At 45.6% G+C, this 72,089-nt stretch overlaps 1 protein-coding gene across 2 annotated transcripts; it reads left to right on the top strand.

Annotated features, from left to right (window-relative positions):
• The first annotated feature begins 15,293 nt into the window (after window positions 1-15,293).
• Window positions 15,294-27,070, top strand: LOC116358960 (syncytin-B-like). 2 transcript variants are annotated; one of them, XM_031811431.1, is made up of 3 exons: window positions 15,294-15,387; window positions 19,724-19,940; window positions 23,904-27,070. In XM_031811431.1, exon 3 carries the CDS (start codon window positions 24,184-24,186, stop codon window positions 25,516-25,518), a length of 1,335 nt encoding a protein of 444 aa, XP_031667291.1. In that variant the 5' UTR covers window positions 15,294-15,387; window positions 19,724-19,940; window positions 23,904-24,183; the 3' UTR covers window positions 25,519-27,070. The 2 variants fall into 2 exon arrangements, with proteins under 2 accessions (XP_031667291.1, XP_031667290.1); XM_031811430.1 differs by having other exon boundaries at window positions 15,301-15,387; window positions 23,909-27,070.
• Window positions 27,071-72,089: the final 45,019 nt, after the last annotated feature.

The raw sequence follows: 72,089 nt of genomic DNA on the forward strand, positions 1-72,089 counted from the left end.
CCAAGGAGAGGAGAAACCCCTCCCCTTCAATACAGCCACTGATTTACCAAAACACGTCACAAGTTGCCCTGCCTCTTAACCCTGGTTGATGTGTTAACAACTATCTGAAAGTTGTGATCAGTCAGCAGTTCACACACCAAGTAGGCTACTGGGAAGACAGGCAGAACTTAAAGTAGATGACCCTCGCTAGGAAAAAGACATAACTAGTCTACAACAGATTAAGGCAACATATCTCCTGGAGATAACAGGAGTCCTCTAGCTATAGAACCACTTCTGGAGATATCAGGAGTCCTTTAGCTATAGAATCACTCCTGGAGATAACAGGAGTCCTCTAGCTATAGAATCACTCCTGGAGATAACAGGAGTCCTCTAGCTATAGAATCACTCCTGGAGATAACAGGAGTCCTCTAGCTATAGAACCAATCCTGGAGATAACAGGAGTCCTCTAGCTATAGAATCACTCCTGGAGATAACAGGAGTCCTCTAGCTATAGAACCAATCCTGGAGATAACAGGAGTCCTCTAGCTATAGAACCAATCCTGGAGATAACAGGAGTCCTCTAGCTATAGAACCAATCCTGGAGATAACAGGAGTCCTCTAGCTATAGAATGAAGCAAAGGATGTATATATTTTAAGACACATTGATGCCTTAAGTCAGTGGTGACACCTGTCAGTAATTTTAGAGGGCGGGAAGATTCGTCTGTACTTTATGCTTGCCAGGCAAAATGAGTGTCTGACTACCTCCAGGGGTGGTCAGGAAGATCATAATCAGATCACAATGCATCTTTCTAAATATGTGGGCACTTGAATGTGGACAAGATCAGGACAAAGGACACATGTTAGAACCAGGTATAAACAGGGTTTATGATATCTGGTTAGCCTAATTTACCTATCTAGCTAACATGGTGGGTTAAGATTTGTACATATACATGATACACTTCAAGGATATTATATTTTATCAATTTCTATTGTTATTGGCCAGAGATTACAAAGAGTTTGAACTTTGGAGAATAAAACCCAGAGGTTTGACGTAACCTGATGAACCTTGTTTGTTATTTAATTATATTACCTCAGGTGGGTTTGTTTATTGGAGATTCTTGTCACAGGATGCATAACTACAACCTAAAATGGGGATCTTAGGTTATATGTTATATGTCAATTAATATGTTAACATTTTGTTCAAAATACAAAGGAGGCTGTCCAGGATTACCTGAAGGAGAATGCCCTCCCGAAGAGCACCGGGGAACTGCCCTGTGGGGATCGTTACTCTAATCTGGACTCAAACTGCTGCCTCAGGATGGTCTCACAGGGAAGACTGGTGGTGACTGTGGTCAGAGCCTGGGGACTGGTGGGAGACTACCACTGGATAGCAGGAGACACTGAAGGGTATGTAATGTTACTGCACAATTTCAGATCTCTACAGAGGTGTAGTGTAGTGTAAACTGTTCAGTTCTCTAACAGAGGTGTAGTGAAGTGTAAACACCGGTAAACTGTTCAGTTCTCTAACAGAGGTGTAGTGGAGGGTAAACTGTTCAGTTCTCTAACAGAGGTGTAGTGAAGTGTAAACACCGGTAAACTGTTCAGTTCTCTAACAGAGGTGTAGTGGAGGGTAAACTGTTCAGTTCTCTACAGAGGTGTAGTGGAGGGTAAACACAGGTAAACTGTTCAGTTCTCTAACAGAGGTGTAGTGGAGGGTAAACACAGGTAAACTGTTCAGTTATCTAACAGAGGTGTAGTGGAGGGTAAACACAGGTAAACTGTTCAGTTATCTAACAGAGGTGTAGTGGAGGGTAAACACAGGTAAACTGTTCAGTTCTCTAACAGAGGTGTAGTGGAGGGTAAACACAGGTAAACTGTTCAGTTATCTAACAGAGGTGTAGTGGAGGGTAAACACAGGTAAACTGTTCAGTTCTCTAACAGAGGTGTAGTGGAGGGTAAACTGTTCAGTTCTCTACAGAGGTGTAGTGGAGGGTAAACTGTTCAGTTCTCTAACAGAGGTGTAGTGGAGGGTAAACAGAGGTAAACACAATTTTTTACTCATCTATCGAGCAAAGGTTTATTGCAGTTTTACCAAAGATCATTTAAATAATGAGGGCCATAACTGCTTTTTCAATAGAAATTCCTGATGCAGGTTATCATTTTTGTTCATTCATCTTGTTCTGGAGACAGCTCTGCAGACTGATCACTAGCTGGCACCGCCACAAAGTCATCAAATCTGATTTTAAACCTAATGCCTAACCCTAACCTTAACCACACCGCTAAACCTAATGTTAGCCCTAACCTTAACCACACTTCTAAACCTAATGCCTTACCCTAACCTTAACCACACAGCTAAACCTAATGTTAACCCTAACCTTAACCACACTGCTAAACCTAATGCCTAACCACACTGCTAAACCTAATGCCTAACCCTAACCCTAACCTTAAATTAAGAGCAAAAAGCCAACTTTAGTTTTTATGAAATTTTGCAATATAGCCAATTTTGACTTTGCTAGCGGAAATCACTCATTACGGGCCTCAAGGACATGACTCATCCCAATAATAAACCTGCATCCCGGATCATGCTTGCAGGCGATGTCATGGCGGCGTTAGTTACCATAGTTGTTGCGCAGAAATATGTCATTGGGTTTAACGGTCACGTTAGTTTGTCCCTTTCACTAGGTTGTAGTAATGACAGTTTGTCCTTTTCACTAGGTTGTAGTAATGACAGTTTGTCTCTTTCACTAGGTTGTAGTAATGACAGTTTGTCCCTTTCACTAGGTTGTAGTAATGACAGTTTGTCCCTTTCACTAGGTTGTAGTAATGACAGTTTGTCCCTTTCACTAGGTTGTAGTAATGACAGTTTCAGCCACTTAAAGATGGACTCCAGGATCTTAAGCGGAACAAATGTGTAACATACAGTACAATTGGATTTGTAACATATCATACAAAATGGATGACGTAGTACACAATTTGATGATGTAGTACACAATTGCACGATGTAGTACACAATTTGATGATGTAGTACACAATTGCATGATGTAGTACACAATTTGATGATGTAGTACACAATTGCACGATGTAGTACACAATTTGATGATGTAGTACACAATTGCACGATGTAGTACACCATTTGATGATGTAGTACACAATTGCACGATGTAGTACACAATTTCATGATGTAGTACACAATTTCATGATGTAGTACACAATTGCACGATGTAGTACACAATTTGATGACGTGGTACAGAAAAAACAGAGACCATTTTTGGTGAGCACCACTTTCAAAACTAATGGCTGAAATTATACTAAAGATTGAAAGCTCATCTTTAAGACATGGTCTCACATCCAGCTTTTCCTGTTAACTTGCTAAACACCAAACCCTGGTTTGCTTCGTGAGGCGTTCACGGCAGTATTAGCCTGTTGAACATCTGGGTTTGAAAACTCTGTTGTTTTGCTTTTCTCAATAGTGTTTTCGGGGCATATCTGGCTTTTGAAAGGTTGTGTGCAGCTAACTTTTTTAAACTGAAGTGCACTACACTCTTAGAAAAAAGGGGTTCCAAAAGGTTTATTCGGCTGACCCCACAGGAGAACCATTTTTAGAATACTCTGTGTAAAGGCTTCTAATATTGAACTCAAAAGATTTCTACCTCGAACAAAAAAGGGTTCTTCAAAGGGTTTTCCTATGGGGACAGCCAAAGAACCCTTTTAGGTTCTAGATAGCACCTTTTTTTCTAAGAGTGTACTTTGTACAATATATAGGGGATAGGGATCCATTTGGGATCGCAAGCAATATGTGCCTACTGGAGTAGCCCATCTTCTCTCATTCCACGGAGGGCCGAGTGTCTGCGGGTTTTCGCTCCTCCCTTGTACTTGATTGATGAATTAAGGTCACTAATTAGTAAGGGAATCCCCTCACCTGGTTGTCTTAAGTCGTCAATGAAAGGAAAACTCGAAAACCAGTATAGACTAGGTCCTCCATGGAATGACTTTGATCCTCCTCTTGTGGCAGGCCATAGTATTTGAATCTTTCCAGTTTGTTTCCAACTTCCTGTTTCTCCACCTGCTACAGGTACGCTGTGGTCACCTACGGTTCCAAGTCCCATCAGACTGATGTGATTCCGTCCAACAATCCTGTCTGGAATGCTACCTTTGACATGGGTCCCTTTGACAAAGACCTGAGTCTAAAGGTGGCGGTCTGGGATGACGATCCTGCGGCTACAGATGACAACCTGAAGGACTGTACCGTTGACCTCGAGCAGGGGACACATGAACTCTGGTGTAACAACAGTGGTGAGGGCTTTTATTTCCTGTACACCCTCACCTGTGACCCTCACCTGACCGGGGACAAGTGTGAAAAATACAAACCTTTCCAATCCACAACACACAAACCCTCCACCCCCACCCTCTACAGTAAGAGTGTGCATCTCTTTCCTACCTTTCCTGTCCAGAGTTCAGCAGTCCTATACCTGTGGTTCTTTTACATACCTGTATAATGTAGCCCTCACAACACACTGGAGTAAATGCATCCCAGGCAGTGGGTCTGTTGACTGTACAGCTCACCAGGAACCAGGTTGGAAACAAGGGGAATAATTAGAATATGTTTTCTGCCGGGTTGAACTCTGTGCATCTTTCTCCCCCCAATCTTTCAATCAATCATGTCTTTATCTGTCCTGTATAATCAGGGGGTATATATTGTTACTGTAATTTACTGATGCCAATGTGTTTTCATTAATTGAAAACCCTTAATCTATTTTATGAGAATTTGTAAGATTCTTATTTGCATAAAATAGACGCAGACCAGTCTTTCAATAATAGGTAACAGAATTTATTCTCGGAGCGCGCTGCCACTTAACCACGAACAACAGTTTATATACAGATCATGACATCATTTCATTGCTTTAACAGAATCCCTGTAACGGTTTTCTTCTGGTGAAAGAGAGGCGGACCAAAATGCAGCGTGGTGGTTATTCATGTTTTTAATAAAGACGATTATACATGAACAGACTAAACAAAACAAGAAAAGTGAAAACCTAAACAGTCCTATCTGGTGCAAACACAGAGACAGGAACAATCACCCACGAAACACTCGAAGAATATGGCTGCCTAAATATGGTTCCCAATCAGAGACAACGATAATCACCTGCCTCTGATTGAGAACCAATTCAGACAGCCATAGACTATGCTAGAAAACCCCACTAAGCCACAATCCCAAAACCTACGAAAAACCCCAATACAAAAACACACCACAAAATAAACCCATGTCACACCCTGGCCTGACCAAATAAATAAAGAAAACACAAAATACTAAGACCAGGGCGTGACAATCCCCTCCTCTCGACCGGGACAAAGTGAGGTGAAAAGTTCATTCTAACTTACTAACACACTCCCAGGTACCTTTTGACCCCTCAACATTATCAATCACCACTGAGCTGACAGTTCTAATTAACAGAAAACTTAGGAATGCACTCAATGTCTTATCTAAAGTTTCTCTGGGGTCAACCATAGGCTAACGACCTTATGTGTTTTCACAGTCCACAACCCATTCGTTTCTTCTTAGTTGAAATGGTGTTCATTAACTTTAATTACTCCTTGTCCGTGTCACACAATCCCTTCTTATGAACTCATATTGTTAATCAGATATAATAAAACAGAGTATAAGTTTTACTTAGTTACAGTTCCATTTAAAATGATTTGTTCAGTCATTTAATCATAATTTTACCAACAATCCACCCTCTAAATGACTTAACAACTCAAACCATCATTAAACACTACATGGAAATATCAATGATATACTAGAAGAAGACAATCAATACATGTATGTACATAATCAACTTCAATGACTGTTCTAACCTACATCAGAATCTTAATTCTACTTATCAGGATTTTATGTTAATCTTCATGAAAAAACAGTCTATACATTGAAACAAGAAAACATCTACATTACCTAAACATCAAATATGGTCTCCTCGCGAGTGAAAGGATCCGGATTATTCTATTACGTCCAAGCCATGTATTTTGTATTCCACTGGTCAGAGCTTAGGATTGGTCCATATATCACCATCTGAAGTGTCATCTCCATAGTCCTGGAAATGAGAACTTTCACACACGGAATCAAAACACATCCGCACAAAACTAACACAACTTTAATTACTCCTTGTCCATGTCTCACAATCCCTTCTTATGTACTCATATTGTTAATCAGATATAATAAAACAGAGTATGAGTTTTACTTAGTTACAGTTCTATTTAAAATTATTTGTTCAGTCATTTAATCATAATTTTACCAACACATATAAAGCTTGTCTGTGACCAAATTTTTTAAATTTGCCCTTCTATTTACACATTGGCTGTCAAACAATTCAAATACTGTATGTGTTATATCAAACTGAACATTGATGGAAGATTCATAGAGGATACAGTTGAAGTCGTAAGTTTACATACACCCTAGCCAAATACATTTAAACTCAGTTTTTCACAAATCCAAACATTTAATCCTAGTAAAAAGTTTATGTTTTAGGTCAGTTAGGATCACCACTTTATTTTAAGAATGTGAATTATCAGAATAAAAAGCAGAGAGAATGATTTATTTCAGCTTTTATTTCTTTCATCACATTCCCAGTGGGTCAGAAGTTTACATACACTCAATTAGTATTTGGTGGCATTGCCTTTAAATTGGTCAACTAATTGTCAAATGTTTCAGGTAGTCTTCCACAAGCTTCCCACAATAAGTTGGGTCAATTTTGGCCCATTCCTCCTGACAGAGCTGGTGTAACTGAATCAGGTTTGTAAGCCTCCTTGCTAGCACACACTTTTTTGTTCTGCCACAGATTTTCTATGGGATCGAGGTCAGAGATTTGTGATGGCCACTCCAATACCTTAACTTTGTTGTCCTTAAGCCATTTTTCCACAACTTTGGAAGTATGCTTGGGTCATTGTTCATTTGGAAGACCCATTTGCGACCAAGCTTTAACTTCCTGACTGATATCTTGAGATGTGCTTCAATATATCCACATTATTTTCCTTTCTCATTACGCCATCTATTTTGTGAACAGAACGTGTCTCCTTCCTGAGCGGTATGACGGCTGCGTGGTCCCATAGTGTTTATACTTGCATACTATTGTTTGTACAGATGAACATGGTACCCTCAGGCATTTGGAAATTGCTCCCAAGTATGAACCAGACTTGGCAGGTCTTGGCAGATTTATTTTGATATTCCCATGATGTCACACAGAGGCACTGAATTGAAGTTAGGCCTTGAAATACATCCGCAGTTAAACCTCCAATTGACTCAAATGACGTCAATTAGCCTATCAGAAGCTTCAAAAGCCATGACATAATTTTCTGGAATTTTCCAAGCTGTTTAAAGGCACTGTCAACTTAGTGACCCACTGGAATTGTGAAACAGTGAAATAATCTGTCTGTAAACAATTGCTGGGACAATTACTTGTGTCATGCACAAAGTAGATGTCCTAACCGACTTGCCAAAACTATAGTTTGTTAACAAGAAATGTGTGGAGTGGTTGAAAACAAGTTTTAATGACTCCAACCTAAGTGTATGTAAACTTCCGACTTCAACTGTAGCAACTCTATAGCCGCTACTTTTAACACTTTCTTTTTTCAGTCTGTACTAGATGTAGGATAAAAATAGTTTACAGTGAGCAAGTTATTTAAAACCTGTTATGGCGAGGTGTCCCGCTAGGTGTCCCGCTTGGTGGACCGCTTCCAGTGAAACTGGAGGACGTGCAATTCAATTAAATAATCACAAATAGTGTGGATATTAAACATTTAGGTACATACAATTGTCTTATATCGGTTGAAAGCTTAAATTCTTGTTAATCTAACTGCACAGTTTGATTTACAGTAGCCATTACAGCGAAAGCATGCCATGCGATTGTTTGAGGACGGCGCCCCACATCAACATATTTTTCCACCGGCACAGGTTTCATACACTCACAAATAGCGATTAAATATTCACTTACTTTTTGAAAATCTTCCTCTGATTTGTCATCTAAAGGGTCCCAGCTATAGCATGTAGTTTTGTTAAATTAAATACTTCTTTACATCACAAAACGTCTGTTTAGTTGGCGGCATCGATTTGAGTAATCCATTCATTCAACATGCAGAGAAAGGAATCTGAAAATCTACTGCTAAACGTTGTTTCAACAAGTCAAAATACGTTTCTATTAACTCCTCAGATACCCTCAAACTATAATATTTCTTATGGAAAGAAGTATGTTCAATAGGTAACAGATTTTAGCAGGTGCGCCTAAACACTAATTTCCAAGCCTGTGTCACTCTACTAAAACTCATATTTCTTCTTCGTTTTGGAAGTTACAAGCCTGAAACCTTGAACATAGACTGTTGACACCCTGTGGAAGCCATAGTAATTGCATCCTGACAGCTTGAATTTAGTATGGCCCTATACTTGCCATTGGAAGAGCATGGTCTCCAAAAAAAAAATTCTGGTTGGTTTTCCTTTGGATTTTCTCCTACCATATCTATTGTGTTATAGTCTCCTACATTATTTTAACAGTTCTACAAACTTCAAAGTGTTTTTTTCCAATGGTACCAATTATATGCATATACTGGCTTCAGGGCAGGCAGTTTACTTTGGACACATCAGTCAGGCAGAAATTGAGAAAAAAAGGATCCTAGCACTACACCCAATGCAAAGACTCACTCAAATGTTTGATATGATTCCAACTACTGAGGTGAAAGCTTGAAAACCTCTAAAGCCAAAGATGTCTATGGTTTTGATGATGTTTTCTTAAAAACATATATTATATTTAAGCATCACCAATAACACATCAGATCAATCTATCCAATAACCAAGGTATCTTCCCAAGGGAATGGAAGTCAGCTGCTGTTACCACCACGTTCATGTCTGGAGATTGTTTTAAGGTCAATAACTATAGACCTAGAAGCATTTCACCAATTGTTTCAAAGGCTGCAGAATGAGTAGTTTCTAAGCAATTGACTGATCCCTTGAATACGAGTGATTACTCATTATAACCCATGCAATTCGGCTTCAGAGATTTGCCAAAGTGGAAGTGGTAGGAGCTGTGTTTTATATATTTGCTAAAAGCACTTGATACTGTAAATCACAGAACACTACTCTCTAAACTAGCAAAGTTCAATTTCTCCCCCAATGTGTTAACATGGATGGATTAGTTGATCTGACAGAATACAGTGTTGTAATCAACCAGAATGTCTAATTGTCTGGCAACTGTGCAATGGGGTCCCACGAGGATCCGTTTTAGGGTCTTTACACTTTAGCTTATATATAAAAGACATGTTTCATGTGTCACGGTTTTGATATATAATATGCAGATGATGTTGTTATATACACATGCCGCAAGGGAAAATAATATCTGCACCAGGGACAACAGACAGACAATTGTCTCAATCTGGCATGTTTATAGAAATGTTCATGGATGTGCTTTGTCCCTGTTAAATAAATATATAAAATCAAATGACTGTAGTTGTGGTGTTGTACTCTCTGACTGTAAGGTTGTGCTGTAGTAACTCAGTCTGTCCTGAAGATGGCAGCACTGCTACATCTGCAGTAACCCAGAAGAGGGGGGGAAGAAGAGAGGGGGAAGAAGAGGGGGGAAGAAGAGAGGGGGAAGTAGAAAGGGGAAGAAGAGAGGGGGAAGAAGAGGGGGGGAAGAGAGGGAGGAAGAGAGGGATGAAGAAGAGAGGGGGAAGAAGAGAGGGGGAAGAAGAGGGGGGAAGAAGAGAGGGGGAAGAAGAGGGGGGGAAGAGAGGGAGGAAGAGAGGGAGGAAGAGAGGGAGGAAGAAGAGAGGGGGAAGAAGAGAGGGGGAAGAAGAGAGAGGGAGGAAGAGAGGGGGAAGAAGAGAGAGGGAAGAAGAGAGAGGGAGGGAGGGAGAATAGGGGGGGACAGGTTGGGAAAGAGAGAGGAACGGGAGGAAGAGAGAGAGAGGGAGGAAGAGAGAGAGAGAGGGAGGATGAAAGGAGGATAGATGAACCAGCAGTTCCCCTGCTGGTGCATCAGCTTGAATCTACTAAGAGGCACTTCATATGATCTGTTCATCTCCCTCTATTAAGAGGACTCTTATTTTGTAAACCTGTCTCTGGACTTTTATTTTGTTGGGTGTCTGTCTGATGCTGCTACTGTGTGTTCAGTTCAATAAACGTTGCATGACAGTTTGTATTAAATGACCCATTTCCCCTAAACACTGATCACCGTCCTTTTAATGGCTTTTGAGATACAGTATGTTTGCTGCATTTGTGTGGATGAGGTGAGGTGTGACCTGATCAATATGGGTGGTGAGGTGTGACCTGATTAATATGGGTGGTGAGGTGTGACCTGACCAATATGGGTGGTGAGATGTGAACTGATCAATATGGTGGTGAGGTGTGACCTGATTAATATGGGTGGTGTGATGTGACCTGATCAATATGGGTGGTCAGGTGTGACCTAATCAATATGGGTGGTCAGGTGTGACCTAATCAATGTGGGTGGTGAGGTGTGACCTGATCAATATGGGTGGTGAGATGTGACCTGATCAATATGGTGGTGAGGTGTGACCTGATTAATATGGGTGGTGAGGTATGACCTGATCAACATGGGTGGTGAGGTGTGACCTGATTAATATGGGTGGTGATGTGTGACCTGATTCATATGGGTGTTGAGGTGTGACCTGACCAATATGGATGGTGAGATCTGACCTGATCAATATGGTGGTGATGTGTGACCTGATCAATATGGGGCTGAGGTGTGACCTGATTTAATATGATCAATATGGGGCTGAGGTGTGACCTGATTTAATATGATCAATATGGGGGTGAGGTGTGACCTGATTTAATATGATCAATATGGGGGTGAGATGTGACCTGATTTAATATGATCAATATGGGGGTGAGGTGTGACCTGATTTAATATGATCAATATGGGGGTGAGGTGTGACCTGATTTAATATGATCAATATGGGGGTGAGGTGTGACCTGATTTAATATGATCAATATGGGGGTGAGGTGTGACCTGATTTAATATGATCAATATGGGGTGAGGTGTGACCTGATCAATATGGGGGTGAGGTGTAACCTGATTTAATATGATCAATATGGGGGTGAGGTGTGACCTGATTTAATATGATCCATATGGGGGTGGATGTGACCTGATCAATATGGGGGTGAGATGTGACCTGATCAATATGGGGGTGAGATGTGACCTGATCAATATGGGGGTGAGATGTGACCTGATTCAATATGATCATTATGGGGGTGGATGTGACCTGATCAATATGGGGGTGAGATGTGACCTGATCAATATGGGGGTGACATGTAACCTGATCAATATGGGGGTGAGATGTGACCTGATCAATATGAGCGGTTCCCTCACCACCGCTCCGGTGCCTATGGAGCTGGGAGGTGCTGCGCTCAGGGAGTTCTGGTTCCCCCTCCCAGCACCACCGCTCCGGTGCCTATGGAGCTGGGAGGTGCTGCGCTCAGGGAGTTCTGGTTCCCCCTCCCAGCACCGGTGCCTATGGAGCTGGGAGGTGCTGCGCTCAGGGAGGCCGGAGGAGGGGCATCTATGGCTGCAGAGGTCACACTGCTGGCCGGGTTGGTTCCTCTAGGGGTCGAGGCAGCAGGCAGGGCACTCTGGTGTTGCCCCAGGTGAGCCTGCACCACTCTCATCCAGAGCCCTCTGTTGTCCACCTGTGTTTGTGCATGTTTACAATCCTGAGATTTCCTCCCTGAACATCTAGTCAAATGGCTACCCAGACTATTTGCATTGCCCCCCACCCCCACCCACACCCCACCCCCCATCTATGTATTAACATCCCTACCTGCATGTACATCATTATCTCAATCCCCTCGACACCGGTGCCCCCGCACATTGACACATTGGCTCTCTATTCCGGTACCCCCTGTTGATAGTCTCCTGTTTTAATACCCAATTAAAATCAAGCACTCAATATCAATTCATAAGGATATGTATGACCCTTATTAGTATAAAAATGGACAGAGCCCAGTCTTAAAGTCAAATAGCAGCCTTTATTCACGAGAGTACTGCTCCTTACACATTTTACCACAGGTTATAAACTTAAAATGACGTCATTAGTTTCAGTACCAACCCGTGCCATCTCCATTCTAGTACAATGGCTGTATGGTTCTCACATCGTCTCTCCCTATTAAGATAATTTATGACCGAGCCAAGGTCAGCTTGTGTAGATAAGCCTTCTAGCCAGACTGGCTATAAGTTCATTAATTTCTACCATGGTACAGTCTTTGTTCTAATTCTTGATTATATTTACACACATTATATTCAGTACTAGGATTAAAAAGAAAATTCATACATATTCAGTAACATAATAGTATTCTGATTAGTACATATACAGTAACATAATAGTATTCTGATTAGTACATATACAGTAACATCATAGTATTCTGATTAGTACATATACACTAACATAATAGTATTCTGATTAGTACATATACAGTAACATAATAGTATTCTGATTAGTACATATACAGTAACATAATAGTATTCTGATTAGTACATATACAGTAACATAATAGTATTCTGATTAGTACATATACAGTAACATAATAGTATTCTGATTAGTACATATACAGTAACATAATAGTATTCTGATTAGTCAGTCCTGATTGAAATGTATACATAATTAGTCATCATTGATAAAAATTCCCTAAACATCTCCACTTTGACTCTGTACTGGTAAACCCTGTATATAGCCTCCAAATTGACTCTGTACCGGTACCCCCTGTATATAGCCTCCACATTGACTCTGTACCGGTATCCCCTGTATATAGCCTCCACATTGACTCTGTACCGGTACCCCCTGTATATAGCCTCCAAATTGACTCTGTACATGTACCCCCTGTATATAGACTCCACATTGACTCTGTACCGGTATCCCCTGTATATAGCCTCCACATTGAATCTGTACCGGTACCCCCTGTATATAGCCTCCACATTGACTCTGTACCGGTATCCCCTGTATATAGCCTCCACATTGAATCTGTACCGGTACCCCCTGTATATAGCCTCCACATTGACTCTGTACCGGTATCCCCTGTATATAGCCTCCACATTGACACATTGACTCTGTACCGGTATCCCCTGTATATAGCCTCCACATTGACTCTGTACCGGTATCCCCTGTATATAGCCTCCACATTGACTCTGTACCGGTATCCCCTGTATATAGCCTCCACATTGACACATTGACTCTGTACCGGTATCCCCTATATTTTCTTTAAACTGCATCGTTGGTTAAGGGCTTGTAAGTAAGAATTACACAATACAATTTGATTTTATTTTATTTGTAATGGCAGAAGGACGGCCTCATAGTAATGGGTGGAAGGAAGGAAGGAATGGAATCTAATTCCTGGTTTCCATGACACCGCTTCATTTTCTCCATTCCAGACATCCTCCCCTCACCAGCCTCCTGTGGTGTACAGAAATTTTGCATTTGGGTAAATTATTTTTGATGTGATATGAAAGTAGAGGGCTTTATGCTTCTAGAACCGTATCGTGATTCGAGAATCGATTCACGTTTAGATGGAATAAACCTTGTTGTTTGAGATGGCAAGACCATCGTGATTCGAGAATCGATTCACGTTTAGATGGAATAAACCTTGCTGTTTGAGATAGCAAGACCATCGTGATTCGAGAATCGATTCACATTTATATGGAGTTTACCTCTGAACATAGCAAAAGTCTGCTTTCGCAAGACCAGGTGAACGATGTAGCAACCAGAACAGCGGGGAATTGTACACGATCAGTCGACATTATCTCTCTCTCCATCTGTCTCTCCTTTTCCCTCAGGTTGAGAGTGTGTCTGTGGGTTTGTTTAACTTGGTTGGGTTGTTGTTGATCTTTATCCAGAGCAGGGAGCCTTTACACAATCTCCATCATCTGTCTGTCCATGATATCCCTCCACCCTGTGTTGTTGTGTTTCTCAGTTCAGTGACTCTGCAACTCTGCACGCAATGGGGGAGACGTGGGACTGTTCAGCACAGGTAACACATGAACACAGGCGAACACACACACACACACACACACATACTGCACTTCTGGCATTTGGAACATGATATCAACGTGTGTGTGTGTGTGTTTGTCTGTGTGTGTCTGTGTGTATGTCTCTGTGTGTGTCTGTGTGTATGTCTCTGTGTGTGTCTGTGTGTATGTCTCTGTGTGTGTCTGTGTGTATGTCCCTGTGTGTGTGGGTGTGTGTCCCTGTGTGTGTGTGTGTGTGTGTCCATGTGTGTGTGGCTGTGTCCCTGTTTGTGTGTGTCTGTGTGTGTAGGTGTGTGTGTCTGTGTGTGTGTGTCTGTGTGTGTGTCTGTGTGTGTGTAGGTGTGTGTCCCTGTTTGTGTGTGTGTGTGTGTGTGTGTGTGTGTGTGTGTGTGTGTGTGTGTGTGTGTGTGTGTGTGTGTGTGTGTGTGTGTGTGTGTGTGTGTGTGTGTGTGTGTGTGTGTGAGCAGAGGTCTAAGACACTGCATCTCAGTGATATGTCACTACAGACAACCTGGATCAAATCCAGACTGTATCACAACCCGCTGTGATTAGGAGTTCCATTGTCTAGTTAAACAAAGGTTAAATAAATGAATAAATACCTTTTGAATTCACTATAGTAGTTTAGGTAAAAGTTTAGCCAAAACCATGTAGATACCAACTCATCCTCATTGCCGCCCATATAAATGTGCCTAAATTTAGGCTAATGTTTATATGTGCATTTTACACTATGTTCTGGAAGAAAAAATCAGATGACAGTATAATGCTTTTATGGGTGCCATCCCCAAAACATAACACCAGAAAATGACAACTTCTAAATATTACGCAGCGAAAACAGCCGAATAAACATCAGACTATAGTAACCTCATTATAGGCCCATTAGATAACTATTAAAACGTTTAATTTAAAAACAATTAGATTAGATCATTACATAAATTATGACGGATTTGACGGATCAGCTTCTTTGAATGGGTGACAGTGACTGGGTCCTTGTGCTACACCCCGTGAGGTTCCATTGATCTGTTACCATAGCTACACTGTATGTATCTCTAGCAATGAACACCACAGTCAAACTTTGACTTGCTTCCTCCTCATGTACACAGGGTTTTGTTGTTGTTTTTCACACACACACACATACACACACACACACACACACACACACACACACACACACACACACACACACACACACACACACACACACACACACACACACACACACACACACACACACACAGGTACAGACATGTCGCACACTCAGCTGTTCTGTATAAAAGACCATCCCTGGCTGTAGAGAGAAGCAGACAGACAAAGAGGAGGGAGAGAGAGACTTCATCACTGACTACAGATCTGAGGACAAACTCATCTGAAGAACCTCTCACACCAATGGAAAGAGGTGAGTGGATTTGTAACTGGGAAAGAACAGAAAGACCCAGACCTGTAGACTGTCTGCTCCTCATTAATACCTTACTTATCATCACTGACTCCAGACCTGTAGACTGTCTGCTCCTAATTAATACCTTAGTTATCATCACTGACTCCAGACCTGTAGACTGTCTGCTCCTCATTAATACCTTACTTATCATCACTGACTCCAGACCTGTAGACTGTCTGCTCCTCATTAATACCTTACTTATCATCACTGACTCCAGACCTGTAGACTGTATGCTCCTCATTAATACCTTACTTATCATCACTGACTCCAGACCTGTAGACTGTCTGCTCCTAATTAATACCTTACTTATCATCACTGACTCCAGACCTGTAGACTGTCTGCTCCTCATTAATACCTTACTTATCATCACTGACTCCAGACCTGTAGACTGTCTGCTCCTCATTAATACCTTACTTATCATCACTGACTCCAGACCTGTAGACTGTCTGCTCCTCATTCATACCTTACTTATCATCACTGACTCCAGACCTGTAGACTGTCTGCTCCTCATTAATACCTTACTTATCATCACTGACTCCAGACCTGTAGACTGTCTGCTCCTCATTAATACCTTACTTATCATCACTGACTCCAGACCTGTAGACTGTCTGCTCCTAATTAATACCTTACTTATCATCACTGACTCCAGACCTGTAGACTGTCTGCTCCTCATTAATACCTTACTTATCATCACTGACTCCAGACCTGTAGACTGTCTGCTCCTCATTAATACCTTACTTATAATCACTGACTCCAGACCTGTAGACTGTCTGCTCCTCATTAATACCTTACTTATCATCACTGACTCCAGACCTGTAGACTGTCTGCTCCTCATTAATACCTTACTTATCATCACTGACTCCAGACCTGTAGACTGTCTGCTCCTAATTAATACCTTACTTATCATCACTGACTCCAGACCTGTAGACTGCCTGCTCCTCATTAATACCTTACTTATCATCACTGACTCCAGACCTGTAGACTGTCTGCTCCTCATTAATACCTTACTTATCATCACTGACTCCAGACCTGTAGACTGTCTGCTCCTAATTAATACCTTACTTATCATCACTGACTCCAGACCTGTAGACTGTCTGCTCCTCATTAATACCTTACTTATCATCACTGACTCCAGATCTGTAGACTGTCTGCACCTAATTAATACCTTACTTATCATCACTGACTCCAGACCTGTAGACTGTCTGCTCCTCATTAATACCTTACTTATCATCACTGACTCCAGACCTGTAGACTGTCTGCTCCTAATTAATACCTTACTTATCATCACTGACTCCAGACCTGTAGACTGTCTGCTCCTCATTAATACCTTACTTATCATCACTGACTCCAGACCTGTAGACTGTCTGCTCCTCATTAATACCTTACTTATCATCACTGACTCCAGACCTGTAGACTGTCTGCTCCTAATTAATACCGTACTTATCATCACTGACTCCAGACCTGTAGACTGTCTGCTCCTCATTAATACCTTACTTATCATCACTGACTCCAGACCTGTAGACTGTCTGCTCCTAATTAATACCTTACTTATCATCACTGACTCCAGACCTGTAGACTGTCTGCTCCTCATTAATACCTTACTTATCATCACTGACTCCAGACCTGTAGACTGTATGCTCCTCATTAATACCTTACTTATCATCACTGACTCCAGACCTGTAGACTGTCTGCTCCTAATTAATACCTTACTTATCATCACTGACTCCAGACCTGTAGACTGTCTGCTCCTAATTAATACCTTACTTATCATCACTGACTCCAGACCTGTAGACTGTATGCTCCTCATTAATACCTTACTTATCATCACTGACTCCAGACCTGTAGACTGTCTGCTCCTAATTAATACCTTACTTATCATCACTGACTCCAGACCTGTAGACTGTCTGCTCCTCATTAATACCTTACTTATCATCACTGACTCCAGACCTGTAGACTGTCTGCTCCTCATTAATACCTTACTTATCATCACTGACTCCAGACCTGTAGACTGTCTGCTCCTCATTCATACCTTACTTATCATCACTGACTCCAGACCTGTAGACTGTCTGCTCCTCATTAATACCTTACTTATCATCACTGACTCCAGACCTGTAGACTGTCTGCTCCTCATCAATACCTTACTTATCATCACTGACTCCAGACCTGTAGACTGTCTGCTCCTCATTAATACCTTACTTATCATCACTGACTCCAGACCTGTAGACTGTCTGCTCCTAATTAATACCTTAGTTATCATCACTGACTCCAGACCTGTAGACTGTCTGCTCCTCATTAATACCTTACTTATCATCACTGACTCCAGACCTGTAGACTGTCTGCTCCTCATTAATACCTTACTTATCATCACTGACTCCAGACCTGTAGACTGTATGCTCCTCATTAATACCTTACTTATCATCACTGACTCCAGACCTGTAGACTGTCTGCTCCTAATTAATACCTTACTTATCATCACTGACTCCAGACCTGTAGACTGTCTGCTCCTCATTAATACCTTACTTATCATCACTGACTCCAGACCTGTAGACTGTCTGCTCCTCATTAATACCTTACTTATCATCACTGACTCCAGACCTGTAGACTGTCTGCTCCTCATTCATACCTTACTTATCATCACTGACTCCAGACCTGTAGACTGTCTGCTCCTCATTAATACCTTACTTATCATCACTGACTCCAGACCTGTAGACTGTCTGCTCCTCATTAATACCTTACTTATCATCACTGACTCCAGACCTGTAGACTGTCTGCTCCTAATTAATACCTTACTTATCATCACTGACTCCAGACCTGTAGACTGTCTGCTCCTCATTAATACCTTACTTATCATCACTGACTCCAGACCTGTAGACTGTCTGCTCCTCATTAATACCTTACTTATAATCACTGACTCCAGACCTGTAGACTGTCTGCTCCTCATTAATACCTTACTTATCATCACTGACTCCAGACCTGTAGACTGTCTGCTCCTCATTAATACCTTACTTATCATCACTGACTCCAGACCTGTAGACTGTCTGCTCCTAATTAATACCTTACTTATCATCACTGACTCAAGACCTGTAGACTGCCTGCTCCTCATTAATACCTTACTTATCATCACTGACTCCAGACCTGTAGACTGTCTGCTCCTCATTAATACCTTACTTATCATCACTGACTCCAGACCTGTAGACTGTCTGCTCCTAATTAATACCTTACTTATCATCACTGACTCCAGACCTGTAGACTGTCTGCTCCTCATTAATACCTTACTTACCATCACTGACTCCAGATCTGTAGACTGTCTGCACCTAATTAATACCTTACTTATCATCACTGACTCCAGACCTGTAGACTGTCTGCTCCTCATTAATACCTTACTTATCATCACTGACTCCAGACCTGTAGACTGTCTGCTCCTAATTAATACCTTACTTATCATCACTGACTCCAGACCTGTAGACTGTCTGCTCCTCATTAATACCTTACTTATCATCACTGACTCCAGACCTGTAGACTGTCTGCTCCTCATTAATACCTTACTTATCATCACTGACTCCAGACCTGTAGACTGTCTGCTCCTAATTAATACCGTACTTATCATCACTGACTCCAGACCTGTAGACTGTCTGCTCCTCATTAATACCTTACTTATCATCACTGACTCCAGACCTGTAGACTGTCTGCTCCTAATTAATACCTTACTTATCATCACTGACTCCAGACCTGTAGACTGTCTGCTCCTCATTAATACCTTACTTATCATCACTGACTCCAGACCTGTAGACTGTATGCTCCTCATTAATACCTTACTTATCATCACTGACTCCAGACCTGTAGACTGTCTGCTCCTAATTAATACCTTACTTATCATCACTGACTCCAGACCTGTAGACTGTCTGCTCCTAATTAATACCTTACTTATCATCACTGACTCCAGACCTGTAGACTGTCTGCTCCTCATTAATACCTTACTTATCATCACTGACTCCAGACCTGTAGACTGTCTGCTCCTCATCACTGACTCCAGACCTGTAGACTGTCTGCTCCTAATTAATACCTTACTTATCATCACTGACTCCAGACCTGTAGACTGTCTGCTCCTAATTAATACCTTACTTATCATCACTGACTCCAGACCTGTAGACTGTCTGCTCCTCATTAATACCTTACTGACTCCAAGCCATTATTAACCATACAGGAAGTGTGGTGGGAAATGTTGTTGTCTGAAGAGAAAGCCTTGCCATTGTACATTTTGTGCTTGTTCTCTCTCACTCTATTGTGGTTTGTGCAGGTGACTGTGATCTCCTCAGACCAATTGGCAGAACAGCCCAGTTCTGGAATCACAAGCAGGATGATTGATTCTGCACATTCTATGGGAAGGCGTGAGGGAATTTCTCATCTGACGAAAAGACGACTAGGACCCGCCCAGACCATACCTTGACTGTGAACTGCCCGGGAGGAGACATATCATAAGTGAACAATAGAGGGACACATCTACTAACTTTTCAGTAAGTCAATCTAAATGAATTTTTATTTAAAAAAAATAAAAAAAATAAAAATAAAAATCAAACTAAACCTTAAAAATGAAGTAAATGGAAAGATACCATAGTCTTAGAGGCTACAGTTTCTCACCTTGGTCCGGCGCCGACAGAGATGGCCGCCTCGCTTCGCGTTCCTAGGAAACTATGCAGTTTTTTGTTTTTTTACGTGTTATTTCTTACACTAGTACCCCAGGTCATCTTAGGTTTCATCACATACAGCCGAGAAGAACTACTGAATATAAGATCAGCGTCAACTCACCACCAGTACGACCAAGAATATGTTTTTCGCGATGCGGATCCTGTGTTCTGCCTTACAACCAGCGCCACGGGATGGTTCCCATGCAGCGACCCAAAAAAACGACTCAGAAAAAGAGGGAAACGAAGCGGTCTTCTGGTCAGACTCCGGAGACGGGCACATCGTGCACCACTCCCTAGCATTCTTCTTGCCAATGTCCAGTCTCTTGACAACAAGGTTGATGAAATCCGAGCAAGGGTAGCATTCCAGAGGGACATCAGAGACTGTAACGTTCTCTGTTTCACGGAAACGTGGCTCACTGGAGAGACGCAATCCGAAGCGGTGCAGCCAGCGGGTTTCTCCACGCATCGCGCGGACAGAAACGAACATCTTTCTGGTAAGAAGAGGGGCGGGGGCGTATGCCTTATGGCCAACGTGACATGGTGTGATGAAAGAAACATACAGGAACTCAAATCCTTCTGTTCACCTGATTTAGAATTCCTCACAATCAAATGTAGACCGCATTATCTACCAAGAGAATTCTCTTCGATTATAATCACAGCCGTATATATCCCCCCCAAGCAGACACATCGATGGCTCTGAACGAACTTTATTTAACTCTCTGCAAACTGGAAACGATTTATCCGGAGGCTGCATTCATTGTAGCTGGGGATTTTAACAAGGCTAATCTGAAAACAAGACTCCCTAAATTTTATCAGCATATCGATTGCGCAACCAGGGGTGGAAAGACCCTGGATCATTGTTACTCTAACTTCCGCGACGCATATAACGCCCTGCCCCGCCCCCCTTTCGGAAAAGCTGACCACGACTCCATTTTGTTGATCCCTGCCTACAGACAGAAACTAAAACAAGAAGCTCCCACGCTGAGGTCTGTCCAACGCTGGTCCGACCAAGCTGACTCCACACTCCAAGACTGCTTCCATCACGTGGACTGGGAGATGTTTCGTATTGCGTCAGCCAACAACATTGACGAATACGCTGATTCGGTGTGCGAGTTCATTAGAACGTGCGTTGAAGATGTCGTTCCCATAGCAACGATTAAAACATTCCCCAACCAGAAACCGTGGATTGATGGCAGCATTCGTGTGGAACTGAAGGCGCGAACCACTGCTTTTAATCAGGGCAAGGTGTCTGGTAACATGACTGAATACAAACAGCGCAGCTATTCCCTCCGCAAGGCTATCAAACAAGCTAAGCGCCAGTACAGAGACAAAGTAGAATCTCAATTCAACGGCTCAGACACAAGAGGCATGTGGCAGGGTCTACAGTCAATCACGGACTACAGGAAGAAACCCAGCCCAGTCACGGACCAGGATGTCTTGCTCCCAGGCAGACTAAACAACTTTTTTGCCCGCTTTGAGGACAATACAGTGCCACTGACACGGCCTGCAACGAAAACATGCGGTCTCTCCTTCACTGCAGCCGAAGTGAGTAAGACATTTAAACGTGTTAACCCTCGCAAGGCTGCAGGCCCAGACGGCATCCCCAGCCGCGCCCTCAGAGCATGCGCAGACCAGCTGGCCGGTGTGTTTACGGACATATTCAACCAATCCCTATACCAGTCTGCTGTTCCCACATGCTTCAAGAGGGCCACCATTGTTCCTGTTCCCAAGAAAGCTAAGGTAACTGAGCTAAACGACTACCGCCCCGTAGCACTCACATCCGTCATCATGAAGTGCTTTGAGAGACTAGTCAAGGACCATATCACCTCCACCCTACCTGACACCCTTGACCCACTCCAATTTGCTTACCGCCCAAATAGGTCCACAGACGATGCAATCTCAACCACACTGCACACTGCCCTAACCCATCTGGACAAGAGGAATACCTATGTGAGAATGCTGTTCATCGACTACAGCTCGGCATTCAACACCATAGTACCCTCCAAGCTCGTCATCAAGCTCGAGACCCTGGGTCTCGACCCCGCCCTGTGCAACTGGGTACTGGACTTCCTGACGGGCCGCCCCCAGGTGGTGAGGGTAGGCAACAACATCTCCTCCCCGCTGATCCTCAACACTGGGGCCCCACAAGGGTGCGTTCTGAGCCCTCTCCTGTACTCCCTGTTCACCCACGACTGCGTGGCCACGCACGCCTCCAACTCAATCATCAAGTTTGCCGACGACACAACAGTGGTAGGCTTGATTACCAACAACGACGAGACGGCCTACAGGGAGGAGGTGAGGGCCCTCGGAGTGTGGTGTCAGGAAAATAACCTCACACTCAACGTCAACAAAACTAGGAGATGATTGTGGACTTCAGGAAACAGCAGAGGGAACACCCCCCCATCCACATCGATGGAACAGTAGTGGAGAGGGTAGCAAGTTTTAAGTTCCTCGGCATACACATCACAGACAAACTGAATTGGTCCACTCACACAGACAGCATCGTGAGGAAGGCGCAGCAGCGCCTCTTCAACCTCAGGAGGCTGAAGAAATTCGGCTTGTCACCAAAAGCACTCACAAACTTCTACAGATGCACAATCGAGAGCATCCTGGCGGGCTGTATCACCGCCTGGTATGGCAACTGCACCGCCCTCAACCGTAAGGCTCTCCAGAGGGTAGTGAGGTCTGCACAACGCATCACCGGGGGCAAACTACCTGCCCTCCAGGACACCTACACCACCCGATGCTACAGGAAGGCCATAAAGATCATCAAGGACATCAACCACCCGAGCCACTGCCTGTTCACCCCGCTGTCATCCAGAAGGCGAGGTCAGTACAGGTGCATCAAAGCTGGGACCGAGAGACTGAAAAACAGCTTCTATCTCAAGGCCATCAGACTGTTAAACAGCCACCACTAACATTGAGTGGCTACTGCCAACACACTGTCAATGCCACTGACTCTACTCCAGCCACTTTAATCATGGGAATTGATGGGAAATGATGTAAATATATCACTAGCCACTTTAAACAATGCTACCTTATATAATGTTACTTACCCTACATTATTCATCTCATATGCATACGTAGATACTGTACTCTATATCATCGACTGCATCCTTATGTAATACATGTATCACTAGCCACTTTAACTATGCCACTTTGTTTACATACTCATCTCATTTGTATATACTGTACTCGATACCATCTACTGTATCTTGCCTATGCTCCTCTGTACCATCACTCATTCATATATCCTTATGTACATATTCTTTATCCCCTTACACTGTGTATAAGACAGTAGTTTTGGAATTGTTAGTTAGATTACTTGTTGGTTATTACTGCATTGTCGGAACTAGAAGCACAAGCATTTCGCTACACTCGCATTAACATCTGCTAACCATGTGTATGTGACAAATAAAATTTGATTTGATTTGATTTAAACACGTGGGCAGGAATAGCCCCGTTGTCTATAGGCATTGATGTGTAGTGTCTACGTGGTCTGAGAGCCACTGGTAAATAGTAAATAGCGCAAGGTGTTATTATATATGCATAGGAAGTAGCTGCAAGAGAACCGTTGAAGATACATATGGAGTAATACTGGGTGTGTTTGGGCACGAAGGGAATGTGGATGTGTGAGTATGGATATTACATGTTAACCCTTCAATGCTTCTCCCTAAAGCAGATGCCGGTGAAGACCATGACTGTGACCTAGCCATTGCCGTTGACTGTAGCCCTAGGTTGGACTTGAGAGACACCACCTTAGACTAATGACTAATACACCTTTTCCCCCAGAACAGGTTGTCCCTGCAAGGAACGGAGGAAGACATTGTAGAGAATTGAGTCCCCCTTAATAGTGTTCTTAAGACTCGTTTCCGACGGGTGAAGGCGTCTTTGCCGAACCTAGCAGGTGGAGCCGAACACTGTTTGAACCCAGGTGACTTCAGAAGAAAGAGTTGGATCGACCCCCGTCGATATCAAGTTCTTCAAGAAGTTCTTCAAGCGGTGAAGGTTGCTGAGAGAGATACCTAGATCCACGTGTCACACTGCAGACGAGTTCCTGATCCAGGAGAAGATGAGGCCTCACCAGTCCCGGCGGTGCCGTGCGGCCCTCTTCTGCATTAGCACAGGAATGCTAATAGGAACAGTAGGCTGTCTTCTTGTAGGAAACCCGACAGAGGGTCAAATGAGTCCTGAGCCAAAGGGGCAAACACAGGCCTGGAATAGTGGCCCAGAAGTAGATGGTCACCGTAGAAGGAGAGCCCTGCTTGGCCCTCACAACCATGAGGACAATTTGTTCTTATCTAGAGCACAAATGGTTGCCAACCTGACATCCAAAGGAAAGGACTGTTGGGTGTGTGGGTTGAGTCCAGTGAAGGTAGGGGCAGGCTTCCCCCTTGTAGGAGTCCCGATAGGGGTGAACTTTACTATAGCATTGGCAGGAAAAATACCTTTTTACACTATGACCAACAATGTTAAGGTATATAATCAACCCAATATATTCTGTTATGTGAGACCTGATAATGTTTCACTCCCACCCATTTCAGTGGCTGGGGTGACGACTGCCCCTTGGTGTATTAGAGGATATGGAGATCACTATTTGGGGGAATTTAAATGTAATTGTACAATGAATATTAATGGATCAAATGTTTGCAATTTAAAGGTGATACAGGAGAATGGTCAGGTTGCTAAGGAACCGTTTACAATTTGGTCTGACAAACATAGAACAACTCTGAGAGGAGCCCCTAATGGCACCTACTGGTTGTGTGGTAAGATGGCTTACCATAGCCTTCCCCTGAACTGGGGAGGTACTTGTACTGTTGGGTTTGTGGTGACAGCAATGAGAACCGTTCCAAACAATGACCAGAATCTGAAGGCTCTCTTTAGAGACTACAAACCTCCTGGGATGAGGAGAGATAAGAGGTCTCTGGCTGACGTCACTCACACTCAGGCACCTGCCTCCAGGTTCTTTGACGGGTTTTTCCCTGGGTATGGAGTTGCAGGTGCCCAAGACCAAATTCGTGATATCTCTAGACACGTAGAGAAAATTGGCAATGCTACTCGAAATGCCCTGAAACAATTGAATGGGGAACTAAAAGAATTGGCTGAAATGACTCTTCAGAACAGAGAGGCTCTTGACTATCTTTTGGCAGTTCAAGGGGGCACTTGTGCAATCATTGGCGATGAATGTTGTACTTTTGTCCCAGGTCGCTCTTCTAATGTGACTGATCTTGCCCAATACATTGCCACTGTTGCTAAAAATAATTCCCCACAACTAGAGCGGACGCATGCAACTTGGTTGGAATCCCTGTTGGGAAGTTGGGGATCTCATATTGACCAATGGGCTGCAGCGTGTGTTTTTTGCTTAGTCTGCATAATTGTATTATTAACATGCCATAAGGCTATCTAACAGGTTGTAAGGCTATCTAACAGGCCGTAAGGCTATCTAACAGGCTATAAGGCTGTCTAACAGGGCGTAAGGCTGTCTAACAGGCCGTAAGGCTATCTAACAGGCCGTAAGGCTATCTAACAGGCTGTACGGCTATCTAACAGGCCGTACGGCTATCTAACAGGCCGTACGGCTATCTAACAGGCCGTAAGGCTATCTAACAGGCCGTAAGGCTATCTAACAGGCCGTAAGGCTATCTAACAGGCCGTAAGTAAGGCTATCTAACAGGCCGTAAGGCTATCCAACATGCTGTAAGGCTATCTAACAGGCTGTAAGGCTATCTAACAGGCTGTAAGGCTATCTAACAGGCTGTAAGGCTATCTAACAGGCTGTAAGGCTATCTGACAGGCTGTAAGTCTATTTAACAGGCTGTACGGCTATCTAACATGCTGTAAGGCTATCCAACAGGCCGTACGGCTATCTAACAGGCTGTAAGGCTATCTAACAGGCTGTAAGGCTATCTAACAGCCTGTAAGGCTATCTAACAGGCTGTAAGGCTATCTGACAGGCTGTAAGTCTATCTAACAGGCTGTACGGCTATCTAACAGGCTGTAAGGCTATCTAACAGGCTGTAAGGCTATCTAACAGGCTGTACGGCTATCTAACAGGCTGTAAGGCTATCTGACAGGCTGTAAGGCTATTCTCCCTGTCTAATACGGTCTCAGCAGCACTCGTGTTTAATGCTCTTCAAGAGGATGGTGCCGATGCTGGTTGAGCTTCCCTTTCCCACTGTAGATTGAGACGATGAGTAATAACTGAAGGTTGTTTTTGTTTGACAAGATTAGAAGGTTTAAAGTTGATCTATATTAACACCATTGTGGTAAGGGCTATGGAAACAATGGGTAAACATTTGAGCTACAAATCCCTTGTGTGTGTATTTTTTGATAGATTCACTCTCGTTGATAAAAGTATAACCTTGACTGTAGATTTTAGGTTTATTATGATGATAGTATTTCCGTATAATGAACTTGTGTAATGAAGCATGTGTGTAAGTGTATGTAGCATGTGTGTAAGTGTATGTAGCATGTGTGTAAGTGTATGTAGCATGTGTGTAAGTGTGATGAAGCATGTTTGTAAGTGTATGAAGCATGTGTGTAAGTGTGATGAAGCATGTGTGTAAGTGTGATGAAGCGAAGCTCTTAATTTAAACCGTTCTACTGCCATGGCTTTACAAGTGTTACACTTATGGAATACGGATAGGTTATAATTTCGATTGTACAACCCAGAATGAAGGGTTTGAAGGGATAAAGTGGCGTTTTATGAGTTGATTTCAGTGTTTTTGATAGGACCTCCTTTGATAGTTTAAGCCTTTAATCTAACGCTCACCTTAACATTTTACAATAGTTATCACAGAGTGATAAGAGAAGATGTGGTGGGAAATGTTGTTGTCTGAAGAGATAGCCTTGCATATTGTACATCTTGGTCTTGGTCTACTACACCTGTTGTAATTCAGCATTTCACTGTAAGGTCTACTACACCTGTTGTATTCAGTATTTCACTGTAAGGTCTACTACACCTGTTGTATTCAGTATTTCACTGTAAGGTCTACTACACCTGTTGTATTCAGCATTTCACTGTAAGGTCTCTACACCTGTTGTATTCAGCATTTCACTGTAAGGTCTCTACACCTGTTGTATTCAGCATTTCACTGTAAGGTCTACTCCACCTGTTGTATTCAGCATTTCACTGTAAGGTCTCTACACCTGTTGTATTCAGCATTTCACTGTAAGGTCTCTACACCTGTTGTATTCAGCATTTCACTGTAAGGTCTCTACACCTGTTGTATTCAGCATTTCACTGTAAGGTCTACTCCACCTGTTGTATTCAGCATTTCACTGTAAGGTCTACTACACCTGTTGTATTCAGCATTTCACTGTAAGGTCTCTACACCTGTTGTATTCAGCATTTCACTGTAAGGTCTCTACACCTGTTGTATTCAGCATTTCACTGTAAGGTCCCTACACCTGATGTATTCAGCATTTCACTGTGAGGTCTACTACACCTGTTGTATTCAGCATTTCACTGTAAGGTCTCTACACCTGTTGTATTCAGCATTTCACTGTAAGGTCTCTACACCTGTTGTATTCAGCATTTCACTGTAAGGTCTCTACACCTGTTATATTCAGCATTTCACTGTAAGGTCTCTACACCTGTTGTATTCAGCATTTCACTGTAAGGTCTACTACACCTGTTGTATTCAGGATTTCACTGTAAGGTCTCTACACCTGTTGTATTCAGCATTTCACTGTAAGGTCTACTACACCTGTTGTATTCAGCATTTCACTGTAAGGTCTACTACACCTGTTGTATTCAGCATTTCACTGTAAGGTCTACTACACCTGTTGTATTCAGCATTTCACTGTAAGGTCTACTACACCTGTTGTAATTCAGCATTTCACTGTAAGGTCTACTACACCTGTTGTATTCAGTATTTCACTGTAAGGTCTACTACACCTGTTGTATTCAGTATTTCACTGTAAGGTCTACTACACCTGTTGTATTCAGCATTTCACTGTAAGGTCTCTACACCTGTTGTATTCAGCATTTCACTGTAAGGTCTCTACACCTGTTGTATTCAGCATTTCACTGTAAGGTCTACTCCACCTGTTGTATTCAGCATTTCACTGTAAGGTCTCTACACCTGTTGTATTCAGCATTTCACTGTAAGGTCTCTACACCTGTTGTATTCAGCATTTCACTGTAAGGTCTCTACACCTGTTGTATTCAGCATTTCACTGTAAGGTCTACTCCACCTGTTGTATTCAGCATTTCACTGTAAGGTCTACTACACCTGTTGTATTCAGCATTTCACTGTAAGGTCTCTACACCTGTTGTATTCAGCATTTCACTGTAAGGTCTCTACACCTGTTGTATTCAGCATTTCACTGTAAGGTCCCTACACCTGATGTATTCAGCATTTCACTGTGAGGTCTACTACACCTGTTGTATTCAGCATTTCACTGTAAGGTCTCTACACCTGTTGTATTCAGCATTTCACTGTAAGGTCTCTACACCTGTTGTATTCAGCATTTCACTGTAAGGTCTCTACACCTGTTATATTCAGCATTTCACTGTAAGGTCTCTACACCTGTTGTATTCAGCATTTCACTGTAAGGTCTACTCCACCTGTTGTATTCAGCATTTCACTGTAAGGTCTCTACACCTGTTGTATTCAGCATTTCACTGTAAGGTCTCTACACCTGTTACATTCAGCATTTCACTGTAAGGTCTCTACACCTGTTATATTCAGCATTTCACTGTAAGGTCTACTACACCTGTTGTATTCAGGATTTCACTGTAAGGTCTCTACACCTGTTGTATTCAGCATTTCACTGTAAGGTCTACTACACCTGTTGTATTCAGCATTTCACTGTAAGGTCTACTACACCTGTTGTATTCAGCATTTCACTGTAAGGTCTACTACACCTGTTGTATTCAGCATTTCACTGTAAGGTCTACTACACCTGTTGTATTCAGCATTTCACTGTAAGGTCTACTACACCTGTTGTATTCAGCATTTCACTGTAAGGTCTCTACACCTGTTGTATTCAGCATTTCACTGTGAGGTCTACTACACCTGTTGTATTCAGCATTTCACTGTAAGGTCTACTACACCTGTTGTATTCAGCATTTCACTGTAAGGTCTACTACACCTGTTGTATTCAGCATTTCACTGTAAGGTCTACTACACCTGTTGTATTCAGCATTTCACTGTAAGGTCTACTACACCTGTTGTATTCAGCATTTCACTGTAAGGTCTACTACACCTGTTGTATTCAGCATTTCACTGTAAGGTCTACTACACCTGTTGTATTCAGCATTTCACTGTAAGGTCTACTACACCTGTTGTATTCAGCATTTCACTGTAAGGTCTACTACACCTGTTGTATTCAGCATTTCACTGTAAGGTCTACTACACCTGTTGTATTCAGCATTTCACTGTAAGGTCTACTACACCTGTTGTATTCAGCATTTCACTGTAAGGTCTACTACACCTGTTGTATTCAGCGCACGTGAAAAATGAACTTTGATTTGGTCAGAGACCTGGCCGGGTGGTGCCAGAATAACAACCTATCCCTCAACATAATCAAGACTAAGGAGATGATTGTGGACTACAGGAAAAGGAGGACTGAGCATGCCCCCATTCTCATCAATGGGGCTGTAGTGGAGCAGGTTGAGAGCTTCAAGATCCTTGTTGTCCACATCACCAACAAACTAGAATGATCCAAACACACCAAGACAATCGTGAAGAGGGTACGACAAAGCCTATTCCCCCTCAGGAAACTAAAAATGTTTGGCATGGGTCCTCAGATCCTCAAAAGGTTCTACAGCTGCAACATTGAGAGCATCCTGCTGACTGGTTGCATCACTGCCTGGTACGGCAACTGCTCGTCCTCCGACCGCAAGGCACTACAGAGGGTAGTGCGTACGGCGAAGTACATCACTGGGGATAAGCTGCCTGCCATCCAGGACCTCTATACCAGGCGGTGTCAGAGGAAGGCCCTAAAAATGGTCAAAGACCCCAGCCACCCCAGTCATAGAATGTTCTCTCTACTACCTCATGGCAAGCAGTACCAGAGTGCCAAGTCTAGGACAAAAAGGCTTCTCAACAGTTTTTATCCCAAAGCCATAAGACTCCTAAACAGGTAATCAGATGGCTACCCGGACAATTTGCATTGTGTAGAACCCCTCTTTTACACTGCTGCTACTCTCTGTTAATCATATATGCATAGTCACTTTAACCATATCTACATGTACATACTACCTCAATCAGAATGACTAACCGGTGCCTGTATGTAGCCTCGCTACTGTATGTAGCCTCTCTACTGTATATAGCCTCTCTACTGTATATAGCCTCTCTACTGTATATAGCCTCTCTACTGTATATGGCCCCTCTACTGTATATAGCCTCTCTACAGTATATAGCCTCTCTACTGTATATAGCCTCTCTACTGTATATAGCCTCTCTACAGTATATAGCCTCTCTACAGTATATAGCCCCTGCTACTGTATATAGCCTCTCTACTGTATATAGTCTGTCTACTGTATATAGTCCGTCTACTGTATATAGCCTCTCTACTGTATATAGCCTCGCTACTGTATATAGCCTCGCTACTGTATATAGCCCCTGCTACTGTATATAGCCTCTCTACTGTATATAGCCTCTCTACTGTTATAGCCTCACTACTGTATATAGCCTCTCTACTGTATATAGCCCCTGCTACTGTATATAGCCTCTCTACTGTATATAGCCTCTCTACTGTATATAGCCTCTCTACTGTATATAGCCTCTCTACTGTATATAGCCTCTCTACTGTATTTCACTGTAAAGTTCTACACCTGTTGTATTCAGCATTTCACTGTAAGGTCTACTACACCTGTTGTATTCAGCATTTCACTGTGAGGTCTACTAAACAGCAGGCACTTAGAAGAAACAGCAGAAACAGTAGACACTTGGAAGAAACAGTAGACACTTGGAAGAAACAGTAGACACTTGGAAGAAACAGTAGACACTTAGAAGAAACAGCAGAAACAGTAGACACTTAGAAGAAACAGCAGAAACAGTAGACACTTAGAAGAAACAGCAGAAACAGCAGAAACAGTAGAAACAGTAGAAACAGTAGACACTTAGAAGAAACAGCAGAAACAGTAGAAACAGTAGACACTTAGAAGAAACAGTAGAAACAGTAGAAACAGTAGACACTTAGAAGAAACAGCAGAAACAGTAGAAACAGCAGAAACAGCAGAAACAGTAGAAACAGTAGACAGTTGGAAGAAACAGCAGAAACAGCAGAAACAGCAGAAACAGTAGAAACAGCAGAAACAGTAGACACTTAGAAGAAACAGCAGAAACAGTAGAAACAGCAGAAACAGCAGAAACAGTAGACACTTAGAAGAAACAGTAGAAACAGTAGACACTTAGAAGAAACAGTAGAAACAGTAGACACTTAGAAGAAACAGCAGAAACAGTAGAAACAGTAGAAACAGTAGAAACAGTAGAAACAGTAGACACTTAGAAGAAACAGGAGAAACAGCAGAAACAGCAGAAACAGTAGAAACAGCAGAAACAGCAGAAACAGTAGAAACAGCAGAAACAGCAGAACAGTAGAAACAGTAGAAACAGTAGAAACAGTAGAAACAGTAGACACTTAGAAGAAACAGCAGAAACAGTAGAAACAGTAGACACTTAGAAGAAACAGCAGAAACAGCAGAAACAGTAGAAACAGTAGAAACAGTAGACACTTAGAAGAAACAGCAGAAACAGTAGAAACAGTAGACACTTAGAAGAAACAGCAGAAACAGCAGAAACAGTAGAAACAGTAGAAACAGTAGACACTTAGAAGAAACAGCAGAAACAGTAGAAACAGTAGACACTTAGAAGAAACAGCAGAAACAGTAGACACTTAGAAGAAACAGCAGAAACAGCAGAAACAGTAGACAGTTGGAAGAACATAGACACTTAGAAGAAACAGCAGAAACAGTAGACACTTAGAAGAGACAGCAGAAACAGCAGAAACAGCAGAAACAGCAGAAACAGTAGACACTTAGAAGAAACAGCAGAAACAGTAGACACTTAGAAGAAACAGTAGACACTTAGAAGAAACAGTAGCACTTGGACGAAAACAGTAGAAACAGTAGACACTTAGAAGAAACAGTAGAAACAGTAGAAACAGTAGACACTAGAAGAAACAGCAGAAACAGTAGACACTTAGAAGAAACAGCAGAAACAGCAGAAACAGTAGACAGTTGGAAGAAACAGTAGACACTTAGAAGAAACAGCAGAAACAGTAGACACTTAGAAGAAACAGCAGAAACAGTAACACTTAGAAGAAACAGTAGACACTTAGAAGAAACAGTAAACACTTGGACGAAACAGTAGAAACAGTAGACACTTAGAAGAGACAGCAGAAACAGCAGAAACAGCAGAAACAGCAGAAACAGTAGACACTTAGAAGAAACAGCAGAAACAGTAGACACTTAGAAGAAACGAGTAGACACTTAGAAGAAACAGTAGACACTTGGACGAAACAGTAGAAACAGTAGACACTTAGAAGAAACAGTAGACACTGGACGAAACAGTAGAAAACAGTAGACACTTAGAAGAAACAGTAGACACTTGGACGAAAACAGTAGAAACAGTAGACACTTAGAAGAAACAGTAGACACTTGGACGAAACAGTAGAAACAGTAGACACTTAGAAGAAACAGTAGACACTTGGACGAAACAGTAGAAACAGTAGACACTTAGAAGAAACAGTAGACACTTGGACGAAACAGTAGAAACAGTAGACACTTAGAAGAAACAGTAGACACTTAGAAGAAACAGCAGAAACAGTAGACACTTAGAAGAACAGCAGAAACAGTAGAAACAGTAGACACTTAGAAGAAACAGTAGAAACAGTAGAAACAGTAGACACTTAGAAGAACAGTAGAAACAGTAGAAACAGTAGAAACAGTAGAAACAGCAGAAACAGTAGAAACAGCAGAAACAGCAGAAACAGTAGAAACAGCAGAAACAGTAGACAGTTGGAAGAAACAGCAGAAACAGCAGAAACAGTAGAAACAGTAGAAACAGTAGACACTTAGAAGAAACAGTAGAAACAGCAGAAACAGCAGAAACAGCAGAAACAGCAGAAACAGTAGACACTTAGAAGAAACAGCAGAAACAGCAGAAACAGCAGAAACAGCAGAAACAGTAGACACTTAGAAGAAACAGTAGAAACAGTAGAAACTTAGAAGAAACAGCAGAAACCGTAGACACTTAGAAGAAACAGCAGAAACAGCAGAAACAGCAGAAACAGTAGAAACAGTAGAAACAGTAGAAACAGTAGACACTTAGAAGAAACAGCAGAAACAGCAGAAACAGCAGAAACAGTAGAAACAGTAGACACTTAGAAGAAACAGCAGAAACAGCAGAAACAGTAGAAACAGTAGACACTTAGAAGAAACAGCAGAAACAGCAGACACTTAGAAGAAACAGCAGAAACAGTAGAAACAGTAGAAACAGTAGAAACAGTAGAAACAGTAGACACTTAGAAGAAACAGCAGAAACAGCAGAAACAGCAGAAACAGTAGAAACAGTAGAAACAGTAGACACTTAGAAGAAACAGCAGAAACAGCAGAAACAGTAGAAACAGTAGAAACAGCAGAAACAGTAGACACTTAGAAGAAACAGCAGAAACAGCAGAAACAGTAGACACTTAGAAGAAACAGCAGAAACAGTAGACAGTTGGAAGAAACAGTAGAAACAGTAGACACTTAGAAGAAACAGCAGAAACAGCAGAAACAGCAGAAACAGCAGAAACAGTAGACAGTTGGAAGAAACAGCAGAAACAGTAGAAACAGTAGACAGTTAGAAGAGACAGCAGAAACAGCAGAAACAGCAGAAACAGTAGACAGTTAGAAGAGACAGCAGAAACAGCAGAAACAGCAGAAACAGTAGACAGTTAGAAGAGACAGCAGAAACAGCAGAAACAGCAGAAACAGTAGACAGTTAGAAGAGACAGCAGAAACAGCAGAAACAGCAGAAACAGTAGACAGTTGGAAGAAACAGTAGACACTTAGAAGAAACAGCAGAAACAGTAGACACTTAGAAGAAACAGCAGAAACAGTAGACAGTTGGAAGAAACAGCAGAAACAGTAGACAGTTGGAAGAAACAGCAGAAACAGTAGACAGTTGGAAGAAACAGTGCAACAGTCAAATGCGGGCTTTTGAGCTGTGACCGAATGCTGCAGACAACAAATTCAAGGGTTAGTACGGAGGAGTTTAGGTCCCTGACTCAAAGGGAACACCCTGCCGTCTCCCTCAGAGCATAACAACTCATGGTACCCTTTGCCAGCAAATGTCTGTGTGGAGCTGGATTCAGCAGTGCTCTCGTCTGCATTAAAACCAAATATCCATCCAGGCTGGATGTTGACAGCAGAATCTGTCGACCATGCCCCCTGACTTTGAGAAGCTCCGACGCGACATGCATCAAGCCACACCCATCTCATTAGTTGTGATGTGATAAGAGACATTATGTCAGACTAATTTGCTATTGACTGTCAAAACCCCACATGAAAGTATATGATGGTGAGTTGAGAAGACAATGAGAAATGATGTAGGAATATTTTGCAAATAACCCCAAATGAAAAATAAACATAGGCTGTTAATTATGTAATTTTTGTTCACATGGTTGGGGTCGCGAGAAATTTCAGATATCAAAATGGGGTCGCGTGCCAAAACTATTTGGGAACCCCTGGAGTGAAATGTTTATGTAAACATGTAAATTCAGGCAGAGGGGAAATCCGTCAGAGGCAGAGAGAGGAAAGAGAGGACAGCATGGCGTAGGGTCTCCCCTGTTTTAATGTTTATAGAAGGGCGTGATAGCTTGCTAATGACAGAACAGTGTCCACATGACCTGCTGTTAGAAGATCTTCTGTCCCAGTGTTCTTTGAGTCTGTATACGCTCCACTGGGAATGCTGTATTGTATGCAAAGTTTTGCCATTTCAAATGGTCACACGACCCATATTAATCAGGTCACACCTCACCATCCATATTGATCAGGTCACACCTCACCACCCATATTAATCAGGTCACACCTCACCACCCATATTAATCAGGTCACACCTCACCACCCAAAATAAGCAGGTCACACCTCACCACCCATATTAATCAGGTCACACCTCACCACCCATATTGTTAAGGGCGCACCTCACCACCCATAGTGATCAGGTCACACCTCACCACCCATATCAATCAGGTCACACCTCACCACCCATATTGATCAGGTCACACCTCACCACCCATATTGATCAGGCCACACCTCACCACCCATATTGATCAGGCCACATATCACCACCCATATTGATCAGGTCACACCTCACCACCCATATTGATCAGGTCACATCTCACCACCCATATTGATCAGGTCACAACTCACCCCCCATATTGATCAGGTCACACCTCACCACCCATATTGATCAGGTCACACTTCACCACCCATATTGGTCCAGTCACACATCACCACCCATATTGATAAGTTCACACCTCACCACACATATTAATCAGGTCACACCTGACCACCCATATTAATCAGGTTACACCTCACCACCCATATTGGTCTGGTCACACATCATCTCTTTATTGATCAGGTCACATCTCACCACCCATATTGATCAGGTCACACCTCACCATCCATATTTGTCCAGTCACACCTCACCATCCACATTGATCAGGTCACATCTCACCACCCATTTTCATGAGGTTACACGTCACCACCCAGATTGATCAGGTCACATTATACCACCCATATTGATCAGGTCACACCTCACCCCCCCATATTGATCAGGTCACAACTCACCACCCATATTGATCAGGTCACACCTCACCCCCCATATTGATCTGGTCACACCTAACCACCCATATCAAATAGGTCACACCTCACCACCCATATTGATCAGGTCACACCTCACCGTCCATATTTGTCCAGTCACACCTCACCATCCACATTGATCAGGTCACATCTCACCACCCATTTTCATGAGGTTACACCTCACCACCCAGATTGATCAGGTCACATTATACCACCCATATTGATCAGGTCACACCTCACCCCCCATATTGATCAGGTCACACCTCACCCCCCATATTGATCAGGTCACACCTCACCACCCATATTAATCAGGTCACACCTCACCATCATATCAATCAGGTCACACCTCACCACCCATATTAATCAGGTCACACCTCACCATCATATCAATCAGGTCACACCTCACCACCCATATTGATCAGGTCACATTATACCACCCATATTGATCAGGTCACACCTTACCACCCATATCAATCAGGTCACACCTCACCACCCATATTAATCAGGTCACACCTCACCATCATATCAATCAGGTCACACCTCACCACCCATATTAATCAGGTCACACCTCACCATCATATAAATCAGGTCACACCACACCACCCATATTGATCAGGTCACATCTCACCCCTATATTGATCAGGTCACAACTCACCACCCATATTGGTCCAGTCACACCTCACCCCCCATTTGATCAGGTCACAATGCACCATCCATATTGGTCCAGTCACACCTCACCATCCACATTGATCAGGACACATCTCACCACCTATATTGATCAGGTCACACCTCACCACCCATATTGGTCTGGTCACACATCATCACTATATGGATCAGGTCACATCTCACCACCCAGATTGATCAGGTCACACCCCACCACCCATATTGATCAGGTTACACCTCACCACCCAGATTGATCAGGTCACATTATACCACCCATATTGATCAGGTCACACCTCACCCCCCCATATTGATCAGGTCACACCTCACCCCCCATATTGATCTGGTCACACCTAACCACCCATATCAAATAGGTCACACCTCACCACCCATATTGATCAGGTCACACCTCACCGTCCATATTTGTCCAGTCACACCTCACCATCCACATTGATCAGGTCACATCTCACCACCCATTTTCATGAGGTTACACCTCACCACCCAGATTGATCAGGTCACATTATACCACCCATATTGATCAGGTCACACCTCACCCCCCATATTGATCAGGTCACACCTCACCCCCCATATTGATCAGGTCACACCTCACCACCCATATTAATCAGGTCACACCTCACCATCATATCAATCAGGTCACACCTCACCACCCATATTAATCAGGTCACACCTCACCATCATATCAATCAGGTCACACCTCACCACCCATATTGATCAGGTCACATTATACCACCCATATTGATCAGGTCACACCTTACCACCCATATCAATCAGGTCACACCTCACCACCCATATTAATCAGGTCACACCTCACCATCATATCAATCAGGTCACACCTCACCACCCATATTAATCAGGTCACACCTCACCATCATATAAATCAGGTCACACCACACCACCCATATTGATCAGGTCACATCTCACCCCTATATTGATCAGGTCACACCTCACCACCCATATTGGTCCAGTCACACCTCACCCCCCATTTGATCAGGTCACAATGCACCATCCATATTGGTCCAGTCACACCTCACCATCCACATTGATCAGGTCACATCTCACCACCTATATTGATCAGGTCACACCTCACCACCCATATTGGTCTGGTCACACATCATCACTATATGGATCAGGTCACATCTCACCACCCAGATTGATCAGGTCACACCCCACCACCCATATTGATCAGGTTACACCTCACCACCCAGATTGATCAGGTCACATTATACCACCCATATTGATCAGGTCACACCTCACCCCCCCATATTGATCAGGTCACACCTCACCCCCCATATTGATCAGGTCACACCTAAACACCCATATCAATCAGGTCACATCTCACCACCCATATTGATCAGGTCACATCTCACCATCCATATTTGTCCAGTCACACCTCACCATCCACATTGATCAGGTCACATCTCACCACCCATTTTCATGAGGTTACACCTCACCACCCAGATTGATCAGGTCACATTATACCACCCATATTGATAAGGTCACACCTCACCCCCCATATTGATCAGGTCACAACTCACCACCCATATTGATCAGGTCACACCTCACCCCCCATATTGATCAGGTCACACCTTACCACCCATATCAATCAGGTCACACCTCACCACCCATATTGATCAGGTCACATCTCACCATCCATATTTGTCCAGTCACACCTCACCATCCACATTGATCAGGTCACATCTCACCACCCATTTTCATGAGGTTACACCTCACCACCCATATTGATCAGGTCACATCTCACCCCTATATTGATCAAGTCACACCTCACCCCCCATATTGATCAGGTCACACCTTACCACCCATATCAATCAGGTCACACCTCACCACCCATATTAATCAGGTCACACCTCACCATCATATCAATCAGGTCACACCTCACCACCCATATTAATCAGGTCACACCTCACCATCATATAAATCAGGTCACACCACACCACCCATATTGATCAGGTCACATCTCACCCCTATATTGATCAAGTCACACCTCACCACCCATATTGGTCCAGTCACACCTCACCCCCCATTTGATCAGGTCACAATGCACCATCCATATTGGTCCAGTCACACCTCACCATCCACATTGATCAGGTCACATCTCACCACCTATATTGATCAGGTCACACCTCACCACCCATATTGATCAGGTCACATCTCACCACCCATATTGATCAGGTCACATCTCACCACCCAGATTGATCAGGTCACACCCAACCACCCATATTGATCAGGTTACACCTCACCACCCAGATTGATCAGGTCACATTATACCACCCATATTGATCAGGTCACACCTCACCCCCCCATATTGATCAGGTCACACCTCACCCCCCATATTGATCAGGTCACACCTAAACACCCATATCAATCAGGTCACATCTCACCACCCATATTGATCAGGTCACATCTCACCATCCATATTTGTCCAGTCACACCTCACCATCCACATTGATCAGGTCACATCTCACCACCCATTTTCATGAGGTTACACCTCACCACCCAGATTGATCAGGTCACATTATACCACCCATATTGATCAGGCCACAGCTCACCACCCATATTGATCAGGCCACATATCACCACCCATATTGATCAGGTCACACCTCACCACCCATATTGATCAGGTCACATCTCACCACCCATATTGATCAGGTCACAACTCACCCCCCATATTGATCAGGTCACACCTCACCACCCATATTGATCAGGTCACACCTCACCACCCATATTGGTCCAGTCACACATCACCACCCATATTGATAAGTTCACACCTCACCACACATATTAATCAGGTCACACCCCACCACCCATATTAATCAGGTTACACCTCACCACCCATATTGGTCTGGTCACACATCATCTCTTTATTGATCAGGTCACATCTCACCATCCATATTTGTCCAGTCACACCTCACCATCCACATTGATCAGGTCACATCTCACCACCCATTTTCATGAGGTTACACCTCACCACCCAGATTGATCAGGTCACATCTCACCCCTATATTGATCAGGTCACACCTCACCACCCATATTGATCAGGTCACACCTCACCCCCCATATTGATCAGGTCACACCTCACCACCCATATTGATCAGGTCACACCTCACCCCCCATATTGATCAGGTCACACCTTACCACCCATATCAATCAGGTCACACCTCACCACCCATATTAATCAGGTCACACCTCACCATCATATCAATCAGGTCACACCTCACCACCCATATTAATCAGGTCACACCTCACCATCATATAAATCAGGTCACACCACACCACCCATATTGATCAGGTCACATCTCACCCCTATATTGATCAGGTCACACCTCACCACCCATATTGGTCCAGTCACACCTCACCCCCCATTTGATCAGGTCACAATGCACCATCCATATTGGTCCAGTCACACCTCACCATCCACATTGATCAGGTCACATCTCACCACCTATATTGATCAGGTCACACCTCACCACCCATATTGGTCTGGTCACACATCATCACTATATGGATCAGGTCACATCTCACCACCCATATTGATCAGGTCACATCTCACCACCCATATTGATCAGGTCACACCCCACCACCCATATTGATCAGGTTACACCTCACCACCCAGATTGATCAGGTCACATTATACCACCCATATTGATCAGGTCACACCTCACCCCCCATATTGATCAGGGCACACCTCACCACCCATGTCAATCAGGTCACATCTCACCACCCATATTGATCAGGTCACATCTCACCATCCATATTTGTCCAGTCACACCTCACCATCCACATTGATCAGGTCACATCTCACCACCCATTTTCATGAGGTTACACCTCACCACCCAGATTGATCAGGTCACATTATACCACCCATATTGATCAGGTCACACCTCACCCCCCATATTGATCAGGTCACACCTCACCACCCATATTGATCAGGTCACACCTCACCCCCCATATTGATCAGGTCACACCTTACCACCCATATCAATCAGGTCACACCTCACCACCCATATTAATCAGGTCACACCTCACCATCATATCAATCAGGTCACACCTCACCACCCATATTAATCAGGTCACACCTCACCATCATATAAATCAGGTCACACCACACCACCCATATTGATCAGGTCACATCTCACCCCTATATTGATCAGGTCACACCTCACCACCCATATTGGTCCAGTCACACCTCACCCCCCATTTGATCAGGTCACAATGCACCATCCATATTGGTCCAGTCACACCTCACCATCCACATTGATCAGGTCACATCTCACCACCTATATTGATCAGGTCACACCTCACCACCCATATTGATCAGGTCACATCTCACCACCCATATTGATCAGGTCACATCTCACCACCCAGATTGATCAGGTCACACCCCACCACCCATATTGATCAGGTTACACCTCACCACCCAGATTGATCAGGTCACATTATACCACCCATATTGATCAGGTCACACCTCACCCCCCATATTGATCAGGTCACACCTCACCCCCCCATATTGATCAGGTCACACCTCACCACCCATATCAATCAGGTCACATCTCACCACCCATATTGATCAGGTCACATCTCACCATCCATATTTGTCCAGTCACACCTCACCATCCACATTGATCAGGTCACATCTCACCACCCATTTTCATGAGGTTACACCTCACCACCCAGATTGATCAGGTCACATTATACCACCCATATTGATCAGGTCACATCTCACCACCCATATTGATCAGGTCACACCTCACCACCCAGATTGATCAGGTCACACCTCACCACCCATATCAATCAGGTCACACCTCACCACCCATATTAATCAGGTCACACCTCACCATCATATCAATCAGGTCACACCTCACCACCCATATTGATCCGGTCACACCCTACCACCCATATTGATCAGGCCACACCTCACCACCCATATTGATCAGGTCACATATCACCACCCATATTGATCAGGTCACACCCTACCACCCATATTGATCAGGTCACAGCTCACCACCCATATTGATCAGGTCACACCTCACCACCCATATTGATCAGGTCACATCTCACCCCCCTATATTGATCAGGTCACACCTCACCACCCATATTGGTCCAGTCACACCTCACCCCCCATTTGATCAGGTCACAATGCACCATCCATATTGTTCAAGTCACACCTCACCATCCACATTGATCAGGTCACATCTCACCACCTATATTGATCAGGTCACACCTCACCACCCATATCAATGAGGTCATACCTCACCACCCATATTGGTCTGGTCCCACATCATCACTATATGGATCAGGTCACATCTCACCACCCATATTGATCAGGTTACATCTCACCACCCAGATTGATCAGGTCACACCCCACCACCCATATTGATCAGGTCACATATCACCACCCATATTGATCAGGTCACACCCCACCACCCATATCGATCAGGTCACACCTCACCACCCATATTGATCAGGTCACATCTCACCACCCATATTGATCAGGTCACACTTCACCACCCATATTGATCAGGTCACATATTACCACCCATATTGATCAGGTCACACCTCACCATCATATCAATCAGGTCACACCTCACCCCCCATATTGATCAGGTCACACCTCACCACCCATATTGATCAGGTCACACCTCACCCCCCATATTAATCAGGTCACACCTCACCATCATATAAATCAGGTCACACCACACCACCCATATTGATCAGGTCACATCTCACCCCCCTATATTGATCAGGTCACACCTCACCACCCATATTGGTCCAGTCACACCTCACCACCCATATTGATCAGGTCACATCTCACCACCCAGATTGATCAGGTCACACCCACCACCCATATCGATCAGGTCACACCTCACCACCCATATTGATCAGGTCACATCTCACCACCCATATTGATCAGGTCACACCTCACCACCCATATTGATCAGGTCACATCTCACCACCCATATTGGACCAGTCACACCTCACCACCCATATTGATAAGTTCACACCTCACCACACATATTAATCAGGTCACACCTCACCACCCATATTAATCAGGTTACACCTCACCACCCATATTGGTCTGGTCACACATCATGTCTTTATTGATCAGGTCACATCTCACCACCCATATTAATCAGGTCACACCTCACCATTATATCAATCAGGTCACACCTCACCACCCATATTAATCAGGTCACACCTCACCATCATATAAATCAGGTCACACCACACCACCCATATTCATCAGGTCACATCTCACCCCCCTATATTGATCAGGTCACACCTCACCACCCATATTGGTCCAGTCACACCTCACCACCCATTTGATCAGGTCACAATGCACCATCCATATTGGTCCAGTCACACCCCACCATCCACATTGATCAGGTCACATCTCACCACCTATATTAATGAGGTCATACCTCACCACCCATATTGGTCTGGTCACACATCATCACTATATGGATCAGGTCACATCTCACCACCCATATTGATCAGGTCACATCTCACCACCCAGATTGATCAGGTCACACCCCACCACCCATATTGATCAGGTTACACCTCACCACCCAGATTGATCAGGTCACATTATACCACCCATATTGATCAGGTCACACCTCACCCCCCATATTGATCAGGTCACAACTCACCACCCATATTGATCAGGTCACACCTCACCCCCCATATTGATCAGGTCACACCTTACCACCCATATCAATCAGGTCACACCTCACCACCCATATTGATCAGGTCACATCTCACCATCCATATTTGTCCAGTCACACCTCACCATCCACATTGATCAGGTCACATCTCACCACCCATTTTCATGAGGTTACACCTCACCACCCAGATTGATCAGGTCACATATATACCACCCATATTGATCAGGTCACACCTCACCCCCCATATTGATCAGGTCACACCTCACCCCCCATATTGATCAGGTCACACCTCACCACCCATATCAATCAGGTCACACCTCACCACCCATATTAACCAGGTCACACCTCACCATCATATCAATCAGGTCACACCTCACCACCCATATTGATCAGGTCACACCTCACCACCCATATTGATCAGGTCACACCTCACCACCCATATTGATCAGGTCACATATCACCACCCATATTGATCAGGTCACACCTCACCACCCATATTGATCAGGTCACAGCTCACCACCCATATTGATCAGGTCACACCTCACCACCCATATTGATCAGGTCACATCTCACCCCCCTATATTGATCAGGTCACACCTCACCACCCATATTGGTCCAGTCACACCTCACCCCCCATTTGATCAGGTCACAATGGCACCATCCATATTGTTCAAGTCACACCTCACCATCCACATTGATCAGGTCACATCTCACCACCTATATTGATCAGGTCACACCTCACCACCCATATCAATGAGGTCATACCTCACCACCTATATTGGTCTGGTCCCACATCATCACTATATGGATCAGGTCACATCTCACCACCCATATTGATCAGGTTACATCTCACCACCCAGATTGATCAGGTCACACCCCACCACCCATATTGATCAGGTCACACCTCACCATCATATCAATCAGGTCCACCTCACCCCCATATTGATCAGGTCACACCTCACCACCCATATTGATCAGGTCACACCTCACCCCCCATATTAATCAGGTCCACCCATATTGATCAGGTCACACCTCACCACCCATATTGATCAGGTCACACCTCACCATCATATGATCAGGTCACACCTCACCACCCATATTGATCAGGTCACACCTCACCCCATATTAATCAGGTCACACCACACCACCCATATTGATCAGGTCACATCTCACCATCCATATTTGTCCAGTCACACCTCACCATCCACATTGATCAGGTCACATCTCACCACCCATTTACATGAGGTTACACCTCACCACCCAGATTGATCAGGTCACATTATACCACCCATATTGATCAGGTCACACCTCACCCCCATATTGATCAGGTCACACCTCACCCCCCATATTGATCAGGTCACACCTCACCACCCATATTGATCAGGTCACACCTCACCACCCATATTGATCAGGTCACACCTCACCATCATATTGATCAGGTCACACCTCACCACCCATATTGATCAGGTCACACCTCACCACCCATATTGATCAGGTCACACCTCACCACCCATATTGATCAGGTCACATATCACCACCCATATTGATCAGGTCACACCTCACCACCCATATTGATCAGGTCACACCTCACCACCCATATTGATCAGGTCACACCTCACCACCCATATTGATCAGGTCACATCTCACCCCCATATTGATCAGGTCACACCTCACCACCCATATTGATCAGTCACACCTCACCCCCCATTGATCAGGTCACAATCACCATCCATATTGATCAGGTCACACCTCACCACCCATATTGATCAGGTCACATCTCACCACCCATATTGATCAGGTCACACCTCACCACCCATATCAATGAGGTCACACCTCACCACCCATATTGATCAGGTCCACATCACCACCATATTGATCAGGTCACATCTCACCACCCATATTGATCAGGTCACATCTCACCACCCATATTGATCAGGTCACACCCCACCACCCATATTGATCAGGTCACATATCACCACCCATATTGATCAGGTCACACCTCACCACCCATATTGATCAGGTCACACCTCACCACCCATATTGATCAGGTCACATCTCACCACCCATATTGATCAGGTCACACCTCACCACCCATATTGATCAGGTCACATATCACCACCCATATTGATCAGGTCACACCTCACCATCATATCAATCAGGTCACACCTCACCCCCCATATTGATCAGGTCACACCTCACCACCCATATTGATCAGGTCACACCTCACCCCCCATATTAATCAGGTCCACACCTCACCATCATATCAATCAGGTCACACCTCACCACCCATATTAATCAGGTCACACCTCACCATCATATAAATCAGGTCACACCACACCACCCATATGATCAGGTCACATCTCACCCCCCCTATATTGATCAGGTCACACCTCACCACCCATATTGGTCCAGTCACACCTCACCACCCATTTGATCAGGTCACAATCACCACCCATATTGATCAGGTCACACCTCACCACCCATATTGATCAGGTCACACCTCACCACCCATATTGATCAGGTCACACCTCACCACCCATATTGATCAGGTCACACCTCACCACCCATATTGATCAGGTCACACCTCACCACCCATATTGATCAGGTCACACCTCACCACCCATATTGATCAGGTCACACCTCACCACACATATTAATCAGGTCACACCTCACCACCCATATTAATCAGGTCACACCTCACCACCCATATTGATCAGGTCACACATCATCCCATATTGATCAGGTCACATCTCACACCCATATTGATCAGGTCACACCTCACCATCATATCAATCAGGTCACACCTCACCACCCATATGATCAGGTCACACCTCACCATCATATGATCAGGTCACAACTCACCACCCATATTGATCAGGTCACACCTCACCACCCATATTGATCAGGTCACACCTCACCCCCCATATTGATCAGGTCACACTCACCACCCATATTGATCAGGTCACACCTCACCACCCATATTGATCAGGTCACACCTCATCATCATATCAATCAGGTCACACCTCACCACCCATATTGATCAGGTCACACCTCACCATCATATCAATCAGGTCACACCTCACCACCCATATTAATCAGGTCACACCTCACCATCATATAAATCAGGTCACACCACACCACCCATATTGATCAGGTCACATCTCACCCCCCATATTGATCAGGTCACACCTCACCACCCATATTGATCAGTCACACCTCACCCCCCATATTGATCAGGTCACACCTCACCACCCATATCAATCAGGTCACACCTCACCACCCATATTGATCAGGTCACAATTCACACCCATCCATATTGTCAGGTCACACCTCACCACCCAATTGATCAGGTCACATCTCACCACCCATATTGATCAGGTCACACCTCACCACCCATATTGATCAGGTCACATTATACCACCCATATTGATCAGGTCACACCTCACCCCCCATATTGATCAGGTCACACCTCACCCACACCCATATTGATCAGGTCACACCTCACCACCCATATTGATCAGGTCACACCTCACCACCATATTGATCAGGTCACACCTCACCACCCATATTGATCAGGTCAACCTCACCACCAATTGATCAGGTCACACCTCACCACCCATATTATCAGGTCACACCTCACCCCATCATATTCATCAGGTCACACCCACACCACCCATATTGATCAGGTCACATCTCACCCCATATTGATCAGGTCACACCTCACCACCCATATTGATCAGGTCACACCTCACCCACCATATTGATCAGGTCACACCTCACCACCATATTGATCAGGTCACACCTCACCACCCATATTAATCAGGTCACACCTCACCATCATATTGATCAGGTCACCACACCACCCATATTGATCAGGTCACATCACCCCCCATATTGATCAGGTCACACCTCACCACCCATATTGATCAGGTCACACCTCACCACCCATATTGATCAGGTCACATCTCACCACCCATATTGATCAGGTCACACCCACCACCCCCATTGATCAGGTCACCCTCACCACCATATTGATCAGGTCACATCCCACCACCCATATTGATCAGGTCACACCTCACCACCCATATTGATCAGGTCACATCTCACCACCCATATTGATCAGTCACACCTCACCACCCATATTGATCAGGTCACACCTCACCACAATTGATCAGGTCACACCTCACCACCCATATAATCAGGTCACACCTCACCACCCATATTGATCGGTCACATCATCTCCATATTGATCAGGTCACACCTCACCACCCATATTAATCAGGTCACACCTCACCATTATATCATCAGGTCACACCTCACCACCCATATTATCAGGTCACACCTCACCACCATATTGATCAGGTCACACCTCACCACCCATATTGATCAGGTCACANCTCACCACCATATTGATCAGGTCACACCTCACCACCCATATTTGTCAGGTCACACATCACCACCATATTGATCAGGTCACACCTCACCACCCATATTGATCAGGTCACATCTCACCACCCATATTTGTCAGGTCACACCTCACCACCCATATTGATCAGGTCACATCTCACCACCCATATTGATCAGGTCACACCTCACCACCCATATTGATCAGGTCACATTCACCACCCATATTGATCAGGTCACACCTCACCACCCATATTGATCAGGTCACACCTCACCACCCATATTGATCAGGTCACACCTCACCACCCATATTGATCAGGTCACACCTCACCACCCATATTAATCAGGTCACACCTCACCACCCATATTGATCAGGTCACACCTCACCACCCATATTGATCAGGTCACATCTCACCCCCCTATATTGATCAGGTCACACCTCACCACCCATATTGATCAGGTCACACCTCACCACCCATATTGATCAGGTCACAATCACCACCCATATTGATCAGTCACACCTCACCATCCACATTGATCAGGTCACATCTCACCACCCATATTAATCAGGTCACACCTCACCACCCATATTGATCAGGTCACACATCACCACCCATATTGATCAGGTCACATCTCACCACCCATATTGATCAGGTCACACCTCACCACCCATATTGATCAGGTCACACCTCACCCCCCATATTGATCAGGTCACACCTCACCACCCATATTGATCAGGTCACACCTCACCACCCATATTGATCAGGTCACACCTCACCACCCATATTGATCAGGTCACACCTCACCACCCATATTAATCAGGTCACACCTCACCACCCATATCAATCAGGTCACACCTCACCACCCATATTAATCAGGTCACACCTCACCATCATATAATCAGTCACACCTCACCACCCATATTGATCAGGTCACATCTCACCCCCATATTGATCAGGTCACACCTCACCACCCATATTGATCAGTCACACCTCACCACCCATTGATCAGGTCACAATGCACCATCCATATTGGTCCAGTCACACCTCACCATCCACATTGATCAGGTCCCACATCCTCACCACCCATATTAATCAGGTCACACCTCACCACCCATATTGGTCTGGTCACACTCACCACTATTGATCAGGTCACATCTCACCACCCATATTGATCAGGTCACATCTCACCACCCATATTGATCAGGTCACACCCACCACCCATATTGATCAGGTCACACCTCACCACCCATATGATCAGGTCACACCTCACCACCCATATTGATCAGGTCACACCTCACCACCCATATTGATCAGGTCACATCTCACCACCCATATTGATCAGGTCACACCTCACCACCCATATTGATCAGGTCACATCACCACCCATATTGATCAGGTCACACCTCACCACCCATATTGATCAGGTCACACCTCACCACCCATATTAATCAGGTCACACCTCACCACCCATATTAATCAGGTCACACCTCACCACCCATATTGATCAGGTCACACCTCACCACCCATATTGATCAGGTCCACACCTCACCACCCATATTGATCAGGTCACACCTCACCACCCATATTGATCAGGTCACACCTCACCACCCATATTGATCAGGTCACACCCACCACCCATATTGATCAGGTCACACCTCACCACCCATATTGATCAGGTCACACCTCACCACCCATATTGATCAGGTCACACCTCACCACCCATATTAATCAGGTCACACCTCACCACCCATATTTCAGGTCACACCTCACCACCCATATTGATCAGGTCACACCTCACCACCCATATTTGTCAGGTCACACCTCACCACCCATATTGATCAGGTCACAATCTCACCACCCATATTGTCAGTCACACCTCACCACCACATATTGATCAGGTCACACCTCACCACCCATATGATCAGGTCACACCTCACCACCCATATTGATCAGGTCACACCTCACCACCCATATTGATCAGGTCACAATTCACCACCCATATTGATCAGGTCACACCTCACCACCCATATTGATCAGGTCACACCTCACCACCCATATTGATCAGGTCACACCTCACCACCCATATTGATCAGGTCACACCTCACCACCCATATTGATCAGGTCACACCTCACCACCCATATTGATCAGGTCACACCTCACCACCCATATTGATCAGGTCACATCTCACCACCCATATTGATCAGGTCACACCTCACCACCCATATTAATCAGGTCACACCTCACCACCCATTTAATCAGGTCATACACCTCACCACCCATATTGTCAGGTCACCTCACCACCCATATTGATCAGGTCACATCTCACCACCCATATTTATCAGGTCACACCTCACCACCCATATTGATCAGGTCACATCACCACCCATATTGATCAGGTCACATCTCACCACCCATATTGATCAGGTCACACCTCACCACCCATATTGATCAGGTCACACCTCACCACCCATATTGATCAGGTCACACCTCACCACCCATATTGATCAGGTCACACCTCACCACCCATATTGATCAGGTCACACCTCACCACCATATTGATCAGGTCACACCTCACCACCCATATTGATCAGGTCACATACCACCCATATTGATCAGGTCACACCTCACCACCCATATTGATCAGGTCACACCTCACCACCCATTTGATCAGGTCACATCTCACCACCCATATTGATCAGGTCACACCTCACCACCCATATTGATCAGGTCACACCTCACCACCCATATTGATCAGGTCACACCTCACCACCCATATTGATCAGGTCACACCTCACCACCCATATTAATCAGGTCACACCTCACCACCCATATTGATCAGGTCACACCTCACCACCCATATTGATCAGGTCACACCTCACCACCCATATTAATCAGGTCACACCTCACCACCCATATTGATCAGGTCACACATCATCTCTTTATTGATCAGGTCACATCTCACCACCCATATTGATCAGGTCACATCTCACCACCCATATTTGTCAGTCACACCTCACCACCCATATTGATCAGGTCACATCTCACCACCCATTTTGATCAGGTCACACCTCACCACCCATATTGATCAGGTCACACTCACCACCCATATTGATCAGGTCACACCTCACCACCCATATTGATCAGGTCACACCTCACCACCCATATTAATCAGGTCACACCTCACCATCATATCAATCAGGTCACACCTCACCACCCATATTAATCAGGTCACACCTCACCACCATATAAATCAGGTCACACCTCACCACCCATATGTCAGTCACATCTCACCCACCACCCTATATTGATCAGGTCACACCTCACCACCCATATTGTCAGGTCACACCTCACCACCCATTTGATCAGGTCACAATGCACCATCCATATTTGTCCAGTCACACCTCACCATCCACATTGATCAGGTCACATCTCACCACCCATATCAATCAGGTCACACCTCACCACCCATATTAATCAGGTCACACCTCACCACCATATGGATCAGGTCACATCTCACCACCCATATTGATCAGGTCACACCTCACCACCCATATTGATCAGGTCACACTTCACCACCCATATCGATCAGGTCACACCTCACCACCCATATTGATCGGGTCACATCTCACCACCCATATTGATCAGGTCACATCTCACCACCCATATTGGTCCAGTCACACCTCACCACACATATTAATCAGGTCACACCTCACCACCCATATTAATCAGGTTACACCTCACCACCCATATTGGTCTGGTCACACATCACCTCCTTATTGATCAGGTCACATCTCACCACCCATATTAATCAGGTCACACCTCACCATCATATCAATCAGGTCACACCTCACCACCCATATTAATCAGGTCACACCTCACCATCATATCAATCAGGTCACAACTCACCACCCATATTGATCAGGTCACACCTCACCACCCATATTGATCAGGTCACACCTCACCACCCATATTGATCAGGTCACACCTCACCCCCATATTGATCAGGTCACACCTCACCACCCATATTGATCAGGTCACACCTCACCACCCATATTAATCAGGTCACACCTCACCATCATATCAATCAGGTCACACCTCACCACCCATATTAATCAGGTCACACCTCACCATGATATAAATCAGGTCACACCAACCCACCCATATTGATCAGGTCACATCTCACCCCCCTATATTGATCAGGGTCACACCTCACCACCCATATTGGTCCAGTCACACTCACCACCCATTTGATCAGGTCACAATGCACCATCCATATTGGTCCAGTCACACCTCACCATCCGACATTGATCAGGTGCACATCTCACCCACCTATATTAATGAGGTCATACCTCACCACCCATATTGGTCTGGTCACACATCATCACTATATGGATCAGGTCACATCTCACCACCCATATTGATCAGGTCACATCTCACCACCCAGATTGATCAGGTCACACCCCACCACCCATATTGATCAGGTCACATATCACCACCCATATTGATCAGGTCACACCTCACCACCCATATTGATCAGGTCACACCTCACCACCCATATTGATCAGGTCACATCTCACCACCCATATTGATCAGGTCACACCTCACCACCCATATTGATCAGGTCACATCTCACCACCATATTGGTCCAGTCACACATCACCACCCATATTGATAAGTTCACACCTCACCACCCATATTAATCAGGTCACACCTCACCACCCATACTAATCAGGTTACACCTTACCACCCATATTGGTCTGGTCACACATCATCTCTTTATTGATCAGGTCACATCTCACCACCCATATTAATCAGGTTACATCTCACCACCCATATTGATCAGGTCACACCTCACCACCCATATTGATCAGGTCACATCTCACCACCCATATTGATCAGGTCACATCTCACCACCCATATTGATCAGGTCACACCTCACCACCCATATTGATCAGGTCACACCTCACCACCCATATTGATCAGGTCACACCTCACCACCCATATTGATCAGGTCACACCTCACCACCCATATTGGTCTGGTCCCACATCATCACTATATGGATCAGGTCACATCTCACCACCCATATTGATCAGGTCACATCTCACCACCCATATTGATCAGGTCACACCTCACCACCCATATTGATCAGGTCACACCTCACCACCCATATTGATCAGGTCACACCTCACCACCCATATTGATCAGGTCACACCTCACCACCCATATTGATCAGGTCACACCTCACCACCCATATTGATCAGGTCACACCTCACCACCCATATTGATCAGGTCACATCTCACCACCCATATTGATCAGGTCACACCTCACCACCCATATTGATCAGGTCACATCTCACCACCCATATTGATCAGGTCACACCTCACCACCCATATTGATCAGGTCACACCTCACCACCCATATTAATCAGGTCACACCTCACCACCCATATTAATCAGGTCACACCTCACCACCCATATTGTCAGGTCCCACTTCACCACCATATTGATCAGGTCACATCTCACCACCCATATTGATCAGGTCACACCTCACCACCCATATTGATCAGGTCACACCTCACCACCCATATTGATCAGGTCACATCTCACCACCCATATTGATCAGGTCACACCTCACCACCCATATTGATCAGGTCACACCTCACCACCCATATTGATCAGGTCACACCTCACCACCCATATTGATCAGGTCACACCTCACCACCCATATTGATCAGGTCACACCTCACCACCCATATTGATCAGGTCACACCTCACCACCCATATTGATCAGGTCACACCTCACCACCCATATTGATCAGGTCACACCTCACCACCCATATTGATCAGGTCACACCTCACCACCCATATTAATCAGGTCACACCTCACCACCCATATTAATCAGGTCACACCTCACCACCCATATTGGTCTGGTCACACCTCACCTCCATATTGATCAGGTCACATCTCACCACCCATTTTGATCAGGTCACACCTCACCACCCATATTGATCAGGTCACACCTCACCACCCATATTGATCAGGTCACATCTCACCACCCATATTATCAGGTCACACCTCACCACCCATATTGATCAGGTCACACCTCACCACCCATATTGATCAGGTCACACCTCACCACCCATATTGATCAGGTCACACCTCACCACCCATATTGATCAGGTCACACCTCACCACCCATATTGATCAGGTCACACCTCACCACCCATATTGATCAGGTCACACCTCACCACCCATATTGATCAGGTCACACCTCACCACCCATATTGATCAGGTCACACCTCACCACCCATATTAATCAGGTCACACCTCACCACCCATATTAATCAGGTCACACCTCACCACCCATATTGGTCTGGTCACACATCATCTCTTTATTGATCAGGTCACATCTCACCACCCATATTGATCAGGTCACACCTCACCCCCCATATTGATCAGGTCACACCTCACCACCATATTGATCAGGTCACACCTCACCACCCATATTGATCAGGTCACATCTCACCACCCTATTGATCAGGTCACACCTCACCACCCATATTGATCAGGTCACATCCACCCCATATTGATCAGGTCACACACCTCACCACCCATATTGATCAGGTCACACCTCACCACCCATATTGATCAGGTCACATCTCACCCCCATATTGATCAGGTCACACCTCACCCCCCATATTGATCAGGTCACACCTCACCACCCATATTGATCAGGTCACACCTCACCACCCATATGATCAGGTCACACCTCACCACCCATATTGATCAGGTCACATCTCACCACCCATATTGGTCCAGTCACACCTCACCATCCACATTGATCAGGTCACATCTCACCACCCATTTTCATGAGGTCACACCTCACCACCCATATTGATCAGGTCACACCTACCACCCATATTGATCAGGTCACACCTCACCACCCATATTGATCAGGTCACACCTCACCACCCATATTGATCAGGTCACACCTCACCACCCATATTGATCAGGTCACACCTCACCACCCATATTGATCAGGTCACACCTCACCACCCATATTGATCAGGTCACACCTCACCACCCATATTGATCAGGTCACACCACCACCCATATTGATCAGGTCACACTCACCACCCATATTGATCAGGTCACACCTCACCACCCATATTGATCAGGTCACACCTCACCACCCATATTGATCAGGTCACACCTCACCACCCATTGATCAGGTCACACCTCCACCCATATTGATCAGGTCACACCTCACCCCCCATATTGATCAGGTCACACCTCACCACCCATATTGATCAGGTCACACCTCACCCCCATTTGATCAGGTCACAATCACCACCCATATTGATCAGTCACACCTCACCACCATATTGATCAGGTCACATCTCACCACCTATATTGATCAGGTCACACCTCACCACCCATATCAATCAGGTCACACCTCACCACCCATATTGTCAGGTCACACATCACCACCATATTGATCAGGTCACATCTCACCACCCATATTGATCAGGTCACACCTCACCACCCATATTGATCAGGTCACACCCACCACCCATATTGATCAGGTCACACCTCACCACCCATATTAATCAGGTCACACCTCACCATGATATAAATCAGGTCACACCACACCACCCATATTGATCAGGTCACATCTCACCACCCATATTGATCAGGTCACACCTCACCACCCATATTGATCAGGTCACACCTCACCACCCATATTGATCAGGTCACACCTCACCACCCATATTGATCAGGTCACACCTCACCACCCATATTGATCAGGTCACACCTCACCACCCATATTGATCAGGTCACACCTCACCACCCATATTGATCAGGTCACACCTCACCACCATATTGATCAGGTCACACCTCACCACCCATATTGATCAGGTCACACCTCACCCCCCATATTGATCAGGTCACACCTCACCACCCATATTGATCAGGTCACACCTCACCACCCATATTGATCAGGTCACACCTCACCACCCATATTGATCAGGTCACACCTCACCACCCATATTGATCAGGTCACACCTCACCACCCATATTGATCAGGTCACACCTCACCACCCATATGATCAGGTCACACCTCACCACCCATATTGATCAGGTCACACCTCACCACCCATATTGATCAGGTCACACCTCACCACCCATATTGATCAGGTCACACCTCACCACCCATATTGATCAGGTCACACCTCACCACCCATATTGATCAGGTCACACCTCACCACCCATATTGATCAGGTCACACCTCACCACCCATATTGATCAGGTCACACCTCACCACCCATATTAATCAGGTCACACCTCACCATCATATCAATCAGGTCACACCTCACCACCCATATTAATCAGGTCACACCTCACCATCCATATAATCAGGTCACACCTCACCACCCATATTGATCAGGTCACATCTCACCCCCCATATTGATCAGGTCACACCTCACCACCCATATTGATCAGGTCACACCTCACCACCCATATTGATCAGGTCACATCACCACCCATATTGTCAGTCACACCTCACCATCCATATTGATCAGGTCACATCTCACCACCCATATTAATCAGGTCACACCTCACCACCCATATTGGTCAGGTCACACATCACCACCCATATTGATCAGGTCACATCTCACCACCCATATTGATCAGGTCACATCTCACCACCCATATTGATCAGGTCACACCTCACCACCCATATTGATCAGGTCACACCTCACCACCCATATTGATCAGGTCACACCTCACCACCCATATTGATCAGGTCACACCTCACCACCCATATTGATCAGGTCACACCTCACCACCCATATTGATCAGGTCACACCTCACCCCCCATATTGATCAGGTCACACCTCACCACCCATATTGATCAGGTCACACCTCACCACCCATATTGATCAGGTCACACCTCACCACCCATATTTGTCAGTCACACCTCACCACCATATTGATCAGGTCACATCTCACCACCCATATTGATCAGGTCACACCTCACCACCCATATTGATCAGGTCACATATCACCACCCATATTGATCAGGTCACACCTCACCACCCATATTGATCAGGTCACACCTCACCACCCATATTGATCAGGTCACACCTCACCACCCATATTGATCAGGTCACACCTCACCACCCATATTGATCAGGTCACACCTCACCACCCATATTGATCAGGTCACACCTCACCACCCATATTGATCAGGTCACACCTCACCACCCATATTGATCAGGTCACACCTCACCACCCATATTGATCAGGTCACACCTCACCACCCATATTGATCAGGTCACACCTCACCACCCATATTGATCAGGTCACACCTCACCACCCATATTGATCAGGTCACACCTCACCACCCATATTGATCAGGTCACATCTCACCCCCCTATATTGATCAGGTCACACCTCACCACCCATATTGGTCAGGTCACACCTCACCCCCATATTGATCAGGTCACAATCACCACCCATATTGATCAGGTCACACCTCACCACCCAATTGATCAGGTCACATCTCACCACCCATATTGATCAGGTCACACCTCACCACCCATATTGATCAGGTCACACCTCACCACCCATATTGATCAGGTCACACACTCACCACCATATTGATCAGGTCACATCTCACCACCCATATTGATCAGGTCACACCTCACCACCCATATTGATCAGGTCACACCTCACCACCCATATTGATCAGGTCACACCTCACCACCCATATTGATCAGGTCACACCTCACCACCCATATTGATCAGGTCACACCTCACCACCCATATTGATCAGGTCACACCTCACCACCCATATTGATCAGGTCACACCTCACCACCATATTGATCAGGTCACACCTCACCACCCATATTGATCAGGTCACACCTCACCACCCATATTGATCAGGTCACACCTCACCACCCATATTGATCAGGTCACATCTCACCACCCATATTGATCAGGTCACACCTCACCACCCATATTGATCAGGTCACACCTCACCACCCATATTGATCAGGTCACACCTCACCACCCATATTGATCAGGTCACACCTCACCCATATTGATCAGGTCACACTCACCACCCATATTGATCAGGTCACACCTCACCACCCATATTGATCAGGTCACACCTCACCACCCATATTGATCAGGTCACACCTCACCACCCATATTGATCAGGTCACACCTCACCACCCATATTGATCAGGTCACACCTCACCACCCATATTGATCAGGTCACACCTCACCACCCATATTGATCAGGTCACACCTCACCACCCATATTGATCAGGTCACACCTCACCACCCATATTGATCAGGTCACACCTCACCACCCATATTGATCAGGTCACACCTCACCACCCATATTGATCAGGTCACACCTCACCACCCATATTGATCAGGTCACATCTCACCCCCCTATATGATCAGGTCACACCTCACCACCCATATTGATCAGTCACACCTCACCCCCATATTGATCAGGTCACAATCACCACCCATATTGTCAGGTCACACCTCACCATCCATATTGATCAGGTCACATCTCACCACCCATATTGATCAGGTCACACCTCACCACCCATATCAATCAGGTCACACCTCACCACCCATATTGGTGTCCCACATCACCACTATATGATCAGGTCACATCTCACCACCCATATTGATCAGGTTACATCTCACCACCCATATTGATCAGGTCACACCCCACCACCCATATTGATCAGGTCACATATCACCACCCATATTGATCAGGTCACACCCACCACCCATATTGATCAGGTCACACCTCACCACCCATATTGATCAGGTCACATCTCACCACCCATATTGATCAGGTCACACCTCACCACCCATATTGATCAGGTCACATATTACCACCCATATTGATCAGGTCACACCTCACCATCATATCAATCAGGTCACACCTCACCCCCCATATTGATCAGGTCACACCTCACCACCCATATTGATCAGGTCACACCTCACCCCCCATATTAATCAGGTCACACCTCACCATCATATCAATCAGGTCACACCTCACCACCCATATTGATCAGGTCACACCTCACCACCCATATTGATCAGGTCACACCTCACCACCCATATTGATCAGGTCACATCTCACCCCCCATATTGATCAGGTCACACCTCACCACCCATATTGGTCCAGTCACACCTCACCACCCATTTGATCAGGTCACATTCACCACCCATATTGATCAGGTCACACCTCACCACCCATATTGATCAGGTCACACCTCACCACCCATATTGATCAGGTCACACCTCACCACCCATATTGATCAGGTCACACCTCACCACCCATATTGATCAGGTCACATCTCACCACCCATATTGATCAGGTCACACCTCACCACCCATATTGATCAGGTCACACCTCACCACCCATATTGATCAGGTCACACCTCACCACCCATATTGATCAGGTCACACCTCACCACCCATATTGGTCTGGTCACACATCACCTCCTTATTGATCAGGTCACATCTCACCACCCATATTGATCAGGTCACACCTCACCACCCATATTGATCAGGTCACACCTCACCACCCATATTGATCAGGTCACACCTCACCATCATATCAATCAGGTCACAACTCACCACCCATATTGATCAGGTCACACCTCACCACCCATATTGATCAGGTCACACCTCACCACCCATATTGATCAGGTCACACCTCACCACCCATATTGATCAGGTCACACCTCACCACCCATATGATCAGGTCACACCTCACCACCATATTGATCAGGTCACACCTCACCACCATATTGATCAGGTCTCCCATTCAATCAGGTCACACCTCACCACCCATTTGATCAGGTCACACCTCACCACCCATAAATCAGGTCACACCTCACCACCCATATTGATCAGGTCACATCACCCCCCTATTGATCAGGTCACACCTCACCACCCATATTGATCAGGTCACACCTCACCCCCCATATTGATCAGGTCACACCTCACCACCCATATTGATCAGGTCACACCTCACCACCCATATTGATCAGGTCACATCTCACCACCCATATTGTCAGGTCACACCTCACCACCCATATTGATCAGGTCACATCTCACCACCCATTTTCATCAGTCACACCTCACCACCCATATTGATCAGGTCACATTATACCACCCATATTGATCAGGTCACACCTCACCACCCATATGATCAGGTCACACCTCACCACCCATATTGATCAGGTCACACCTCACCCCCCTATTGATCAGGTCACACCTCACCACCCATATTGATCAGGTCACACCTCACCACCCATATGATCAGGTCACACCTCACCACCCATATTGATCAGGTCACACCCACCACCCATATTGATCAGGTCACACCTCACCACCATATGATCAGGTCACACCTCACCACCCATATTGATCAGGTCACACCTCACCACCCATATTGATCAGGTCACACCTCACCACCCATATTGATCAGGTCACACCTCACCCCCATATTGATCAGGTCACACTCACCACCCATATTGATCAGGTCACACCTCACCACCCATATTAATCAGGTCACACCTCACCACCATATTGATCAGGTCACACCTCACCACCCATATTGATCAGGTCACACCTCACCCCCCATATTGATCAGGTCACACCTCACCACCCATATTGGTCAGTCACACTCACCACCCATATGATCAGGTCACATCTCACCACCCTATTGATCAGGTCACACCCACCACCCATATTGATCAGGTCACACCTCACCACCCATATTGATCAGGTCACATCTCACCACCCATATTGATCAGGTCACACCTCACCACCCATATGATCAGGTCACACCTCACCACCCATATTGATCAGTCACACCTCACCACCCATATTGATCAGGTCACACCTCACCACCCATATTGATCAGGTCACACCTCACCACCCATATTGATCAGGTCACACCTCACCACCCATATTGATCAGGTCACACATCACCACCCATATTGATCAGGTCACATCTCACCACCCATATTAATCAGGTCACACCTCACCATCATATCAATCAGGTCACACCTCACCACCCATATGATCAGGTCACACCTCACCACCATATTGATCAGGTCACACCACACACCCATATTGATCAGGTCACACCTCACCCCCATATTGATCAGGTCACACCTCACCACCCATATTGATCAGGTCACACCTCACCACCCATATTGATCAGGTCACAACTCACCACCCATATTGATCAGTCACACCTCACCACCACATATTGATCAGGTCACACCTCACCACCCATATTGATCAGGTCACACCTCACCACCCATATTGATCAGGTCACACCTCACCACCCATATTGATCAGGTCACACCTCACCATACATATTGATCAGGTCACACCTCACCACCCATATTGATCAGGTCACACCTCACCACCCATATTGATCAGGTCACACCTCACCACCCATATTGATCAGGTCACACTCACCACCCATATGATCAGGTCACACCTCACCCCCATATTGATCAGGTCACAACTCACCACCCATATTGATCAGGTCACACCTCACCCCCATATTGATCAGGTCACACCTCACCACCCATATTGATCAGGTCACACCTCACCCCATATTGATCAGGTCACATCTCACCACCCATATTGTCAGGTCACACCTCACCCCATATTGATCAGGTCACATCTCACCACCCATATTGATCAGGTCACACCTCACCACCCATATTGATCAGGTCACATTATACCACCCATATTGATCAGGTCACACCCACCCCCCATATTGATCAGGTCACACCTCACCACCCATATTGATCAGGTCACACCTCACCACCCATATGATCAGGTCACACCTCACCACCCATTATATCAGGTCACACCTCACCACCCATATTGATCAGGTCACACCTCACCACCCATATGATCAGGTCACACTCACCACCCATATTGATCAGGTCACACCTCACCACCCATATGATCAGGTCACACCTCACCACCCATATTGATCAGGTCACACCTCACCACCCATATTGATCAGGTCACTCACCACCCATATTGATCAGGTCACATCACCACCCATATTGATCAGGTCACACCTCACCACCCATATGATCAGGTCACACCTCACCACCCATATTGATCAGGTCACACTCACCACCCATATTGATCAGGTCACACTCACCACCCATATTGATCAGGTCACACCTCACCACCCATATTGATCAGGTCACACCTCACCACCCATATTGATCAGGTCACACTCACCACCCATATTGATCAGGTCACACCTCACCACCCATATTGATCAGGTCACACCTCACCACCCATATTGATCAGGTCACACCTCACCACCCTATTGATCAGGTCACACTCACCACCCATATTGATCAGGTCACACTCACCACCCATATTGATCAGGTCACACCTCACCACCATATTGATCAGGTCACACCTCACCACCCATATTGATCAGGTCACATCTCACCACCCATATTGATCAGGTCACACCTCACCACCCATATTGATCAGGTCACACCTCACCACCCATATTGATCAGGTCACATAACCACCCATATGATCAGGTCACACCTCACCACCCATATTGATCAGGTCACACCACACCACCCATATGATCAGGTCACACCTCACCACCCATATTGATCAGGTCACACCTCACCACCCATATTGATCAGGTCACACCCACCACCATATGATCAGGTCACACCTCACCACCCATATTGATCAGGTCACACCTCACCACCCATATTGATCAGGTCACACCTCACCACCCATATTGATCAGGTCACACCTCACCACCCATATTGATCAGGTCACACCTCACCACCCATATTGATCAGGTCACACCTCACCACCCATATTGATCAGGTCACACTCACCACCCATCATATGATCAGGTCACACCTCACCACCCATATTGATCAGGTCACACCTCACCACCCATATTGATCAGGTCACACCTCACCACCCATATTGATCAGGTCACACCTCACCCCCATATTGATCAGGTCACACCTCACCACCCATATTGATCAGGTCACACCTCACCACCCATATTGATCAGGTCACAATCACCACCCATATTGATCAGGTCACACCTCACCATCCACATTGATCAGGTCACATCTCACCACCCATATTGATCAGGTCACACCTCACCACCCATATCAATCAGGTCACACCTCACCACCCATATTGATCAGGTCCCACATCACCACCATATTGATCAGGTCACATCTCACCACCCATATTGATCAGGTCACACCTCACCACCCATATTGATCAGGTCACACCTCACCACCCATATTGATCAGGTCACACCTCACCACCATATTGATCAGGTCACACCTCACCACCCATATTGATCAGGTCACACCTCACCACCCATATTGATCAGGTCACACCTCACCCCCCATATTGATCAGGTCACACCTCACCACCCATATTGATCAGGTCACACCTCACCACCCATATTGATCAGGTCACACCTCACCACCATATTGATCAGGTCACACCTCACCACCCATATTGATCAGGTCACACCTCACCACCCATATTGTCAGTCACACCTCACCACCCATATTGATCAGGTCACATCTCACCACCCATTTGATCAGGTCACACCTCACCACCCATATTGATCAGGTCACATCTCACCACCCATATTGATCAGGTCACACCTCACCACCCATATTGATCAGGTCACACCTCACCACCCATATTGATCAGGTCACACCTCACCACCCATATTGATCAGGTCACACCTCACCACCCATATTGATCAGGTCACACCTCACCACCCAGATTGATCAGGTCACACCCCACCACCCATATTGATCAGGTCACACCTCACCACCCATATTGATCAGGTCACACCTCACCACCCATATTGATCAGGTCACACCTCACCACCCATATTGATCAGGTCACACCTCACCACCCATATTGATCAGGTCACACCTCACCACCCATATTGATCAGGTCACACCTCACCACCCATATTGATCAGGTCACATCTCACCCCCCTATATTGATCAGGTCACACCTCACCACCCATATTGATCAGGTCACACCTCACCCCCCATTTGATCAGGTCACACCTCACCATCCATATTGTCAGGTCACACCTCACCACCCATATTGATCAGGTCACATCTCACCACCCATATTGATCAGGTCACACCTCACCACCCATATGATCAGGTCACACCTCACCACCCATATTGATCAGGTCACACATCACCACCATATGATCAGGTCACATCTCACCACCCATATTGATCAGGTCACATCTCACCACCCATATTGATCAGGTCACACCTCACCACCCATATTGATCAGGTCACACCTCACCACCCATATTGATCAGGTCACACCTCACCACCCATATTGATCAGGTCACACCTCACCACCCATATTGATCAGGTCACATCTCACCACCCATATTGATCAGGTCACACCTCACCACCCATATTGATCAGGTCACATCTCACCACCCATATTGATCAGGTCACACCTCACCACCCATATGATCAGGTCACACCTCACCCCCATATTGATCAGGTCACACCTCACCACCCATATTGATCAGGTCACACCTCACCACCCATATTGATCAGGTCACACCTCACCACCCATATTGATCAGGTCACACCTCACCACCCATATTGATCAGGTCACACCTCACCATCATATTGATCAGGTCACACCTCACCACCCATATTGATCAGGTCACACTCACCCCCCATATTGATCAGGTCACACCTCACCACCCATATTGATCAGGTCACACCTCACCACCCATTGATCAGGTCACATATCACCACCATATTGATCAGGTCACACCTCACCACCCATATTGATCAGGTCACACCTCACCACCCATATTGATCAGGTCACACCTCACCACCCATATTGATCAGGTCACACCTCACCACCCATATTGATCAGGTCACATCTCACCACCCATATTGATCAGGTCACACCTCACCACCCATATTGATCAGGTCACACCTCACCACCCATATTGATCAGGTCACACCTCACCACCCATATTGATCAGGTCACACCTCACCACCCATATTGGTCTGGTCACACATCATCTCTTTATTGATCAGGTCACATCTCACCACCCATATTGATCAGGTCACACCTCACCACCCATATTGATCAGGTCACACCTCACCACCCATATTGATCAGGTCACACCTCACCACCCATATTGATCAGGTCACAACTCACCACCCATATTGATCAGGTCACACCTCACCACCCATATTGATCAGGTCACACCTCACCCCCCATATTGATCAGGTCACACCTCACCACCCATATTGATCAGGTCACACCTCACCACCCATATTGATCAGGTCACACCTCACCCATATTGATCAGGTCACACCTCACCACCCATATTGATCAGGTCACACCTCACCACCCATATTGATCAGGTCACACCTCACCACCCATATTGATCAGGTCACACCTCACCACCCATATTGATCAGGTCACACCCACCACCCATATTGATCAGGTCACACCTCACCCCCCATATTGATCAGGTCACACCTCACCACCCATATTGATCAGGTCACACCTCACCCCCCATATTGATCAGGTCACACCTCACCACCCATATTGATCAGGTCACACCTCACCACCCATATTGATCAGGTCACATCTCACCACCCATATTTGTCCGGTCACACCTCACCACCCATATTGATCAGGTCACATCTCACCACCCATATTGATCAGGTCACACCTCACCACCCATATTGATCAGGTCACATATCACCACCCATATTGATCAGGTCACACCTCACCCCCCATATTGATCAGGTCACACCTCACCACCCATATTGATCAGGTCACACCTCACCCCCATATTGATCAGGTCACACCTCACCACCCATATTGATCAGGTCACACCTCACCACCCATATTGATCAGGTCACACCTCACCACCCATATCAATCAGGTCACACCTCACCACCCATATTAATCAGGTCACACCTCACCATCATATAATCAGGTCACACCTCACCACCCATATTGATCAGGTCACATCTCACCCCTATATTGATCAGGTCACACCTCACCACCCATATTGATCAGGTCACACCTCACCCCCCATATTGATCAGGTCACAATCACCACCCATATTGGTCCAGTCACACCTCACCATCCACATTGATCAGGTCACATCTCACCACCCATATTGATCAGGTCACACCTCACCACCCATATTGATCAGGTCACACCTCACCACCCATATTGATCAGGTCACATCTCACCACCCATATTGATCAGGTCACACCTCACCACCCATATTGATCAGGTCACACCTCACCACCCATATTGATCAGGTCACACCTCACCACCCATATTGATCAGGTCACACCTCACCACCCATATTGATCAGGTCACACCTCACCCCCATATTGATCAGGTCACACCTCACCACCCATATTGATCAGGTCACATCTCACCACCATATTGATCAGGTCATCTCACCACCCATATTTGTCAGTCACACCTCACCACCCATATTGATCAGGTCACATCTCACCACCCATATTGATCAGGTCACACCTCACCACCCATATTGATCAGGTCACATTCACCACCCATATTGATCAGGTCACACCTCACCACCCATATTGATCAGGTCACACCTCACCACCCATATTGATCAGGTCACACCTCACCACCCATATTGATCAGGTCACACCTCACCACCCATATTGATCAGGTCACACCTCACCACCCATATTGATCAGGTCACACCTCACCACCCATATTGATCAGGTCACACCTCACCACCCATATTGATCAGGTCACACCTCACCACCCATATTGATCAGGTCACACCTCACCACCCATATTGATCAGGTCACACCTCACCACCCATATTGATCAGGTCACACCTCACCACCCATATTGATCAGGTCACATCTCACCACCCATATTGATCAGGTCACACCTCACCACCCATATTGATCAGGTCACACCTCACCCCCATATTGATCAGGTCACACATCCACCACCCATATTGATCAGGTCACACCTCACCACCCATATTGATCAGGTCACACCTCACCACCCATATTGATCAGGTCACACCTCACCACCCATATCAATCAGGTCACACCTCACCACCCATATTGATCAGGTCACACACATCACCACCATATTGATCAGGTCACATCTCACCACCCATATTGATCAGGTCACACCTCACCACCCATATTGATCAGGTCACACCTCACCACCCATATTGATCAGGTCACACCTCACCACCCATATTGATCAGGTCACACCTCACCACCCATATTGATCAGGTCACACCTCACCACCCATATTGATCAGGTCACACCTCACCACCCATATTGATCAGGTCACACCTCACACCCATATTGATCAGGTCACACCTCACCACCCATATTGATCAGGTCACACCTCACCACCCATATTGATCAGGTCACACCTCACCACCCATATTGATCAGGTCACACCTCACCACCCATATTGATCAGGTCACACCTCACCATCATATTGATCAGGTCACACTCACCACCCATATTGATCAGGTCACACCTCACCACCCATATTGATCAGGTCACACCTCACCACCCATATTGATCAGGTCACACCTCACCACCATATTGATCAGGTCACACCTCACCACCCATATTGATCAGGTCACACCTCACCCCCTATTGATCAGGTCACACCTCACCACCCATATTGATCAGGTCACACCTCACCACCCATATTGATCAGGTCACACCTCACCACCCATATTGATCAGGTCACACCTCACCACCCATATTGATCAGGTCACATCTCACCACCCATATTGATCAGGTCACACCTCACCACCCATATTGATCAGGTCACATCTCACCACCCATATTGATCAGGTCACACCTCACCACCCATATTGATCAGGTCACATCTCACCACCCATATTGATCAGGTCACACCTCACCCCCCATATTGATCAGGTCACACCTCACCACCCATATTGATCAGGTCACACCTCACCACCATATTGATCAGGTCACACCTCACCACCCATATTGATCAGGTCACACCTCACCACCCATTGATCAGGTCACACCTCACCACCCATATTGATCAGGTCACACCTCACCACCCATATTGATCAGGTCACACCTCACCACCCATATTGATCAGGTCACACTCACCACCCATATTGATCAGGTCACACCTCACCACCCATATTGATCAGGTCACACCTCACCACCCATATTGATCAGGTCACACCTCACCACCCATATTGATCAGGTCACACCTCACCCCCATATTGATCAGGTCACACCTCACCACCCATATTGATCAGGTCACACCTCACCCCCCATATTGATCAGGTCACAATCACCACCCATATTGATCAGGTCACACCTCACCACCCATATTGATCAGGTCACATCTCACCACCCATATTGATCAGGTCACACCTCACCACCCATATCAATCAGGTCACACCTCACCACCCATATTGATCAGGTCCACATCACACCATATGGATCAGGTCACATCTCACCACCCATATTGATCAGGTCACACCTCACCACCCATATTGATCAGGTCACACCCACCACCCATATTGATCAGGTCACACCTCACCACCCATATTGATCAGGTCACACCTCACCACCCATATTGATCAGGTCACACCTCACCACCCATATTGATCAGGTCACATCTCACCACCCATATTGATCAGGTCACACCTCACCACCCATATTGATCAGGTCACATCTCACCACCCATATTGATCAGGTCACACCTCACCACCATATCAATCAGGTCACACCTCACCCCCCATATTGATCAGGTCACACCTCACCACCCATATTGATCAGGTCACACCTCACCCCCCATATTAATCAGGTCACACCTCACCATCATATCAATCAGGTCACACCTCACCACCCATATTAATCAGGTCACACCTCACCATCATATAAATCAGGTCACACCACACCACCCATATTGATCAGGTCACATCTCACCCCCCATATTGATCAGGTCACACCTCACCACCCATATTGGTCCAGTCACACCTCACCACCCATTTGATCAGGTCACATATCACCACCCATATTGATCAGGTCACACCTCACCACCCATATTGATCAGGTCACACCTCACCACCCATATTGATCAGGTCACACCTCACCACCCATATTGATCAGGTCACACCTCACCACCCATATTGATCAGGTCACATCTCACCACCCATATTGGTCCAGTCACACCTCACCACCCATATTGATCAGGTCACACCTCACCACCCATATTGATCAGGTCACACTCACCACCCATATTGATCAGGTACACCTCACCACCCATTGATCAGGTCACACATCATCCCCATATTGATCAGGTCACATCTCACAGCCCATATTAATCAGGTCACACCTCACCATCATATCAATCAGGTCACACCTCACCACCCATATTAATCAGGTCACACCTCACCATCATATCAATCAGGTCACACCTCACCACCCATATTGATCAGGTCACACCTCACCACCCATATTGATCAGGTCACACCTCACCACCCATATTGATCAGGTCACACCTCACCCCCATATTGATCAGGTCACACCTCACCACCCATATTGATCAGGTCACACCTCACCACCATATTGATCAGGTCACACCTCACCACCATATGAATCAGGGTCACACCTCACCACCCATATTGATCAGGTCACACCTCACCACCATATTGATCAGGTCACACCTCACCACCCATATTGATCAGGTCACACCTCACCACCATATTGATCAGGTCACACCTCACCACCCATATTGATCAGGTCACATCTCACACCCCATATTGATCAGGTCACACCTCACCACCCATATTGATCAGGTCACACCTCACCCCCCATATGATCAGGTCACACCTCACCACCCATATTGATCAGGTCACACCTCACCACCCATATTGATCAGGTCACATCTCACCACCCATATTGATCAGTCACACCTCACCATCCATATTGATCAGGTCACATCTCACCACCCATATGATCAGGTCACACCTCACCACCCATATTGATCAGGTCACATTACCACCCATATTGATCAGGTCACACCTCACCCCCCATATTGATCAGGTCACACCTCACCACCCATATTGATCAGGTCACACCTCACCCCCCATATTGATCAGGTCACACCTACCACCCATATTGATCAGGTCACACCTCACCACCCATATTACAGGTCACACCTCACCATCATATCAATCAGGTCACACCTCACCACCCATATTGATCAGGTCACACTCACACCCATATAAATCAGGTCACACCTCACCACCCATATTGATCAGGTCACATTCACCCCTATATTGATCAGGTCACACCTCACCACCCATATTGATCAGGTCACACCTCACCCCCCATTGATCAGGTCACAATCACCACCCATATTGATCAGTCACACCTCACCACCCATATTGATCAGGTCACATCTCACCACCCATATTGATCAGGTCACACCTCACCACCCATATTGATCAGGTCACACCTCACCACCCATATTGATCAGGTCACACCTCACCACCCATATGATCAGGTCACACCTCACCACCCATATTGATCAGGTCACACCTCACCACCCATATTGATCAGGTCACACCTCACCACCCATATTGATCAGGTCACACCTCACCACCCATATTGATCAGGTCACACCTCACCACCCATATTGATCAGGTCACACCTCACCACCCATATGATCAGGTCACACCTCACCCCCCATATGATCAGGTCACATCTCACCACCCATATTGGTCAGTCACACCTCACATCCATATTGATCAGGTCACACTCACCACCCATATTGATCAGGTCACACCTCACCACCCATATTGATCAGGTCACACCTCACCACCCATATTGATCAGGTCACACCTCACCACCCATATTGATCAGGTCACACCTCACCACCCATATTGATCAGGTCACACCTCACCATATATCAATCAGGTCACACCTCACCACCCATATTGATCAGGTCACACCTCACCACCATATAAATCAGGTCACACCTCACCACCCATATTGATCAGGTCACATCTCACCCCTATATGATCAGGTCACACCTCACCACCCATATTGATCAGTCACACCTCACCACCCATTTGATCAGGTCACAATCACCACCCATATTGATCAGGTCACATCTCACCACCCATATTGATCAGGTCACATCTCACCACCCATATTGATCAGGTCACACCTCCACCCATATTGATCAGGTCACACCTCACCACCCATATTGATCAGGTCACATCTCACCACCCATATTGATCAGGTCACACCCACCACCCATATTGATCAGGTCACACCTCACCACATATTGATCAGGTCACACTCACCACCCATATTGATCAGGTCACACCTCACCACCATATTGATCAGGTCACACCTCACCACCCATATTGATCAGGTCACACCTCACCACCCATATTGATCAGGTCACACCTCACCACCCATATTGATCAGGTCACACTCACCACCATATTGATCAGGTCACACCTCACCACCCATATTGATCAGGTCACACCTCACCACCCATATTGATCAGGTCACACCTCACCACCCATATTGATCAGGTCACACCTCACCACCATATTGATCAGGTCACACCTCACCACCCATATTGATCAGGTCACACCTCACCACCCATATTGATCAGGTCACACCTCACCACCCATATTGATCAGGTCACATCCACCCCCCATATTGATCAGGTCACACCTCACCACCCATATTGATCAGGTCACACCTCACCCCCCATATTGATCAGGTCACACCTCACCACCCATATTGATCAGGTCACACCTCACCACCCATATTGATCAGGTCACATCTCACCACCCATATTGATAAGGTCACACCTCACCCCCCCACCATATTGATCAGGTCACACATCACCACCCATATTGATCAGGTCACACATCATCACCATTGATCAGGTCACACCTCACCACCCATATTGATCAGGTCACACCTCACCACCCATATTGATCAGGTCACACCTCACCACCCATATGATCAGGTCACACCTCACCACCCATATTGATCAGGTCACACCTCACCACCCATATTGATCAGGTCACACCTCACCACCCATATTGATCAGGTCACACCTCACCACCCATATGATCAGGTCACACCCACCACCCATATTGATCAGGTCACACCACCCACCCATATGATCAGGTCACACCTCACCACCCATATTGATCAGGTCACACCTCACCACCCA

The sequence above is a fragment of the Oncorhynchus kisutch genome, unplaced genomic scaffold (assembly GCF_002021735.2).
Source record: "Oncorhynchus kisutch isolate 150728-3 unplaced genomic scaffold, Okis_V2 Okis01b-Okis20b_hom, whole genome shotgun sequence".
In the NCBI taxonomy this organism is placed as follows: Eukaryota; Metazoa; Chordata; class Actinopteri; order Salmoniformes; family Salmonidae; genus Oncorhynchus; species Oncorhynchus kisutch.

Coding starts and splice junctions, on each gene's coding strand:
- LOC116358960 (XM_031811431.1), top strand. CDS start 24,184: ATGAGGCCTCACCAGTCCCGGCGGTGCCGTGCGGCCCTCTTCTGCATT.